General features: G+C 44.8%; 1 protein-coding gene across 1 annotated transcript; it reads right to left on the bottom strand.

Annotated features, from left to right (window-relative positions):
* Positions 1 to 18,512: 18,512 nt before the first annotated feature.
* On the bottom strand, positions 18,513 to 53,027 carry LOC122925818 (armadillo repeat-containing protein 10-like). Its single transcript, XM_044277173.1, has 6 exons — positions 52,676 to 53,027; positions 41,990 to 42,144; positions 41,227 to 41,361; positions 30,710 to 30,886; positions 23,222 to 23,293; positions 18,513 to 18,782 (listed from the first exon to the last, which is right to left on the bottom strand). The coding sequence occupies exons 1-6, from the start codon at positions 53,025 to 53,027 to the stop codon at positions 18,513 to 18,515; spliced, it is 1,161 nt and encodes a 386-aa protein (XP_044133108.1).
* Positions 53,028 to 72,089: the final 19,062 nt, after the last annotated feature.

Genomic DNA, 72,089 nt, shown 5'->3' on the forward strand with positions numbered 1-72,089 from the left:
GGCGCACCACAAGACACAAAATGGCCGCCGATCACCCCAGAAAAATGTGACTGACAAACGGTCTGGGCAGCCTAAAAACAGTGAGCAATTGAGGATCAGCAGCTCAATGATCCACAGCTGCAGATCGATCAGTTAATCAAGTCCTTTGGAGGAGTTAATCTGCCTAATCTCGCCCTACTGTCGCAGCCGCAACCTCTCCCTACGCTAATCAGAGCAGAGTGACGGGCGGCGCTATGTGACTCCAGCTTAAATAGAGGCTGGGTCACATGGTGCTCTGGCCAATCACAGCCATGCCAATAGTAGGCATGGCTGTGATGGCCTCTTGGGGCAAGTAGTATGACGCTTGTTGATTGGCTGCTTTGCAGCCTTTCAAAAAGCGCCAAGAAAGCGTCACAAAAGCGCCAAGAAAGCGACGAACACCGAACCCGAACCCGGACTTTTACGAAAATGTCCGGGTTCGGGTCCGTGTCACGGACACCCCAAAATTCGGTACGAACCCGAACTATACAGTTCGAGTTCGCTCATCCCTAATCAACAAACATGAGAACGAATTCATACACACCTACCTTTCGTAGTTGTATATAGTCTATCTGCAGTCTCTGAAATGGGTAAAGTGGCCTGGGGAGGTGCTTGCTTGGAGTCTTCCCCACTTGACTGGGGTTATTCAGTGCACAGAGAAAACCCTAGAGCAATTCACCCTATATTAACCACACTTACCATGGCACCTTTCGATAGGTGAGTGGGCCCGTGGGCTGCTGAGACATCATAGGATAGAGGGCATATTTTTCCTGACACTCCCCAGAGTCCCTGCCCATTTGGCACTGCTCCTCTCTGAGTCCAGGAGGTATTTTCTCCTTCATCTGCCTATGCAGACAGTTTAATCAACACATCTTCAGGCATGTGGTGAGGCTGCAGGGCTCCGACATGGATTACCTCGGGTTTCCAAGGCTTCACTGCTGCCTCTTTTGCAGCCCTATCTGCCCTGTTGTTGCCCCTAGCCTCATGGGTTTGTTGTCTGGTATGTGCCTTAACCTTGACAATGGATACTTCCTCTGGAAGCAGTAGTGAGTTCATTAGTTCAAACAGTGAGTCTTTGTTTTGGTTTTAATGGGCTGACCTGCAGAGGTTAAAAAGTCTCTAGCCTGCCATATGGGTCCATAGTCATGTGCAATACCAAAACCATACCTAGTATCTGTATAGATGTTCACCTTCTTCCCCTGAGACAATTTACACGCCTCAGTGAGTGCCTTCAGCTCTGCCTCCTGTGCAGACATGTGCAGAGGGAGTGGTTCAGCAATGGCTACCTCATGCTGTGTAACCACTGCATATCCAGTGTGGAACCGGCCATCCTCTCCCATATTCCTGCTTCCATCTACAAAACACTCAAAATCAGGGTTATCAAGAGTTTTTTTGTGAGAAAATCCAGAAGTTTCTTGTTGCATCAACTGTATACAATCATAAGAAGCATTTTCAGCTAAATAAGACAAAAGGCTACCTGTGCTACCCTCCCCCATTTCTGAATCTGTGATCGGTAACAAAATAGCAGGATTCAGGGTAGTAAATTTTTTTAAAGAAATTAGGAGTGCACATTGGAGTCTGAGTTGTCTAGCCATATAAATATGTTTTGGTTGCACTTGTGTGAGTATGTCCTGTGTGTTTGCACAACTGTATGTTTCCATCCCCCCTGCACTTCCTGAAACTCAAACAAATTGCTAAAAAGTAAATTGTGGGCAGGGGGTGAGTGTGGGTGCAGGCTATACACAGAAACTGCCATGTCTTCACAGCTGCTCATTAATTTAATTGCCTGCACTGCCGTGACTGCCCTGACACTGGAGGGGGCGCCGCGGGCAACAGGGTCTAACCTGTCTGACTGTGATCCTGAATTTCAGAACAGAAGAAGTTAAATTCCTCATTATATTTTGGAATACTCAGGGCTGGGGCTGAGGTTATGCACAGCTTCATTGTATGAAAATGTTTCACTGTCTCTTCTGTCAGGTGAAATCGGTCAGATAACAGACAATCACATAGAGGCTGCATTAACATGGAGGCATGTCTAATCCAGGGGCAACAGTATGACACCAGCCCCCTTAGGCTTCGTGCTCCTTTGGGCACTTGAATCCTTTCAACAGCCCCCCTTCTATCTGAGGTTTTCAAAATTGTCTCCTTGTTAACTTCTCTAGGAACATGAACCATCCTGTAACTGACAGACGGCCCCTTAACTGGGTTTCTTCTTTAGTAACAATTGGGTAACAACCGTACTGTCTTATCTTTAGTTTAACTGGCTCAGATTCACAGACTGTTTCTCCCATAAATCCCACAGCCGGTATATAACAAGGGCTTAACTGATAAGGCTGCAAGAAACTCTTTCCTACTTTCTCTCTCTCACTATTTATCTGGAAGTTTTCCCCTTCTGCTCCCCGGACTTGTTTGGTATGGTCCCCATGGTCTGTCTCAGTCCAACCCAGGATTTGGGTCTGGCTCACAAGGCACTTTAACACCCCAAATCCTGAATTACATAATTTGCCGGCCGGGCTTCCCCTAGGTCATCCTCCCTCGGATCATAATCCTTCTGGTACACCTAGTTAAATCGTTACCTTAGGTCCTCCTGCCTCAGACAGTCCTTCTGGTTTACCTACTCTAGATCATCCTCCCTCGGACAGTCCTTCTGGTTCACCTAGTCAGGACTTAAGCACAGACCACCTTGGGGACCCATTAGATCTATAATAACCTCAACACGGGGTGTCCCTTACAAGTACCCAACTCTCCGTCTTCATATGTTCTCTATCTCAGCAAACAGAGTTCCTACGGGTTCTGCAGCAGTAATTCTTGCATGTACATTTAACCCAAACACTTCTCACTCCCTTAGAAGGATGGCATTAACAACCGGACTTGATGAGTCACAACTTCAAAGAATCAGTACGGGAATTTTCTCTGCTACATTGCACAGTTTTTTTTTTTCTTCTTCTGAGGGGAGACACAATCAACAAGTATACACAATAAAGATAAACTTTTCAACTTCTTGTTTACCCACTTGAACATTAACAAGACTAAAACAAGTGGCACCTCCCCTTTAAAACAAAGCAGGGCTCACCTCACTGGCAGACAGGATTATTCTACTCCGGCTTCCACAGTTGGCCTGCCGGTCGGACCACCCTCTCTGCCCCTTCGTCTGGCAATTCCTTCAGACTCTCACAGGCAGAAATCTCTTATGGCCTACATCAGTCCTGTCCCTGCGCTCAAAGCGCAACCTCCTGCCAGGGGAATTCTCTTGTCCTGGTTAATTGCTACCTGGGAGGCACCTGACACACAACACAAACCACAGAAAACACAGAGAAGAATATCCAGAATAGAGTAAATGCTCCTTCTTAGTCTGGTTATAAAGACCCAAAATGTCAACACCAGTTACTACTCACAGTATGATCATCGTCCAGCAGACAGACAGCCGGGATGTAATGAAACAAAGCAACTAGAGGCAGGCAAGATTGCTTACCTTCTCATGGGGCTGCAGTCCCCTCCTCAAGTGCCTTTCGTAACGCCCCGGAGGTCATTTATGCCGGCTACCGATGCTTCATTCTCTCTCAAACACCCAGTTTCAACCTCACAAACTACTTTTATACATATGTCAACAACTCCATTGCATCCATGATCCCTAATCCAACCACCATAAGTTTGTTTGAACTTTTCCCACACTTCCATTAGAGTCTTTTCTGTCTTGTAACCCTCTGGGACACTAAGATTATTAGCTATATCTGTCAGTTGTCCACAAGTTTTGTAACAGTGTACTCTAGAAGACTAAAATTATTTTTCCATGGAACCCAACTCAGAACACAGAACTTCCCCACTATATACCTAGTGTATTCTGCACTGAGCCTCAACTTATTCAACCCCCAAATAAGTTGAGGCTCAGTGCAGAATACACTAGGTATATAGTGGGGAAGTTCTGTGTTCTGAGTTGGGTTCCCTGGAGAAAAATGTTTAGTCTTCTAGAGTACACTGTTACAAGTGAGGAAGCTTGAGAGAAGGACTAGGAGAAACTGACGTCAGGAAATTGTATTCTTTGGTGTTGAATGACAAAATTTGTGGACAACTGACAGACATGGCTAATAATCTTAGTGTCCCAGAGGGTTACAAGACAGAAAAGACTCTAGTGGAAGTGTGGGAAAAGTTCAAACAAACTTATGGTGGTTGGATTAGGGATCATGGATGCAATGGAGTTGTTGACATACAAACCGGATTCCAAAAAAGTTGGGACACTATACAAATCGTGAATAAAAACTGAATGCAATGATGTGGAGGTGCCAACTTGTAATATTTTATTCAGAATAGAACATAAATCACGGAACAAAAGTTTAAACTGAGAAAATTTACCATTTTAAGGGAAAAATATGTTGAATCAGAATTTTATGGTGTCAACAAATCCCCAAAAAGTTGGGACAAGGCCATTTTCACCATTGTGTGGCATCTCCCCTTCTTCTTACAACACTCAACAGACGTCTGGGGACCGAGGAGACCAGTTTCTCAAGTTTAGAAATAGGAATGCTCTCCCATTCTTGTCTAATACAGGCCTCCAACTGTTCAATCGTCTTGGGCCTTCTTTGTTGCACCTTCCTCTTTATGATGCGCCAAATGTTCTCTATAGGTGAAAGATCTGGACTGCAGACTGGCCATTTCAGTACCCGGATCCTTCTCCTACGCAGCCATGATGTTGTGATTGATGCAGAATGTGGTCTGGCATTATCTTGTTGAAAAATGCAGGGTCTTCCCTGAAAGAGATGATGTCTGGATGGGAGCATATGTTGTTCTAGAACCTGAATATATTTTTCTGCATTGATGGTGCCTTTCCAGATATGCAAGCTGCCCATGCCACACGCACTCATGCAACCCCATACCATCAGAGATGCAGGCTTCTGAACTGAGCGTTGATAACAACTTGGGTTGTCCTTGTCCTCTTTGGTCTGGATGACATGGCGTCCCAGATTTCCAAAAATAACTTCGAATCGTGACTCGTCTGACCACAGAACAGTCTTCCATTTTGCCACACTCCATTTTAAAAGATCCCTGGCCTAGTGAAAACGCCTGAGCTTGTGGATCTTGCTTAGAAATGGCTTCTTCTTTGCACTGTAGAGTTTCAGCTGGCAACGGCGGATGGCACGGTGGATTGTATTCACTGACAATGGTTTCTGGAAGTATTCCTGAGCCCATTCTGTGATTTCCTTTACAGTAGCATTCCTGTTTGTGGTGCAGTGTCGTTTAAGGGCCCAGAGATCACGGGCATCCAGTATGGTTTTATGGCCTTGACCCTTACGCACAGAGATTGTTCCAGATTCTCTGAATCTTCGGATGATGTTATGCACAGTTGATGATGATAGATGCAAAGTCTTTGCAATTTTTCGCTGGGTAACACCTTTCTGATATTGCTCCACTATATTTCTGTGCAACATTGTGGGAATTGGTGATCCTCTACCCATCTTGGCTTCTGAGAGACACTGCCACTCTGAGAAGCTCTTTTTATACCCAATCATGTTGCCAATTGACACAATTAGTGTTAATTGGTCTTCCAGCTCTTCGTTATGCTCAAATTTACTTTTTCCAGCCTCTTATTGCTACTTGTCCTAACTTTTTTGGGATTTGAATCAACGTATTTTTCCTTTAAAATGATACATTTACTCGGATTAAACGTTTGATCTGTCATCTACGTTCTATTACAAATAAAATATTGACATTTGCCATCTCCACATCATTGCATTCAGTTTTTATTCACAATTTGTTTAGTGTCCCAACTTTTTTGGAATCCGGTTTGTATGTATAAAAGTAGTTTGTGAGGTTGAAACTGGGTGTTTGAGAGAGAATGAAGCATTGGTAGCCGGCATAAATGAATAGTGTCACAGTCAAAAGTCTTACCCAATAATCACAGGAATATCATCTCTTTAGAGTTCTTTACTAAAAACAGGCTGGACTGTAAATCAGCTTTTTAGACTCCAACTCCACACTGATTTGGACAGAGAGAAGATGAGGCACAGATGTTAGCAAGATAAAGTATCTTACCTTGCAGCGCTACTTTAAGTGGATCTGTACGCCCTCGGACCTTCTGTCACCGCCAGGTCTCTGAGAAGTTCTGACAGACGTTCTTCAGTACCTCCTGCATGATGTTCTTTTGTTTTAGTTTCACTTTGACATCTCTTCTCCCTCTTCCAGCTGTCATCTATTAGCAGTGATTGCCACCCTTTATATCCCTTCCCATACTGCCTCACTTTGCGGTTTATACTACTTCCTGGATTGTGCTCACTGCTAAAAGTTTGCTACTGCTGGTTTCTCAGATAAGTCTATCCCTTTATTTTTATATATACTTATATTCACTTTCATATAAAAGTATCTTCTCTCGGCCTATGTTGCATAAATCGGATAAAATAAAAATCATGTGCTGGATCCCTATCTAATTTAATGTATGTCTTCTGATCCGTCAATTGTTTCCGACATTCTTTATCATAATCCTCTGTATTTTGAATCATTACCGTCTGGATGCATAGCTGTGGCTGCGAAAATGTAATTGAAATGGACTGGTGGGAACAAAATTGTGTTCCTGGGCGTGATGAGGTGACCTTTGTTTTTACCCCATGTCAACACTGGTGCAAGAAGACACCGTTTGATGACAACAAAGTACTCTGGGGTAGCTGGTCTGTATTTGGACCTCGAATAGGGGTGTGATTAGGTGCAGAAGGCCGTCATTTGCACAGAAGCAGTGTGTCAAAGTGGTTCTATCAAGGCAGAGATTGATCAATTATTTCGGCCGAGAAATCACAGACAGATGCAAATAGTGCTCCCAGTGCTTGAATCCCTCATTTGCATATTTTTTTTAGAGTTACTTTTTCAGCTATACCGGACCTACTACATGAGAAATAAAGGTGTGTTTTTTGTCTGCGTCATCGGCCCTACCAGGATATATGCCTGGTAGGGTAGGCTTGAACCAGGTGACAGAGCCTCTTTAAAGCATGGGCGTGACCTTTGCTGGCAGGCTTAAAGATATTGTACTTCGTGACACTAGCAAAATAAAGTTTAAAAAAAATCATTTTATTTTATGAAAAAAATGCCAAATTTAACAAAAAATTTGTAAAAAAAATTTACATTTCCAAGTTTCAATTTCTCTACTTCTATAATACATAGTAATACCTCCAAAAATAGTTATTACTTTACATTCCCCATATGTCTACTTCATGTTTGGATCAATTTGGGAATGATATTTTATTTTTGGGGGATGTTACAAGGCTTAGAAGTTTAGAAGAAAATCTTGAAATTTTTCAGAAATTTTCAAGAACCCACTTTTTAGGGACCAGTTAAGGTCTGAAGTCACTTTGTGAGGCTTACATAATAGAAACCACCCATCAAGGTATTAAAAACTGATTTTACAAACTTTGTTAACCCTTTAGGTGTTGCACAAGAGTTATTGGCAAATGGAGATGAAATTTGAGAATTTACATTTTTGGGACAATTTTCCATTTTAATCCATTTTTTCCAGTAGCAAAGCAAGGGTTAACAGCCAAACAAAATGCTATATTTATTGCCCCAATTCTGTAGTTTGCAGAAACACCCCATATCTGTCCGTAAACTACTGTACGGGCACACAGTAGGGCGTAGAGGGAAAGGTGCGCCGTATGGTTTTTAGAAGGCAGATTTTGCTGGACTGTTTTTTTTATACCATGTCCCATTTGAAGCCCCCCTGATGCACCCCTAGAGTAGAAACTCCTTAAAACTGACCCCATCTAAGAAACTACACCCCTCAAGGTATTCAAAACTGATTTTTACAAACTTTGTTAATCCTTTAAATGTTGCACAAGATTTAATGGAAAATATAGATACAATATCCAAATTTCACTTTTTTGGCAGATTTTCCATTTTAATATTTTTTTTTCCAGGTACAAAGCAAGGGTTAACAGCCAAATAAAACTCATTATTTATGGCCCTGATTCTGTAGTTTACTGTAGTAATGCCATACGGTTTTTGGAAGGCAGATTTTGCTAGACTGTTTTTTTGGACACCATGTCCCATATGAAGCCCCCTTATGCACACTCCAAAAAAGTGACCCCATTTTAGAAACTAGAGACTCCAAAAAAGTGACCCCATTTTAGAAACTACGGGATAGGGTGGAAGTTTTGTTGGTACTAGTTGGTACATATGATTTTTGGTTGCTCTATATTACACTTTTTGTGAGGCAAGGTAACAAGAAATAGCTTTTTTGGCACAGTTTTTTTTTTTTTTTTTCAGGTTCAGGTTGTCATGGACGCGGCGATACCTAATATGTATACAATTTTTTTTATTTATGTAAGTTTTACACAATGATTTCATTTTTTAAACCAAAAAAATCATGTTTTAGGCCTTTTTCACACGGGCGTCAGTTTTTTTGCCCGGATAAGAGGCGGGTGCGTTGCGGGAAAATGCGCGATTTTTTCGCGCCAGTACAAAACATTGTAATGCGTTTTGCAGTCGCGTGAGAAAAATCGCGCATGTTTGGTACCCAAACCCGAACTTCTTCACAGAAGTTCGGGCTTGGGATTGATGTTCTGAAGATTGTATTATTTTCCATTATAACATGGTTATAAGGGAAAATAATAGCATTCTGAATACAGAATGCATAGTACAATAGGGCTGGAGGGGTTAGAAAAAATAAAAAAGTTAACTCACCTTATCCTCTTGATCGCGTAGTTCCCGGTCTCTTCTTTACTAGCTGTGGGCTAAATGACCTGTGGTGACGTCAGAACACATGCTCCAATCACATGGTCCATCACCGTGGTGATGGAGCATGTGATCTGACGTCATCAAAGGTCCTTTACCTGTATTTAATGCTCACCACAGGTCCTATTCAACAAAGGCTACAGAAGGAGATGCCGGGCTTCGCGATCAAGTGGACTAAGGTGAGTTAAATTATTTGTTATTTTTTTTAACCCCTCCAGCGCTGTTTTACTATGCATTCTGTATTCAGAATGCTATTATTTTCCCTTATAACCATGTTATAAGGGAAAATAATAATGATCGGGTCTCCATCCCGATCGTCTCCTAGCAACCGTGCGTGAAAATCGCACGGCATCCGCACTTGCTTGCGGATGCTATGCGATTTTAACGCACCCCATTCACTTCTATGGGGCCTGCGTCGCGTGAAAATCGCACAATATAGAGCATGCTGCGATTTTTACTCAACGCACAAGTGATGCGTGAAAATCACCGCTCATGTGCACAGCCCCATAGAAATGAATGGGTCAGGATTCAGTGCGGGTGCAATGCGTTCAACTCACGCATCGCACCCGCACGGAAAACTCGCCCGTGTGAAAGGGGCCTTAGTGTCTCCATAGTCTGAGTTTTTGGGAAATTATCTTAGGTATGGTCTCATTTTTTGTGAGATGAGATAACGGTTTGATTGGCACTATGTTGGGGTGCATATGACTTTTTGATCTCTTGCTATTACACTTTTTGTGAGGTAAGATGACAAAAAATGGCTTTTTTTACACCGTTTTTATTAATATATTTTTCACGGTTTTCCCCTGAGGGGTTAGGTCATGTGATATTTTTATAGAGCCGGTCGAAACGGACGTGGAGATACCTAATATGTATACATTTTTTTATTTAAGTAAATTTTACACAATGATTTCATTTTTTAAACAAAAAAAATCATGTTTTACTGTTTCCATAGTCTAAGAACCATCGTTTTTTGGGCGATTATCTTGGGTAGGGTATGATTTTTGTGGGATGAGATGATGGTTTGATTGGTACTATTTTGGCGTACATGCGACCTTTATGATCACTTTTATTACCTTTTTTGGAAAGTAAGGTGGGCAAAATTTCAATTTTCTCATAGTTTTTTTTTTTTTTATGGCGTTCACCGTGCATAGAAAGTAACATGACAGTTTTATAGATCAGGTCGTTACGGACGCAGCGATACCTAATATGTGTAGTGTACTTTTTTTATTTTTATTCAGTGATAAATATGTTTTTTTATATCTTAACTTTTTCACCTTTTTTTTACATTTTTTTGACCCAGACCCACTTGGTTCTTGAAGATCCATTGGGTCTGATGTCTGTATAATACAGTACAGTACACTATATAGTGTATTGTACTGTATTTTACTTACACTTTGTCTGAACAGATTTATGCCTTTAGCACAGATCTGTTCAGCACCATGGACAGCAGGATGCCTGAGAAGGCGTCCTGTTGCCATGGGAACCTTCCCTGTCTGCTCAGTTGTGGCCACAACTGAGCAGACGGGGAAGGGTAAGGAGGGGGGCTCCCTCTCTCTGTGACCCGACCTTGTCTGGGGGCTGCAAAGGCACAGCAGCCCCCCAATGGGAGAGGCAGGGAGCTCCCGACTGTTAACCTTTGCTCTTCCATATCGCGGTCCGTACAGAACACGGTATGGAAAGGGTTAAACGGCTGACATCGCATCAGAGATGTCAGCCATTTATACCAGAGGGTCAGCAATGTGCTGACACTCTGGTATACCACTGGACGCCAATGATTATTCAAGAGGAGGCGGGCGGGGGATCGCCTCCCGCACCGCCTGCAACACCCGCCTGCAAATTTTTTTGATTTGGGGCATTTTAAAGTTTGACCGCGGGGATCAAAATCTGCAGAAAGCGCAGCAAACCGCATGTCTGAATTGACCTGCGGTTTGCTGCGATCGCCGATAGGGGGGGGGGGGTCATATGACCTCCCCGGTGTTGTGACAGGATTCCTGCTGAATGATTTCAGCGGGCATCCTGTTCCGATTAACCCCCGCAGCTCCGCAATCTCGTTTTAAACTCATGGTGTACCGGTACGTCATGGGTCCTTAAGGACTCGGGAAACATGCCGTACCGGTACGTCATGCGCCCCTAAGGGGTTAACAATGTATTGTGCGGTATTGTATAATCCTGTATTAATCTATCTGCAAAAATCCCTGTTACCAGGCAGATTAGGTGTAATTTATACATCCCACCACTAGATGGGGATATAGCTTAGGTCTTATATATACCCAGGTCAGGCCTAGTGAGACAGATTACTAACCTGCATATCCCCTGAGGACGCCGAAGTTTGTCGGCGAAACATGCAGGGAAGCAGGAACACTTTAGATTTTAGAGTCAGATGGGCATTGTGAGTCTCCATAGTAGAGATATATGTGCAACTAAACATAAAGTTGCTGAAAAGGTTTAGGAAATTGGGGAAGCCCTGAGAAATTTATCAGGGGCTATCCTACCTAGTGGTGTACACTGAGCAGAGGTACACAAGAATTATTATCAGTACTCACCGCTCATCCTGAGGATTTTTTAACATAATTTAGAGTGTTAAATTTTAAATTGCAATAATAAGAGTAAAAGTTTTATGTATCAAAAATAAAAATTTAGTCAGTAGGTGATTCAAGCCACACTTTGGTCGCATGACCCTTGAAAAACTTTGTTGTATATTTAAATAGCGTGGCCGCCTACTGTAGGACCTATTAGTCTGTTGCACACAGAGTGCAGATCCAGCACTTCTGCTCTAATGAAAGTCTAGTCCAGAAAGGGACAAGGAAAAAGGACTTATATACCTCCAAAGGATAAAAGCCACAAATCAGGCATCAAGGACCTTTGGGATATTCAGTTAAAGGATACCAAAGCCTCCGGGAACCTCACCCAAAATTGCATTGATATCGAAAATAACCACGGCTTTGTGCTTACTGGGGTGAAAAAAATACATCTGTTTCATATAGTGCTCATCTGGGATTAGACGTGCATAAGTGAGTGTCACATTTAGGCCAGAAATACGGCCTGCGCGATCATTAACGTCCTGAGGGCAACAGCCTCAAACGTCTCACTGGGCATGCGCCGAGCCCAGTGTTGTGACCTGAGCGCTATTGCCCTCAGGACGTTGATGATCGCGCAGGCGGTACTGCGCCTGCGCGAGTTTTCTGGCCGCAGACAGGAAGGAGGACGGGGCATATCTATAAGGTAGATTATGACGTGGGGAGGGGGCGGAACCGTTTGCTGGGCTGTGGGAGGTGTTTTGGTTATCAGGAGGCTGTCTTGGGCACTGCAGGGGGGCGTCACTGGGCACCGGAGAGTGAGAAAAACGCCCCTCTGGGCACCTTGGATCCTAATTAGCATAACATAAAAATCGCTTTTACATCAAAACTACTAAACAAAATAAAGTAAAAAGAAGAGTCCTGGAAATAAGCTACTTTAGTCAACATAGCGATGGTGCCAGCTTAAAATCGTAAAAGGAGGTGACAGAATCCCTTTAAACATAAGCAGTTCCTATGTACTTATACATAGGAGCTGTATGTTATAAGTACATATGTGATGCTAGGAGTATGAGTACCTAGGTACTACTACTCCTAGCATCACCTATGTACTTATAATACCTGCAGTCCCTATCTAGTTATAGGAATGCATAGGGAAAAACAGTGCCCAAACAGCTATTTCTTGTTACCTTGCCTCACAAAACGTGCAATATAGAGCAACCAAAAATCATATGTACCCTAAACTAGTACCAACAAAATTGCCACCATATCCCTTAGTTTCTAAAATAGGGTCACTTATTTGGAGTTTCTACTCTAGGGGTGCATCAGGGGGGCTTCAAATGGGACATGGTGTCAAAAAACTAGTCCAGCAAAATCTGCCTTCCAAAACTGTATGGCAATCCTTTCCTTCAGCGGTTTGTTTCTGTAAACTACAGAATCAGAGCCATAAATATAGAGTTTTGTTTGGCTGTTAACCCTTGCATTGTAACTGGAAAAAAATTATTAAAATGGAAAATCTGCCAAAAAAGTGAAATTTTGAAATTGTATCTCAAGGTTCGTAAAATCAGTTTTGAATACCTTGAGGGGTGTAGTTTCTAGAATGGGGTCATTTTTGGCTGGTTTCTATTATGTAAGCCTTACAAAGTGACTTCAGACCTGAACTGGTCCTTAAAAAGTGGGTTTTTGAAAATTTCAGAAAAATTTCAAAACTTGCTTTTAAACTTCTAAGCATTATAACTGTCACGGCCTATGCTGTGTTTTGTGACACTTTCCTTCACTTGGTTGCCCGTATGGCTGATCCCCAGGACATGATTGCCACGCATGCCGTTGCCCGCGGCAACAGGTAAAGTATGGGTTTATGTGTGTACTTCCCCTTTAAGGTGCCGTCTTTCCTTGCCTTGTCTTGAAAGGGTTAATTCCCTTCTGTGTGTGTGAACACTGGGTGTGTCTGTTGGGTGTGGCTACTTGGGCCTATAAAGCCTCAGCGTATATCTGTAGTCTGAGGGGTACTTCAGCCATGGTTAGCTGGAGCAGCCTCCTGTGTAATTCCATCTGCCAGTGGGGGCCACCCTTGTGGTCATAAGCTTTATGTATGGTGTTAAGTAGATGTTTCTTTGGTCTTTATTTATTGCAGCATATGGTTTCCTGGTTTCCCGTGTGATGTGTGTTGTGTGCTGTGTCTCTTGTGTTGTTGTGGACAGCAGCGCTTATACATGAGTTCCGGGCTCTGTGTCGGTGGCAGGTAGGTGTGGTACTAGTCTCACTTACCTGCCATTGCCATATGTCTGTTTCCCCTGTCTTTATAGCTTGGCCAGTGAGACTCCTGTTCGTCCGTATCTAGGAGGAACAGGGGTCTTATTCGAATTCGCGATTTTTCGCAAATATTTTGTAGAATATTCATCGAATATTCGCAAATTCGAATATTCGTTTAAATTCTACAACTTTTTTTACTCGTAAAATCGGCAAAGTAATAATTGTGTAATATTAAATTTTTTGTAATTTTTTATTGCGAATTTTTCAACTTACATCTATTAGACAAAGAAGAATTGCTCTATATTCGTTTTTTTTTTGAATATTCGCTATATTGCTTTAACTTTGTTTTTTTGAATATTCGCAATATTCTAAAACAAGAATATATAGCAATATAGCGAATACTCGAAAAAAAATGAATATAGAGCAATGTTGCTAATATACAGGTCCTTCTAAAAAAATTAGCATATTGTGATAAAGTTCATTATTTTCTGTAATGTACTGATAAAGATTAGACTTTCATATATTTTAGATTCATTACACACCAACTGAAGTAGTTCAAGCCTTTTATTGTTTTAATATTGATGATTTTGGCATACAGCTCATGAAAACCCAAAATTCCTATCTAAAAAAATTAGCATATCATGAAAAGGTTCTCTAAACGAGCTATTAACCTAATCATCTGAATCAACTTATTAACTCTAAACACCTGCAAAAGATTACTGAGGCTTTTAAAAACTCCCAGCCTGGTTCATTACTCAAAACCGCAATCATGGGTAAGACTGCCGACCTGACTGCTGTCCAGAAGGCCATCATTGACACCCTCAAGCAAGAGGGTAAGACACAGAAAGAAATTTCTGAACGAATAGGCTGTTCCCAGAGTGCTGAATCAAGGCACCTCAGTGGGAAGTCTGTGGGAAGGAAAAAGTGTGGCAGAAAACGCTGCACAACGAGAAGAGGTGACCGGACCCTCAGGAAGATTGTGGAGAAGGACCGATTCCAGACCTTGGGGGACCCGCGGAAGCAGTGGACTGAGTCTGGAGTAGAAACATCCAGAGCCCCCGTGTACAGGCGTGTGCAGGAAATGGGCTACAGGTGCCGCATTCCCCAGAAACAGCGGCAGAAGCGCCTGACCTGGGCTACAGAGAAGCAGCACTGGACTGTTGCTCAGTGGTCCAAAGTACTTTTTTCGGATGAAAGCAAATTTTGCATGTCATTCGGAAATCAAGGTGCCAGAGTCTGGAGGAAGACTGGGGAGAGGGAAATGCCAAAATGCCTGAAGTCCAGTGTCAAGTACCCACAGTCAGTGATGGTCTGGGGTGCCATGTCAGCTGCTGGTGTTGGTCCACTGTGTTTTATCAAGGGCAGGGTCAATGCAGCTAGCTATCAGGAGATTTTGGAGCACTTCATGCTTCCTTCTGCTGAAAAGCTTTATGGAGATGAAGATTTCATTTTTCAGCACGACCTGGCACCTGCTCACAGTGCCAAAACCACTGGTAAATGGTTTACTGACCATGGTATTACTGTGCTCAATTGGCCTGCCAACTCTCCTGACCTGAACCCCATAGAGAATCTGTGGGATATTGGGAAGAGAAAGTTGAGAGACTCAAGACCCAACACTCTGGATGAGCTTAAGGCCGCTATCGAAGCATCCTGGACCTCCATAACACCTCAGCAGTGCCACAGGCTGATTGCCTCCATGCCACGCCGCATTGAAGCAGTCATTTCTGCAAAAGGATTCCCAACCAAGTATTGAGTGCATAACTGAACATAATTATTTGAAGGTTGACTTTTTTTGTATTAAAAACACTTTTCTTTAATTGGTCGGATGAAATATGCTAATTTTTTGAGATAGGAAATTTGGGTTTTCATGAGCTGTATGCCAAAATCATCAATATTAAAACAATAAAAGGCTTGAACTACTTCAGTTGGTGTGTAATGAATCTAAAATATATGAAAGTCTAATGTTTATCAGTACATTATAGAAAATAATGAACTTTATCACAATATGCTAATTTTTTGAGAAGGACCTGTAGTGCTATAATCTTTGTCTAATAGTTGTAATTTTTTTCTCATCTGAAGTTCAGATTGGAAAAAAATGACAACTATAAAAAATAAAGATTATTGCACTATATTAGCTAAATTTATCTATATTAGTTTTTTTCCGAATATTCGCTATATTGCTATAACTTAGGTTTTTCGAATATTCATAATATTCTAAAACAAGAATATATAGCAATATAGCGAATATTCAAAAAAAATGAATAAAGAGCAATTTAGCTAATATAGTGCTATAATCTTTTTTTTTATAGTTGTAATTTTTTTCCAATCTGAACTTCAGATTGTAATAGCAATATAGCGAATATTCAAAAAAAAAATCGAATATAGAGCAATTTAGCTAATACAGTGCTATAATCTTCTTTGTCTAATAGTTTTAAGTTGAAAAATTTGCAATAAAAAGTTCGTATTACGAAAATTCGCAAACAACACTACTCCTAAAGTCAAATATACTGTAGCCTTCTCATTGGCCCACAAGCTAGAAGCAGGGAGGGATCATTTGTACTGATTAAAAAAGAAATTGAATATTTGAAATTATGAATATACACTCACCTAAAGAATTATTAGGAACACCATACTAATACGGTGTTAGACCCCCTTTTGCCTTCAGAACTGCTCAGGTAGCCCGTGGCATTTAAACAATGGCCAATTGGCACTAAGGGGCCTAAAGTGTGCCCAGAAAACATCCCCCACACCATTACACCACCACCACCAGCCTGCACAGTGGTAACAAGGCATGATGGATACATGTTCTCATTCTGTTTATGCCAAATTTGGACTCTAACATTTGAATGTCTCAACAGAAATCGAGACTCATCAGACCAGGCAACATTTTTCCAGTCAGTCCAATTTTGGTGAGCTCGTGCAAATTGTAGCCTCTTTTTCCTATTTGTAGTGGAGATGAGTGGTACCCGGTGGGGTCTTCTGCTGTTGTAGCCCATCCGCCTCAAGGTTGTGCGTGTTGTGACTTCACAAATGCTTTGCTGCATACCTCGGTTGTAACGAATGGTTATTTCAGTCAACGTTGCTCCTCTATCAGCTTGAATCAGTCGGCCCATTCTCCTCTGACCTCTAGCATCAACAAGGCATTTTCGCCCACAGGACTGCCACATACTGGATGTTTTTCCCTTTTCATACCATTCTTTGTAAACCCTAGAAATGGTTGTGCGTGAAAATCCCAGTAACTGAGCAGATTGTGAAATACTCAGACCGGCCCGTCTGGCACCAACAACCATGCCACGCTCAAAATTGCTTAAAGAGGACCTTTCACCAGAATAAAACTTCTAAAGTAACTATACAGACATGTAGAGCGGCGCCCAGGGATCGCCCTGCACTTACTGTTATACCTGGGCGCCGCTCCGTTCTCCCGTAATTGCCTCCGGTATCTTTACAGTTAGGCTCCACCCAGGGGAACCTGCCGTCGGCTCATTCACCCATGCTGTAGCGCTGGCCAATCACAGCGCTCAGCTCATTACCTGAGAGAGAAAAAAGCCTCTCAGGCTATGAGCTGAGCGCTTTGATTGGCCAGCGCTGCTGCATGGGAGAAGGAGGCGCCGGCAGGTTCCCCTGGGTGGAGCCTAACTATGAAGATACCGGAGGCAATAACGGGAGAACGGAGCGGCACCCAGGTATAACAGTAAGTGCAGGGGGATCCCTGGGCGCCGCTCTACATGTCTGTATAGTTACTTTAGAAGTTTTATTCTGGTGAAAGGTCCTCTTTAAATCATCTTTCTTTCCCATTCTGACATTCAGTTTGGAGTTCAGGAGATTGTCTTGACCAGGACCACAACCCTACATGCATAGAAGCAACTGCCTTGTGATTGGTTGACTAGATAATCGCACTAATGAGAAATAGAACAGGTGTTTCTAATAATACTTTAGGTGAGTGTATATCACTATATTCGAAAGGTTCGCAAATTTTCGAAGTACCTATATTCACAATAAAAATTCGAAATTCGAATATTCGTGATCAACACTAGTTTTATAGGGTTGGTCCTGCTAACAGGTCCTCTTCTAAATGAGGTCTATCCCAAAGCTGTACCTGGCTGGTGTAGAAATCCTATGGTCATGTTGATTATTAATATTTTGCATCCTGTTATTAGTCATTCCAACCAAATTACTAGCTGCTGACTGAGCAAGTGTGGAGAAAAATTATATTTGTCTGCTAAAACTGTTGTAATAAATCCTATCTATCATCATGTGGGACTTTCGTGTTTTTTTTATTATTATTTTTTATTCTAAACTGTCAAGGCTGTGTTCACACTGGTGTTTAGCTTACATTTTAACTTTGTGTTGCCCAGCAGGCAGAATAGCATAGTCTGCCCCTCACAGTCATTAAAAGGGGAACCAAATGGTCATTCCACCTTCATATGTCAGCTCTGTATTCTGTCAGGCCTCGCTCACATTTCCGTTTTTCACTGACATTTTCCATGGACAGCACATGTACCCATTGATTTAAACGTGTCTGTCACATTTCAGTATTTCTTTTACTGAGCATGGGTCAGTAAAAATTTTTTTAAAAAATCACGGAGACATGCACTACTTTGATCCGTGATGTGCACCAAGCATGCCTGGAGAAATCTGTGGGTCCGTTTTTCACAGAAGACTGATAGGACATTCTTTGGAAATACATTTTCAGCTGAGCAACATCAGTAAATTACGAATGACACACGGATAGTAAAAAACTGACACACGGACCAATCACTGATCCTTCATGGACATCTTCATGGATGAAACACGTACGCTTTTTTTCATGGATGTGTCACTGACATGAAAATGTGGACGAGGCCTCAGGGTGGAGAAGGTGCCCAATGAGCCAAGGTTATTGTGCGAAGGTGTTTGCACCTCCGTATTTGTCGAGGCTGACGTGTACTACCATTAGTGGATAATGCTAACACTTCCACCACTTCAGGTCTAACAAGGTCTAACTGAAGATAAAAAACAAAGAACTTTTCCTGCGTTCCATTAGTAATGTTTAGTACTTCTAATACATCTATAGGCTTCTTCTTTTATTTCCATGTCGGGGAAGAGTAATAATGGTACAAGATTTCTTTGGAGCACTGCTGGATCTTTAAACAGAACTGCATAGGTGGAGTCTTCTTTAAGGTGACGGGGGCCATCATACTGCTGCTCTTTAGCCAGGTTCTCAGAAAGATTTGCTGTAAAACTCAGGGCTCTTATGAGTACATCCCTATTAATGCTGCCATCAAAGAGCGACGGGAACAATGATGGTGCCTGCAAAGAGATCAGATCATTATTGCTCCAGATACAATTATTATCCTCTTACAACTATGAGTGGATCATGAACGTTGCTGGATATCTGTCCGCCATAGTTCAGGGGCCTTAGTCAGTTACTTACATCCCCTGTTTGAGGGCATTGTGCAATTGGCAGGATCAGATTGTAATGTTGAGAAGCCAACCCTGGACTGTAACAGGTAGCTGAATCTATTAGTCCCATGCTCATAATGAGTGCTGTGTTCCCAAGCATAAGCTGCAGGGCTTCCATATGTCTGAGACTAGGAGACATGTAGAGAAGACACTGGAGGAGATTAAGGTAATTTGAAGTGAATCAATTTGTGCCAAAATACTGGTGTATATACCTTGTGCCGGATTAGGACTGATTTACATGTGGCGTTTAACTGATCCAGCTTGCTACGGCCTTGCAGTGCCAGACCCTATTGACTCTAATGGTATTCAAGGGTGATCTGGCCGCTTTCTGGCATATGTTCCGGTTTCTGCTGGACAAAGCAGTGCATGCAGGACTTTCTGTCCAGCCAAAGCCATAACTTATGCCAGAAAGCAGCCAGATCCCATTATAGTCAATGGGGTTTGGCAGTTTCAGATCTGGTGAACTCCAGCAGGCTGTTCCTCTACCAGTTAAGCACAGATGTATCATATATGAATCATCTCCTATGGGTTTTTGCACCTCATCACATAGTTAAGGGTTGGTTCAAACTGTTTTTGGAGAAGGTTTTGAGGTGGATTTTACTGTAAGTTTTTCAGGCAAAGCCAGAAGTGGATTAAAAAGGAATCAGAAATAATGAAAGGATTACTTCACCTTCCTCCTGGATCCACTTCTGGCTTTGGCTAAAAAACAAAACAGGAAAATCTGCCCCAAGACATCCTCTAAAAAACTGGGTGAACCTACCCTGAGTGTCTAGAAGGAGGCATGGCTTAGGAATCTTTAAATGCACCAAACTGCACTTCGATTTTGGTGCAACATATTGGTCTGAAGTAAGCCATAATTAAGTGTCTACCATTACTGGTAAGATGTCACAAAGCGATCATAGTGAGCCACTGTGAGAAGTTTGGTGCACCTTCTGCCTGCTCTAGTTTAGAGCTGTCTAATTTTAAGATCATATGGAGTTTTTCCCAATTTGCCTTCTCTGCATGTCCGTGTATGCAGATGTATACAGATGACTGGTAAAAGAGATCTTATGCCTGATTCACACATCAGTGTTCGGTCAGTGATTTCCATCAGTCATTGTGAGCTAAAACCAGGAGCGGCTCTGTGGCGAAACCAACCTCGCCACGGTGTTTTGGAGGGGGCTGTTTACCAGCCTCCTGCCCTGGGATTATGGTCCCTTAAGTTATTGGGTCTCAAGGCACTTGGGACGGAGCCCTCTGTCCCTGGATTGCATCCTTTGCCTTACTTGCTTGGATGAAGCACATGGTGAGAACAATAGATAGCGGCCATTTTAGCTCACAGACACTGTTCTGACTTTCCAACACGGTGCTATCTTGCCTGTATTTGGTGCACAGAGACATCATTCAGTAGTTTGAAACTACCAAACAGGGGACACATTTATTAGTGACTATTTTTGGTATAACTTGAATATTTTCAGTGTAACTGTATCTTCCAAACTACTGAACGGATGTGGGTGAATTTTGGACATGTGGTTCACCCAGATCCCCCGGTTCCGAGGATATATTGGTTATGGGGTTATTGCATGTTTTGGGGTTCCTGTGATATGTTTTATAAAATTGTATGTTATGTGAGGGTACCCAGATAGCTAATATTATTGTATTTGTGTGGTCTGAGTGCCATTCACCTAATGATTTGCACTCAGACTTGAGCTATCTGGGGATATGTTAAATGTCTGTGTCAGCTTGGGAGGAATATGCTGGGTGTGGTTCTATTGTCCCATTGTACCATTGTGTGTTTAAATGGTGATGTCTGTCCTGTTGTCTCCGCATGTGTATTGGTGATCTCCCTTTTGTCCTGAGAGATAATTGGATTGTCTTCGGTCGTCTCCGGGACAGAGGGGAGGAAACCATGATGCATTGTGGGGATATGTTGTATCTGTCCTGTATCTGCAATAAACTGTAATAAAAACCAGGCTGGGTGTGCCAGCACATCAGAGCACTGCTTGACCCTCAACACGGAGCCTTGTCTCGTTATTGGGGGGATTCCCTGTATGCTGTTGGAGACTGATTGCCAGGAGTGTAAGCTGACTGTACGCTTTTCCTGTTCGTCTGCTGGCAGCTATCCGCGAGGTTCCAGTTTGGAGTGCTATTTTGTATCCAGTTCGGGAGGTTGGTGTTCTGCAGTAGCTGTGCCTGTCTCTCGGAAAGGGGCATATCGCCTAAACGGATTTTAACCCCTTGTCTGCGGAAACTGTCTCGTTACAGGCTCTAAACACAGAAGAGGTACAGATCTCTCCATTATACCTTATGTCCTGCTTTTGGCTCACAATCACTGATGGAAATCACTGATTTGTGAATGAGGACTGGAACCATTGTATGCCTGCTCTCAGGTCTGCTTATGGGGACATGCAGGGAACAGACATCATGTGTTCCCTAAGCCCCAAAGTATAGCATGACGTAGCTAATAAATGAATGTAAATATAGATAAAATACCCCAGAAGTGAAGTGCACAACCCTCTAACATGACAAATCCATTTTGTGTGAGCATCAGGTAATTATGCATTAATACAGTCATGTATTATAACTAGGGTTGCCACCCGGCCGGTATCTCATTTTCAAGGCCGGTATTTTAGTGGCCCTGACGGTGCCGGTAATTTTTTTCTTATTGCCGGTAATTTTTCTACAAGGCCAGTTACTAATGAGCGCTTCCATTGTGGAGCGTTCATCAGTGCAGCCTTTACCTCCTCCATTTGCTCACGCTGCAGGGAACACTTGCTGCTGACTGGAGAACAGGACCTGCGAGACGTCTTCACGATGGAGTGCAGGTCCTGTCCTGAGCTTCCAGTGAGCAGTGAGTGTTCACCACAGCGCAATAAAATGGAGAAGGTGAGTGCTTTTATTTATTTATTTTTTATTTTGCAGAAGCAGAGAAGGGGGCACTAATGGGGGCATTACTCCTACTATGGGGCACTAATGGGGGCATTACTCCTACTATGGGGCACTAATGGAGGCATTATTAACTCTGGGATGCACTAATGTGGCATTATTCATTAAGGGGCGCACTAATAGGCCATTACTCTTACTTGGGGGCACTAATGGGGAGCATTAATTCTGGGGCGCACTAATGGGGGCATTATTCATTCTGGAGCGCACTAATGGGCCATTACTCTTACTTGGGGCACTAATGGGGAGCATTAATTCTGGAGTGCACTAATGGGGGCATTACCATTACTGGGTGGTACTAATGGCGGCATTATTCATTCTGGGGCACATAAATTTGGGGGGGGGGGCATTAATGGGGGCATTACAATTACTAGGGGGCACTAATTGGAGCTACTGTATGACAGCGACTTAACACCCCGTGTTGAGCCATGACCCGACAACCTCGCCCCGTTTGGGGTGTGGCTTAACTTGGTCAGTATATTTTGTTGGGAAAGGTGTCAACCCTAATTATAACCCCAACTAGCAATTATTATCCCAGGCCACCGATTTCTTTATAAGATTGGGGATAAACAGTATTGTCTAAGCCTTTATAATGCTGCATTACAAAACTGTGAAATTTGGGGAATAAATGTCTAAAACATCCCCCAGTGATGAAAGGGTTAAGGATAACATGCTCCGTAATCAGTCAGTGAGAGAAAGTGCACAAGGAGCCCCTGTTATTCTGTGGAGGTGATTGCACCTCCACATTTCCACATGGATGGCGTGGATATCTAAGCCGATATCTAGTGGCATGGGGCACTAATAGACGGTAATTACGTGAGGAGGAAGAAGACAAAAAGGGGAGATATAACAAAGCTGCTGCAAAGTTGAGTATTTGCCAATGACAACCAATCAGGTCACTGCCAAAGGACCTGTAAATATATATATATATATGGAATCTGATTGGTTTCCATAGGCTACTACTCTGCTTTGCATTTGCACTACTTTTGGTACAAATCCTCCAAATAACTACTCCTACATTATCTTTTATCTCTAATACGTCTTTTCACTTATTTCCTAATCAAATAGCCTACTGATCATTAAAGTCTATGGGCACATCAGTGTGTACATCTGGGAGTACGTGCCAACCTTGCACCAGATTTATCAGCAATCAGATCCTTAAAAGAAATGGATAATTCCGTGCAGATGTTTTTTTATCACATGGAAAAAACAGAAAGGGTTACTCTCGTTCACAAAATGATCCTTGAAAAGAAAAAAGGAATTGTGTTTTGCCTCGTTGAATTGTATGGGTCAATGTGATGTAAGTTTAAGGAAAGAATGGCACCCTGAAGTGTAGAGAACACAACAGACAAAATACATCTTACCTTACTTGCAAGGAGAGGTCTAGTCATCAAAGGATTTGCAGACATGTTCACAAGAAGTTTTAATGTGTGTATCTTATGGGGGAAATACCTGATAAACTAAAAGATCACAATCCAAGACAGGCATCAATATTTTATATGTAATTTATATTTACATGGGTATTCCGGTTATAGCACAGGATAGAGGATAACTATTAAATTGGTGAGGATCCGACTTCTGGGACTCATACCCCAAAATGAATGTAGTGGCTAGCTGAGCATGCACCATGCCACTCCTTTCATTGTGTATAGGACTGCTGGAAACAGACAAGTACATTGCTCAGCCATTTCCAACAGTCCCATACAGAATGAATGGTTGACCAGCCTCTATATTCATTTCATGTTAAGGGGTTCTCATAGTCGGTGGGGGTCTGACCTGTGGAGGGGGGTGACTTGTTCTAACAGGATAATTCTTTAACCCTTTGCAGATACAGCCAATTGTCACCTTTCTTACCAAGCCTTTTTGCAAATCTAATATATGTGTCCTTTTATATGAAAGAACTTTGGAATGTTTTTACTTATCCAAGCCTTCCTGAAAATGATTTTTCGTGATATGTCATACTTCATGCTAGTAGTAAATGTAAATAAATATTTTTTACCTTTTTTTGTCCAAAAAGAAACACCAACAAAGAAAATGAGGAAAAATTTTCATTTTTCTACTTTAAGACAAAATGATGTAAAATAGTTATTAAAGAGGACCTGTTACATTTGCTGACATGTCTGTTTTAATAGCTTCATGCATTCCTGAATTTTAAAAATATTAATTTTGGAAATCTGTTTGAAAAGTTGAAAAATTGCTTCTAGAATTTTAAGCCTTCCAATGTCCAAAAAATAAATAAAAGGAAATTTACAAAATGAAGCATACATAAAGTAGACACATGGCGAATGTTAATTAAAGAGGACCTTTTACAACTCCTGATATGCCTGATTTAATAGCTTCATGCATTCCTAATGTATAACAATTCTGGAGCATCTATTCTTATGGCTCTATGTTGTGCCGTTCCTCTATTCTTTCTACTAAAAGGTATGAATGAATTGCTAGCAGTCTGCAGTAAGGATACAGAGGGGTGGTAACCAGTTGGGGGGGGGGGGGGTGTACCTGCACAGACTCTATCCAGTCAGTGCTGCCATTGTCAGGCTGTGTAGGTACACCCCCCCCCCCCCAACTGGTAACACCCCTTGGTATCCTTACCGCAGACTGCTAGCAATTCATGAAAAAATTATCAAAAAGTTGTATGTACCCCAAAATGGTACCAATATTAACTAAATAAAAATAGCCATCATACAGCTCTGTACCTTTGCGAAAAAGTTATGGCTTTCAGATTTCAATTTCTAATTTTTTTCATGTTGTAAAATATAATAGGCTTAATAGTTATATATTAGATACCTAAACCAATCCTAATACATCATGATTCACACATTCATGGATGTGACTGGATTACATTATGATCAATTCATATATTGTATTACATTTTACACCTGATTAAATCCCATGTGTAAAATATAATAGACACTATAGAAATGTGTTATTGCTGTAAAAGTACTGACCCACAGAATAAGAATCATGTCATTTTTAGCACCCAGTGAATGGCACTAAACACAAAATCTCCAAGAATAAGGTGGAATTGCGTTTTTTTCCAGTTTCACCCCACAAATAATTATTTTCCCCCATTATCTAATACAAGCTATGGTAAATTAAATGGTGCCATTAAAAAAATACTACTTTTCCCCCCCACAAATAAAATAAGCCATATGAACAGAAAATGTCAGAAGTTATAGCTCTAGGAAACTGCGGAGGAAAAAACAAAAGTGCAAAAGCGAAAATTGGCTGTGTCCTTAACCACCTCCCGACCGCCTAACGCGCCGATGCGTCCGGGAGGTGGTTGATTTGTTCCTCCTGGACGCATCGGCGCGTCATCTCGCGAGACGCGAGATTTCGTCACAGCCGGCCCGCGCATGCGCATCGCGGGCCGGCATTTCGTAGCCAAGTATTTCGTCAGCAACCTGCCGGCCACGATCATTGGCTGGCAGGTTGCTGATTTTAAAAAAAAAACTATCAGCAGCCATTTAACCCATCATATTAGTAAATATGATGGGGTTATATGGCTGCTGTGCTCCTCTGCTCCTTCTTTTGGTCGGTTGTTTCCAGAAGAGGAGCAGAGGAGCACACATCACTGTGAGTACCCACTACACCACACTTAGCCCCCAGATCACCCCTATTAACCCTTTGATCACCCCTTTGATCGCCCCTGTCAATCACTAGTGAAAGGGAAAAAGTGATCAGTGCAAACTGTCACTTTTTTTTTCACTGGTATTGACCGTTAGGTTTTAGGTATAGTTTAGGCCCCTTGGTTAGGTAGTTTAGGGATCGGTTAGCGCCCAGCCCACCGCACCGCAGTCCGTTATTCGCTGATTAGCGTATCGTTAATCAGCATTTGTACTTTTATAGTATCTGGAAGTGATCAAAACTGATCACGGTCAGATCTATAATTGTATTAGTGTCACTTTAGTTCTCCCTCCACCCAAAACGCAGTGTTTGCCCGATCAGGCCTGATCGGTCGCCCACACGTGCGTTCGCCCACGCCCGCCCCACCGCAGTGACAAAAAAAAATTTTTTTTTTGATCGCTGCACATTCACTTTACACGCACTGCGGCGATAAAAAAATCAGTTTTGATATTTTTTATCAACCGCAGCGGCCTCCGGTACTTCGCTAGCCTCCCATTTGTAAGACAGGCTTGCTTTTTTTTTCTTGGGTAGTCTCAGGAAATACCCCTAAATTTAGTTGCCCACATGTCAAACAGGGGGTATTCCTCTGAAGAGGCCTACAGGCTTCTGACCCAGTCGGATGAGGAGTGGGAACCCTCATCTGATGAATCCAGCGGGTCAGAATACGAACCTGTAGAAAGCAGTGGCTCTCTGACCCAAAGTTCGGACGAGTAGGCTGAGGTCCCTGATAGCAGCAGGCGTACCCGGCCCCGTGTCGCTAGACCGCAGGTTGCGCAGGATCTGCTTCAAGAGCAGCAGAGTGGGGCTGGTGCTGTCGGATTACGTGGTGAGGCATACACCAGCAGCCCAGCCCTTCCTGGACCTAGTACCAGCACTGCCGTAGAACATGGTGAAGTAGCGAGCACCAGAAGGGCAGTTGAAGCTGGTACGGTGGCACGTGCAGTAGTGACCCCGTCGCAGCCACCGCAAAGACGTGCCCGTAGAGCCCCTAGAATCCCAGAGGTGCTGGCAAACCCTGATTGGCAGTCCCCAACTTCAGCCGCACCTGTAGTTCCCCCTTTCACCGCCCAGTCTGGAGTTCGGGTTGAGACAGCTCAGATCGGTTCGGCCCTGGGATTTTTTGAGCTGTTCTTGACTGCGGAGCTCTTAGACTTAGTTGTGGCAAAGACAAACCGGTATGCCACACAATTTATAACCGCTAACCCGGGAAGCTTTTATGCCCAGCCTTTCCGGTGGAAACCAGTCCAAGTTTCCGAAATTAAAACTTTTTTGGGCCTCCTCCTCAACATGGGTCTAACTAAAAAGCATGAATTGCGGTCATACTGGTCCACGAACCCGATTCATCACATGCCCATGTTCTCTGCTGTTATGTCCAGGACACGATTTGAGACCATCCTGCGTTTCCTGCACTTTAGTGATAACTGCACCTCCTGTCCCAGAGGCCACCCTGCTTTTGACCGGCTCCACAAAATTCGGCCCCTCATAGACCATTTCAACCTGAAATTTGCAGATATGTATACCCCAGAGCAAAACATCTGCGTAGACGAGTCCCTTATACATTTTACCGGGCGCCTTGGCTTCAAACAATACATCCCAAGCAAGCGCGCCCGGTATGGGGTCAAATTGTATAAGCTCTGTGAAAGGGCCACAGGCTATACACACAAATTTCGTGTCTATGAGGGAAAAGATCAGACCCTGGAGCCGGTCGGTTGCCCTGACTACCTGGGGAGCAGTGGGAAGATAGTCTGGGACTTGGTGTCACCCTTATTCGGCAAGGGGTACCATCTTTATGTGGACAATTTTTACACAAGTGTGGCCCTCTTTAGGCATTTGTTTCTAGAACGGATTGGCGCCTGTGGTACCGCGCGAACTAGTCGCGCGGGCTTCCCCCAACGGCTCGTTAGCACCCGTCTTGCAAGGGGGCAGAGGGCCGCACTGTGTAACGAAGAACTGCTCGCGGTGAAATGGAGAGACAAGCGTGACGTTTACATGCTCTCCTCCATTCACGCAGACACGACAATACAAATTGAGCGAGCAACCCGTGTCATTGAAAAGCCCCTCTCAGTCCACGACTATAACCTTCACATGGGAGGGGTGGACTTCAATGACCAGATGTTGTCTCCGTATTTAGTTTCCCGCAGAACCAGACGCTGGTATAAGAAGGTGTCTGTATATTTAATTCAATTGGCTCTGTATAATAGTTTTGTTCTCTACAGTAAGGCTGGGAGAACTGGATCCTTCCTCAAATTTCAGGAAGAGATCATCGAGAACCTCCTGTATCCAGGAGGTTCCGTGGCCCCATCCACCAGTGTAGTTAGCCGTCTACATGAGCGACATTTCCCCAATGTCGTTGCTGGTACCTCAACCCACCGATCACCCCGAAAAAGATGTTGTGTCTGTAGCAGGAGTGGAATAAGGCGTGACACCCGCTATTTCTGTCCTGACTGTCCTGACCTCCCTGCCCTATGCTTAGGGGAGTGTTTCCGGAAGTACCACAAACAGGTACACCTAGCATAGGGATCATCTCACCAGGACAGGCACACAGGGCTATTAGGGCCCATTCACTCACAGCTGCTGCAAACGTCTCCTTTCACATGGGACAAAGTGCATAACGCACTTCGCCACATCTTTGGGCGTTTTGCGCTTTGCACATTGACCCATGGGGAAGGAGAGGTTTGTTCTATAAAGGTAAAAAAGCAAAAAACAAAAAAAACACCAGTAAGCAAACACGTTAATGTTTAGTTCAAAAAGTTAAAGTTTACATGTTCTGTTCCAAAGTTAATCAAATTATTGCGTTGTGGCCTGGTTTTTTCTTTTTTTTTTTCTTTCTTTTTTTACCTTCCAGGTGGACCAACCGATCTACTAGCTGCAGCACCGATGTGCATTCTGACAGAAGCATTGCGCTGCTGTCAGATTACACGCAAGTCGGTGTATGCGGCGCTGCAAGACGAGATTTTCTCCTCTGCAGTGACAGATACGTTTGCCAAGGCATACGAGCTGAGGAGGAGGCGGCGTTCCTATGCTTTGGCAAACACTTTCTATATATATAAAAAAAAATAAAAAATCCCGGCAATGATTTATTCATCCACATCGATTGATGCGAATGGAGAAATCTGGTTTGCCAGGGCATACGAGCTAAGTGAGTATGGATGTTGGGCGGAGCTCCTATGTCCTGGCAGACGCCTTTCCCCTCCTTTTTTTTTTTTTGGCAGAGATTTTTTCATCCACATTGATCGATGCGAATGAAGAAATCTGTGCCGTTCATTTTTTTATTTCAGCCCAGAGGCTGAATGGAAAAAAAAATCTCATTACCTGTATGCTCAATATAAGGAGAATAGCAGAAACTCCTAATGCTGGCCATACATGTAATGATTGCGGAGACCCTCAAATGCCAGGGCAGTACAAACACCCCACAACTGACCCCATTTTGGAAAGAAGACACCCCAAGGTATTTGCTGAGGGGCATATTGAGTCCATGAAAGATTTAAATTTTTGTCCTAAGTTAGCGGAAAGTGAGACTTTGTGAGAAAAAAACAAAAAAAAATCAATTTCCGCTAACTTATGCGAAAAAAAAAAAATTCTATGAACTTGCCAGGCCCCTCATTGGATACCTTGGGGTGTCTTCTTTCCAAAGTGGGGTCACATGTGGGGTATTTATACTGGCCTGGCTTTTTAGGGGCCCTAAAGCGTGAGAAGAAGTCTGGGATCCAATTGTCTAAAAATGCCCTCCTAAAAGGAATTTGGGCACCTTTGCGCATCTAGGCTGCAAAAAAGTGTCACACATCTGGTATCACCGTACTCAGGAGAAGTTGGGGAATGTGTTTTGGGTTGTCATTTTACATATACCCATGCTGGGTGAGATAAATATCTTGGTCAAATGCCAACTTTGTATAAAAAAATGGGAAAAGTTGTCTTTTGCCAAGATATTTCTCTCACCCAGCATGGGTATATGTAAAATGACACCCCAAAACACATTCCCCAACTTCTCCTGAGTACGGCGATACCAGATGTGTGACACTTTTTTGATGCCAAGGTGGGCAAAGGGGCACATATTCCAAAGTGCACCTTTCGGATTTCACCGGTCATTTTTTACAGATTTTGATTGCAAAGTACTTCTCACACATATGGGCCCCTAAATTGCCAGGGCAGTATAACTACGCCACAAGTGACCCCATTTTGGAAAGAAGACACCCCAAGGTATTCTGTGAGGGGCATGGTGAGTTCCTAGAATTTTTTATTTTTTGTCGCAAGTTAGTGGAATATGAGACTTTGTAAGAAAAAAAATAAAAAATAAAATCATCATCATTTTCCGCTAACTTATGACAAAAAATAAAAAGTTCTATGAACTCACTATGCCCATCAGCGAATACCTTAGGGTGTCTTCTTTCCGAAATGGGGTCATTTGTGGGGTTTTTCTACTGTTTGGGCATTGTAGAACCTCAGGAATCATGACAGGTGCTCAGAAAATCAGAGCTGTTTCAAAAAGCGGAAATTCACATTTTTGTACCATAGTTTGTAAACGCTATAACTTTTACCCAAACCATTTTTTTTTTTTTTGCCCAAACATTTTTTTTTTATCAAAGACATGTAGAACAATAAATTTGGCGAAAAATTTATATATGGATGTCGTTTTCTTTGCAAAATTTCACAGCTGAAAGTGAAAAATGTCATTTTTTTACAAAAAAATCGTTACATTTTGATTAATAACAAAAAAAGTAAAAATGTCAGCAGCAATAAAATAGCACCAAATGAAAGCTCTATTAGTGAAAAGAAAAGGAGGTAAAATTCATTTGGGTGGTAAGTTGTATGACCGAGCGATAAACGGTGAAAGGAGTGTAGTGCCGAAGTGTAAAAAGTGCTCTGGTCATGAAGGTGGTTTCAGCTAGCGGGGCTGAAGTGGTTAAAGTGACTCTGTCACCTACCCCAAGCCCTATAAAGTGCAGAACTACATGAATAGCACTGCCACTCCTGACTCCAGATCACTAACTTGCATGTCCACTGTGAAGACTCATGAGCATGCACACATACTGGAGAGGACTCCGGGATGAGTCCTTTCAATATACTGCAGCCTTGGTTTGCAGGGGGGTTGGACAGGACTGAGCATGGACATATAACTTAGCCATCTGGAGTTAGGCGTGGCAGTACTATTTATGTAGCACCGCACTTTATAGAGATCAGGGGAGGTGAGAAATTCCCTTTCAGGGGTTAATGGGGATAATCCATACCTTGGTGGTGTCATTTCCTTCGTCTAGTAAATTGAGTAGATTTTGAATAGAATCTTCCATCTTTTCATGGTACTTATTGGTGACTGACATATTGATCACCAGTCTCAGGCCAGCCAGCTGGACTTCAGAATTTAACGAACACTCTGTGATATCCTTTAATACTTCATTTATAAAAGCCTAAGTAGCAAAAGAAACAAATTAAGTTGCAATACTGTTCCATGTGCTGGTTAAATGTTCGACTTTTGTTCAAAGGCTACTTTTACTTATGCGTTTTGGTTTCAGGTTTTGAAATCTGGCAGAGGATCTCAAAATCTGACCTAAATGGTTCAGTTTTGATTACACATCAGTATGCTTTCGCTTCGTTAGGATGCGGTTATGTGAAATTGAAACGGAACAAACCGGATCCTTCATTAAATACATTAAAAGTCAATGGGTTATGGATGCGTTTTCTTTTAAGACCCTAAAAAAACAGTCCGTCACAATTGACTTACATTGCTTTTAGTAACTGATCCGGGTTTTTCTGTTTCGATGACTGGACACAAAACCGCATCTTCCAGTGGTTTTGTGTCTGGTCACAAAACGGAATGCTGACAGAACGGAAGATATCCTAAATGGATCTCTTTCCATTCAGAATACAAGGGGACAAAACAGAACTGCTTTGGCCCAGTTTTGAGATCCTCTGCTGCATCTCAAAACCGGAATGGCAAAATGCATATGTGAAAGTAGCCCACCTGAGGAGGTTTGAATAAAGTAAAGTCAGTGGCCATAATGTAGGCTTAACATTTAATGGTGATCAAATAGAAAAAATGGCACAAAAGAAGGAACATAAACATAAATAGACAGGCCCGAAAGGGCCAGACACACTTGCACAATTGTACCCCAATAACAGGAAATGGAACGTTCTCACCCGAGTAGTTGAATGGTGAACCGATCTCTGTAGATGGAACCTCAGTGACAGGGTCGCAGGTAAGGAGTCTGGTTCAAGGCGGGTGCTGGTTCCAGGAGTACGTGCAATGAGGATGGTACCACAGGTACTGGATGGTAGGCCGGGTCGGGAAAGATGATTCCCTAGTATATCCCTGAGTAAGGGGAGGGGCTAGTCGACCCTGCCTACCTATACGGAGTGCTTGCTCCGCAAGGAGCGACCCCGTCCGGATACCTAGCCCTGGTGGGGCCGGTGTCCCTAATGAGCCCTAGCGATGTCCCGACGTGTCACGTTTCAGTTTGGATTAACGCATCAGGGGACGTGAAAACATGGGCTAGCAGGCACTGTTGTGCCTGAAAGTGAAAGAAGGGCTGTTGGCTAGACCTGTAACGCGGACTAGCCGCAAAAATAGGAGCTAAGGCAGTAAAATAGGGACAAAAAATTATTGTATATTAACTATTTGGAACTGCCGAGAGGTCCAGTGGGGCCTATTCAAACTCCGGGTACGGTGGCCGGGCCAATGGGACCGGACCACCAAAAATCCTAAACAAAGGACCGCAGGTGCTGGTAGGCCAGTGGGCTGTCCAGATACACCAGCAGAGATGCCAGATGCGGTCACTGTGGGGCCCAAATCAAGGGTGGCTGTCAGCAAATGTTACCTTGACGAGTGCCATTTTAAATGAGGTGCCAGAGCGCGCCCTTTTTGCAATGCACGCCCCCTCCGAATGTCACATGGAGACCGGACAGGCTGGATCCTGTGGACAGCTGGCCTGCGTGCGCTGGAACGCAGCGTCAGGCGGCGCGTGCGCTCCACATGACGTCACCGCGACCGCGCCCCAGGAAAGGGGGGCGGGGTCGGGTGGAACGCACATGGAACGCAGGCGCCAGCCGGAGACGCCGCGAGCGCACGCAGGAGAGCAGGAGGGGTAAGGTAAAGGTCACAGAGGGCGGGTCTGGCTGCCTAGCAACCGGACGCCGCGCAGAGGCGCGCGGTGAGCCGGTGACCATATTAAGAGACCAGCGTGTCAGCGGTCTCAGAAGATAAGAGGAGAGAAAGTGCTCTCAGCAAGCAGAGCTTCTGTGGGAGGGAAAACTTAAGCAAAAAGGCCCAGATACTAAACAGAGGGCCGGCAAAGGGGTCAGGAGGCATGGAGGACAGGAAATAGTTATGACTATATATAGATTAATTAGAAGGGGGATCGATGAAGCAAAGGGGCTGAGCAAAGAAACCAATTAAATATCAATATCAATTAAATGTCGTCCATTGTTCACAGGAAACAGCTAAAATTCAGCTGTTCATTGAGCCCCAATGGTGTCATGGATTTAAGATAGTATATCCAGCGAAGTTCACGCTGAAGAATTAGCCGGTCCCAATCGCCTCCGCGGCGCGGCGGGAGGACCCGGTCAATGCCCATGAATGTGACGTGGGCAGTGCCGTTATGATGGGTACGGATGTGGTTGGCTATGGGCGTGTCCTTACTCTTTGAAATATCATTGAGATGTTCACCCACCCGCCTGCGAAACTCTCGTATGGTCTTGCCAACATATTCCCTGCCGCATTCGCAGGCTAGGCGGTAAATCACCCCCCGGGTCTTACAGTTGATGAAATGGTTAATGGTATAGACCTTGCCGGTGTTGTGGCTACAGAAGGTCCTACCTGTTTGCAGATGGCTGCATGCAATGCACCCACTGCATCTGTAACAACCCTTGATGTTTGACTGCAGCCAGGCGGTACCTGGGGGTACAGGCGGTATAAATTCACTCGAGACCAATCTGTCGCGGAGGTTACGACCCCTGCGGTAGGTGATATTGGGGTGAGGGCCCAGGACCTCTCTGAGGTCTGGATCCATCATGAGGACACCCCAATTTTGAGATAAAATGTTGCGGATCTCAGGTGCTGCACGATTGAAAATACTGATTAGGCGGATAGGGTTACCCGTCTGTTCTTGATGGGGTTTAGGAATAAGGAGGTCTGTACGGTCTGCCTGGAGTGCTGCTCTGAAAGCCAATCGTAGTACCCTATCGGGGTATCCCCTCTGAAGGAATCTCAGACGCAGATCGGCAGCCTGACAGATAAATTCCTTTTTCGAAGAACAATTTCTCCTAAGGCGGAGGTACTGGCCCTTTGGGATGCCTTTCCTAAGCGGGAGCGGGTGACTGCTTTCCCACCTAAGCAGGTTGTTGGTGGAACTAGGCTTCCTGTACACAGTCGTGGTCAGTTCCCCTTCCGCTGTTTTTGAGATGAGGACGTCCAAAAAAGGTAACTGGGCGATGTTATTCTCGCTGGTGAAGCGAAGGCCTATGTTGTTGATATTCAGCGCTTTCACCAGGGAGTGGAAGGATACTTCATCACTGTTCCAGATGATGAAGATATCGTCAATGTATCGCGCCCACAGTCCCACAGGGTCCAAGAGTACGGACCCGGTGTCAGTGAACACCAGGGTTTCCTCCCACCAGCCCAGGAACAAGTTGGCATACGATGGGGCACAAGGGCTCCCCATCGCAGTGCCCCTGAGCTGGTGGTAGATCCTGCCGTTGAAGGAGAACACGTTGTGGGTGAGCGTGAACTCCAACAAACGGAGAATAAACAGACTGTGGGCGCGATACTGACGACCTCGGCTACTCAGAAAGTGTTCAACAGCCTTGAGGCCTAGTGAGTGTGGGATGCTGGAGTAGAGTGCCTCGACGTCTATACTGGCCAATAGGCTATTCGCCTCTGTATAGATGCCCTCCAAACGTTTCAGTAGGTCAGTCGTATCGCGGGTATATGATGGGAGTGTAGTCACGAATGGAGCCAGAATCTTATCCACGTAGACCCCTGCATTTTGGCAAAGGTTGTCCACTCCGGAGACTATAGGTCGTCCCTTGAGTGGATTGACCCCTTTATGTAGTTTAGGGAGGCAATAAAATGTTGCCATGCGGGGGCACGGGGGAAATAAAAACCTGAATTCTTCATCAGAGATGAGATTTGCCAGCTTGGCCTCCTCTAGAATAGATTTGAGTTCAAGTCTAAATTCGTTAGATGGATCTCGTGCTAGTACCTCATAGGTGGAAGGGTCGTTCAGTAGAGACTCACACATTGCTCCATATCGACCATGGTCCATGACCACCGTGTTGCCCCCTTTGTCCGAGGGTTTGATGACAATGGACCGATCACTCTCAAGATCGGAAATCGCGGTGGCCTGGGCCCGGTCGACATTAGAGCAGTGTGGGGGCCTGACTTCCTCGACCTGGTTAGAAACCAGATCTAAGAATACATCAATACACGATGGATCAGCGGGTACTGGCGGCATTTTGTTATTTTTCAATTTGAGAGCAGTGAAGGGACCCAATCCGTCGTGTTGTGGTGGCCCCTTATCAAGGTCAAAGAGCAGGCGCACGTCTGACAAGATTTCAACCGGAATGCCCAGTTCGCGACACTGTCTCCTATCTTGTAATTTGAAAAATTTGTGCCAACGTAACTTGCGAACGAATAAATTGAGGTCCTTGATGATATCAAATCTGTCGAAACTAGGGGTAGGGACAAAAGAGAGGCCCAGTTGGAGGACCTGCGTCTCGATGGTACTGAGTTGACGGGAGGACAGATTAACGACCTGGGGGCCTAGGGGTTTGGAGGTTGTTGGACTCGGTTGCGTAGTGGATATTGTGAGGGTGGCGGGTTGGATTGCCCTTGGTTGGGGGTACCCCCTAAAAAACGGCGATCCCTTCCACGTGAGCTTCCTCGTCTACGCCCCCTACGGCTCCCTCCCCGTGGGGATTGTCTATTACCCTTAGGTAGACTATCTGAGTCTGAGTAATCGGTTTCTGTCGAGGAAAGGTCAGTCTGCGCCACACTGGTCTCACCTCTGTGAGCTATGGAGGAGTATATTCTGTTCTCCTTAAAGTCTGCCAGATCTCGCACAAATTGGCGGTGCTTCCGTTCCTTGAGATGATACTGATATTTATCAAGGTAATTTTGGAGTTGCTTCTCCTTAGTGGGAAAATCCGCCTCTTGTGCAAAGGTCTGGGCAGCTTCAATGCTCGCGGTCAGTTTTTTATTTAGAGTTTCAAGTTTAATTTTTTCTTCAGCTAATAGGAGACGCATCAGCCGCAGAGAGCTATTAGTAGCTTCCTGCTCCCACTTACTGAGGAAGCCTGGACTCCTGAATCTGGCCGCGGGCAGTAGCGAGATTCTGAGTCCACGAGGGACGATATTATGTTTGAGATAGCTTTCTCAAACATAATATCGTCCCTCGTGGACTCAGAATCTCGCTACTGCCCGCGGCCAGATTCAGGAGTCCAGGCTTCCTCAGTAAGTGGGAGCAGGAAGCTACTAATAGCTCTCTGCGGCTGATGCGTCTCCTATTAGCTGAAGAAAAAATTAAACTTTAAACTCTAAATAAAAAACTGACCGCGAGCATTGAAGCTGCCCAGACCTTTGCACAAGAGGCGGATTTTCCCACTAAGGAGAAGCAACTCCAAAATTACCTTGATAAATATCAGTATCATCTCAAGGAACGGAAGCACCGCCAATTTGTGCGAGATCTGGCAGACTTTAAGGAGAACAGAATATACTCCTCCATAGCTCACAGAGGTGAGACCAGTGTGGCGCAGACTGACCTTTCCTCGACAGAAACCGATTACTCAGACTCAGATAGTCTACCTAAGGGTAATAGACAATCCCCACGGGGAGGGAGCCGTAGGGGGCGTAGACGAGGAAGCTCACGTGGAAGGGATCGCCGTTTTTTAGGGGGTACCCCCAACCAAGGGCAATCCAACCCGCCACCCTCACAATATCCACTACGCAACCGAGTCCAACAACCTCCAAACCCCTAGGCCCCCAGGTCGTTAATCTGTCCTCCCGTCAACTCAGTACCATCGAGACGCAGGTCCTCCAACTGGGCCTCTCTTTTGTCCCTACCCCTAGTTTCGACAGATTTGATATCATCAAGGACCTCAATTTATTCGTTCGCAAGTTACGTTGGCACAAATTTTTCAAATTACAAGATAGGAGACAGTGTCGCGAACTGGGCATTCCGGTTGAAATCTTGTCAGACGTGCGCCTGCTCTTTGACCTTGATAAGGGGCCACCACAACACGACGGATTGGGTCCCTTCACTGCTCTCAAATTGAAAAATAACAAAATGCCGCCAGTACCCGCTGATCCATCGTGTATTGATGTATTCTTAGATCTGGTTTCTAACCAGGTCGAGGAAGTCAGGCCCCCACACTGCTCTAATGTCGACCGGGCCCAGGCCACCGCGATTTCCGATCTTGAGAGTGATCGGTCCATTGTCATCAAACCCTCGGACAAAGGGGGCAACACGGTGGTCATGGACCATGGTCGATATGGAGCAATGTGTGAGTCTCTACTGAACGACCCTTCCACCTATGAGGTACTAGCACGAGATCCATCTAACGAATTTAGACTTGAACTCAAATCTATTCTAGAGGAGGCCAAGCTGGCAAATCTCATCTCTGATGAAGAATTCAGGTTTTTATTTCCCCCGTGCCCCCGCATGGCAACATTTTATTGCCTCCCTAAACTACATAAAGGGGTCAATCCACTCAAGGGACGACCTATAGTCTCCGGAGTGGACAACCTTTGCCAAAATGCAGGGGTCTACGTGGATAAGATTCTGGCTCCATTCGTGACTACACTCCCATCATATACCCGCGATACGACTGACCTACTGAAACGTTTGGAGGGCATCTATACAGAGGCGAATAGCCTATTGGCCAGTATAGACGTCGAGGCACTCTACTCCAGCATCCCACACTCACTAGGCCTCAAGGCTGTTGAACACTTTCTGAGTAGCCGAGGTCGTCAGTATCGCGCCCACAGTCTGTTTATTCTCCGTTTGTTGGAGTTCACGCTCACCCACAACGTGTTCTCCTTCAACGGCAGGATCTACCACCAGCTCAGGGGCACTGCGATGGGGAGCCCTTGTGCCCCATCGTATGCCAACTTGTTCCTGGGCTGGTGGGAGGAAACCCTGGTGTTCACTGACACCGGGTCCGTACTCTTGGACCCTGTGGGACTGTGGGCGCGATACATTGACGATATCTTCATCATCTGGAACAGTGATGAAGTATCCTTCCACTCCCTGGTGAAAGCGCTGAATATCAACAACATAGGCCTTCGCTTCACCAGCGAGAATAACATCGCCCAGTTACCTTTTTTGGACGTCCTCATCTCAAAAACAGCGGAAGGGGAACTGACCACGACTGTGTACAGGAAGCCTAGTTCCACCAACAACCTGCTTAGGTGGGAAAGCAGTCACCCGCTCCCGCTTAGGAAAGGCATCCCAAAGGGCCAGTACCTCCGCCTTAGGAGAAATTGTTCTTCGAAAAAGGAATTTATCTGTCAGGCTGCCGATCTGCGTCTGAGATTCCTTCAGAGGGGATACCCCGATAGGGTACTACGATTGGCTTTCAGAGCAGCACTCCAGGCAGACCGTACAGACCTCCTTATTCCTAAACCCCATCAAGAACAGACGGGTAACCCTATCCGCCTAATCAGTATTTTCAATCGTGCAGCACCTGAGATCCGCAACATTTTATCTCAAAATTGGGGTGTCCTCATGATGGATCCAGACCTCAGAGAGGTCCTGGGCCCTCACCCCAATATCACCTACCGCAGGGGTCGTAACCTCCGCGACAGATTGGTCTCGAGTGAATTTATACCGCCTGTACCCCCAGGTACCGCCTGGCTGCAGTCAAACATCAAGGGTTGTTACAGATGCAGTGGGTGCATTGCATGCAGCCATCTGCAAACAGGTAGGACCTTCTGTAGCCACAACACCGGCAAGGTCTATACCATTAACCATTTCATCAACTGTAAGACCCGGGGGGTGATTTACCGCCTAGCCTGCGAATGCGGCAGGGAATATGTTGGCAAGACCATACGAGAGTTTCGCAGGCGGGTGGGTGAACATCTCAATGATATTTCAAAGAGTAAGGACACGCCCATAGCCAACCACATCCGTACCCATCATAACGGCACTGCCCACGTCACATTCATGGGCATTGACCGGGTCCTCCCGCCGCGCCGCGGAGGCGATTGGGACCGGCTAATTCTTCAGCGTGAACTTCGCTGGATATACTATCTTAAATCCATGACACCATTGGGGCTCAATGAACAGCTGAATTTTAGCTGTTTCCTGTGAACAATGGACGACATTTAATTGATATTGATATTTAATTGGTTTCTTTGCTCAGCCCCTTTGCTTCATCGATCCCCCTTCTAATTAATCTATATATAGTCATAACTATTTCCTGTCCTCCATGCCTCCTGACCCCTTTGCCGGCCCTCTGTTTAGTATCTGGGCCTTTTTGCTTAAGTTTTCCCTCCCACAGAAGCTCTGCTTGCTGAGAGCACTTTCTCTCCTCTTATCTTCTGAGACCGCTGACACGCTGGTCTCTTAATATGGTCACCGGCTCACCGCGCGCCTCTGCGCGGCGTCCGGTTGCTAGGCAGCCAGACCCGCCCTCTGTGACCTTTACCTTACCCCTCCTGCTCTCCTGCGTGCGCTCGCGGCGTCTCCGGCTGGCGCCTGCGTTCCATGTGCGTTCCACCCGACCCCGCCCCCCTTTCCTGGGGCGCGGTCGCGGTGACGTCATGTGGAGCGCACGCGCCGCCTGACGCTGCGTTCCAGCGCACGCAGGCCAGCTGTCCACAGGATCCAGCCTGTCCGGTCTCCATGTGACATTCGGAGGGGGCGTGCATTGCAAAAAGGGCGCGCTCTGGCACCTCATTTAAAATGGCACTCGTCAAGGTAACATTTGCTGACAGCCACCCTTGATTTGGGCCCCACAGTGACCGCATCTGGCATCTCTGCTGGTGTATCTGGACAGCCCACTGGCCTACCAGCACCTGCGGTCCTTTGTTTAGGATTTTTGGTGGTCCGGTCCCATTGGCCCGGCCACCGTACCCGGAGTTTGAATAGGCCCCACTGGACCTCTCGGCAGTTCCAAATAGTTAATATACAATAATTTTTTGTCCCTATTTTACTGCCTTAGCTCCTATTTTTGCGGCTAGTCCGCGTTACAGGTCTAGCCAACAGCCCTTCTTTCACTTTCAGGCACAACAGTGCCTGCTAGCCCATGTTTTCACGTCCCCTGATGCGTTAATCCAAACTGAAACGTGACACGTCGGGACATCGCTAGGGCTCATTAGGGACACCGGCCCCACCAGGGCTAGGTATCCGGACGGGGTCGCTCCTTGCGGAGCAAGCACTCCGTATAGGTAGGCAGGGTCGACTAGCCCCTCCCCTTACTCAGGGATATACTAGGGAATCATCTTTCCCGACCCGGCCTACCATCCAGTACCTGTGGTACCATCCTCATTGCACGTACTCCTGGAACCAGCACCCGCCTTGAACCAGACTCCTTACCTGCGACCCTGTCACTGAGGTTCCATCTACAGAGATCGGTTCACCATTCAACTACTCGGGTGAGAACGTTCCATTTCCTGTTATTGGGGTACAATTGTGCAAGTGTGTCTGGCCCTTTCGGGCCTGTCTATTTATGTTTATGTTCCTTCTTTTGTGCCATTTTTTCTATTTGATCACCATTAAATGTTAAGTTTTAATCCCTTTGATCCCCTCAATGGATCAGGTTATATAATTCATTCAAATTGGGATTTTTGGTCAAGAATCCAAGCTTGACCCGTGCACTTGCCATAATGTAGGTCATAAAGCATCCTCAGGATAGGTCTTCAACATCAGATTGGCGGGGGTCCGACATCCGGAATCCCAACGATCAGCTGTATGAGGAGAAGGCATGTGCCGTCTCCTGTCTCTCTTCCTGCTCGCTACTGCTATGTCTATGGCAAGCAGGAAGAGAAAAAGGAGACGGCACCACCCCTTTCCATGGATTATGTCTGGTACTGTAGCTCGACTCAAGAGTTGGATTCAACGGGACAGATCAGCAATACCGCACACAACCTAAGGCCAGGGCTAGTGTTGTTTTTGTAAGAAAGCAGCCATGTTTTTTAATCCTGGACAACCCTGGACAATCTGGCAGTATAAAAGTGCATATTGACACTACTCCTGAGGAGAAAAGGTCCACAAAAGGTATGTTTGTATTGCTCTCCCCAGCCCTTTACTAGTGCTGTTAGCAGTTCTACATGGTCAAAACTGCTGACAGATTCCCTTCCCTCAATGCAAAATACAGGTGAAACTCAAAAAATTAGAATATTGTGCAAAGTTCATTTATTTCAGTAATGCAACTTAAAAGGTGAAACTAACATATAAGATAGTCTCAGTACATGCAAAGTGAGATATGTCAAGCCTTTATTGGTTAAAATTTGGATGATTATGGCTTATAGCTTATGAAACCCCAAAGTCACACTTTTGAGGTGCCCTTTGCTCAGGGAATATGGATTAATTAGCTGACTAGACAGTGTGACACTTTTAGCCTAGAATATTGAACCTTTTCACAAAATTCGAATTTTAAGCTGCATTAATGCAATTTACTTTAATTTGCATTACTGAAATAAATGGACTTTTGCCCGATATTCAAATTTTTCGAGTTTCACCTGTAAAATGTTCTATGTAACCACAGCTTATAATGGCAGCCTCTGCTGTTCTACAATGTTACTTAAAGTAGCCTGTATTTGTTCCTGATTTGGTAGGTTCAAGCTCAGGTTGTTGAGTACATTAAGAGCACCTGCTTTTATTTTTGGATCAGCGTGTGAAAGGAACCCTCCAATAATACAAATACCATCTAAATTCCGAATAATATCCTAAAACACAGAACAAATCCAGGTGAAATATTAAAGTGGATGGCCATTTTATAGGAAAATGCCCTAAATACCCATAAACGGTTATGTTGTGCCGTGGCATTAAGTGCCTAAGTGGGCGTTCCCATGCTTGAGCCGTAGGAGGATAAATTTCACAGATGGAGAAATGTATAAACACAGTTATAGTAGTATGAACCACAACATAACAGTTTATTGTCGTTTGGGTAATTTTCCTATGAAGTGATCTAAAGTATGTGGACACCTAAACATCACATTCATGCTCTTTATTTCATAACACAGGAATGCATCCCCTGCTCTGCGTACCAGGTGTGTCACTGTGCCTGGTATAGTAGCCGAGTTCCATTCTCTTGAATGGGATGAGCTGCAGTACAGGGCACAGTGCTACCAAAAGGTACAGCACTGTATGGGTAATACAATATAACAGTGCCACAGAGGCAAAGTCTGGGATTGGAGTCACCCGGTACTGCCTCTGTATAACAACTGCATGGCTTATGAGGGAAAGCAGTGTATAAAAATGTCCGTCACATGTCCTCCAGAGTGGGACAAAAGAAGAATTTTGACCAGGCGTATACTAGACAGTTCACCACAGAAATAGTCTACTGTTACTAACATGGTTTACGGAAAATGCTGAGATGTTACAGAGAGTGATTAAGATCTGCTCTTGTGCTGAAGTATCTAAATTGCTTGAGAGAATCTGAAGAAGAGTTTCTAAATCATGTCGTTCCAGATTACTAGCCAACTTCGGAATGGCTTCAGATCGGGATTCTAAGAAAAATATTCTATATATACATCTTCAGAACAGTCAAGAATTCTTCTGTACAGGAAAACATGATCATTTACACATATGTAACTGCAATGACCCTTACAAAATAGATTATGAACCACATAACCATTACAAACCATGCCAAAATATTCAGGGGGTTGTGCCAAGTTTAGGTTATCCAGTTATCCCCTATCCACAGTGTAGGAGACAACTAACTTATTGTTGGGACCCTCACAGATCTCAAGAACTCCACCTAATCTAATGGAGCAGCAGGTCAAGCATGCACCCTGCCACTCCTTTCATTCTCCATGGAACCGCCAGAGATGGCCGAATAAAGAGCTCAGTCCCATAGACAATGGAGTGGCAGGGAACATGCTTGACCTGCTGCTCCATCAGAATGGGAAAGTAGGACCCCAGTTCTGAGGACTGGTGAGGGTCCCAGCAGTAAGACCCCAGTGATCAGTTAGTTAGGGCATAACTTCTAAATGTGGCATAAGTTATGTAACCCCCTTTAAACAAGAAAAGTGTTAGATGTCTCAAAAGTGACACAGGGCATTTGTGTCATCACAAATGCCCTGCCCCCCCCCCCCCTTATGTTTCCCAGATGATACCACCTTCTGAGTGCAAAAGACATCAGTTTTAACTCTTCATCCTTGAGATGGCCTAAAATAAAATCTTTCCATCTTCTACAAAATATTGATGTGCGTTAGTCATTGTTATGCTCCATCTCAATGCACTGCAGGTTCACTAAACTAATGTTTGAATGTCTGGAACCCGGCCTTTAATCCGATCATGTGGGATGCCGGCTATACCGCGGTCTGCACCTGTTCGAGTGAGCGGGGAAATACATACCAGACTGTAAAGGAGACGGTACATACTGCCGGCGAGGAGACAGTAACAAATATATGTTTCCTATTGTTATCCCACCACCGTTAATTTGCCATTGGTTCGGGCGGTGAATGAATAGGTCCTATAGACCCCTCACCGCTGATTTGCCAGTGAGGTACGGGACAGACAACAGCATCTCTTTTTAGATCAACCAGGCCACATTAACCAACTGACCTGGGTTCAGATAGTTCCCTTTACTATCACTGGAACATCATCGAACAGAATAATCTATATGCAGCTACAGCTATATTTATTGGATCACTGGAATACCATCTATTAAAGGGATCCATTTGCAACTGTAGTTCTATTGACTGTTTTGAATATATGGAACATATTGAACTATACACTCACCTAAAGAATTATTATGAACACCATACTAGTACGTTGTTGGACCCCCTTTTGCCTTCAGAACTGCCTTAATTCTACGTGGCATTGATTCAACAAGGTGCTGATAGCATTCTTTAGAAATGTTGGCCCATATTGATAGGATAGCATCTTGCAGTTGATGGAGATTTGAGGGATGCACATCCAGGGCATGAAGCTCTCGTTCTACCACATCCCAAAGATGCTCTATTGGGTTGAGATCTGGTGACTGTGGGGGGCCATTTTAGTACAGTGAACTGATTGTCATGTTCAAGAAACCAATTTGAAATGATTTGAGCTTTGTGACATGGTGCATTATCCTGCTCGAAGTAGCCATCAGAGGATGGGTACATGGTGATCATGAAGTGATGGACAAGGTCAGAAACAATGCTCAGGTAGCCCGTGGCATTTAAACGATGGTCAATTGGCACTAAGGGGCCTAAAGTGTGCCCAGAAAACATCCCCCACACCATTACACCACCACCACCAGCCTGCACAGTGGTAACAAGGCATGATGGATACATGTTCTCATTCTGTTTATGCCAAATTTGGACTCTAACATTTGAATGTCTCAACAGAAATCGAGACTCATCAGACCAGGCAACATTTTTCCAGTCTTCAACAGTCCAATTTTTGTGAGCTCGTGCAAATTGTAGCCTCTTTTTCCTATTTGTAGTGGAGATGAGTGGTACCCGGTGGGGTCTTCTGCTGTTGTAGCCCATCCGCCTCAAGGTTGTGCATGTTGTGGCTTCACAAATGCTTTGCTGCATACCTCGGTTGTAACGAGTGGTTATTTCAGTCAACGTTGCTCTTCTATCAGCTTGAATCAGTCGGACCATTCTCTTCTGACCTCTAGCATCAACAAGGCATTTTCGCCCACAGGACTGCCGCGTACTGGATGTTTTTCCCTTTTCACACCATTCTTTGTAAACCCTAGAAATGGTTGTGCGTGAAAATCCCAGTAACTGAGCAGATTGTGAAATACTCAGACCGGCCCGTCTGGCACCAACAACCATGCAACGCTCAAAATTGCTTAAATCACCTTTCTTTCCCATTCTGACATTCAGTTTGGAGTTCAGGAGATTGTCTTGACCAGGACCACAACCCTACATGCATTGAAGCAACTGCCATGTGATTGGTTGACTAGATAATCGCATTAATGAGAAATAGAACAGGTGTTCCTAATAATTCTTTAGGTGGGTGTATATGCACCATGTGATATGGTTTTGAGGGACTTGTAGCATCCTCTTGCCGCATTGGATGCCATCACCATTGTTTGTTGCTATTATCCATTTACCCACATGTTCAACTAGACCTGAGAGACGTGTGCTAGAACACAACAAGCTTAGGGTCTATGGTCACATCTCTATGTACTAGTTTTTATAGAATATTTCTACTGTGTTATAACTTGTAGTATTACATTTTATATTTTATAGTGAGCTTATGTTTTTAGCAATCTTTCCATTTGAATAAATCTGTTTTCTATGCTATTCCGGATGTTAGAGTGCCTGTTCCATCTTTCTCTTTAAAATCTGTCTCTCCTGGTAAGGCTGTGCGATAGCCCTGGAACAAGAGCACCTTAGTCCACGAGTTGATTGGGGTGAGCCGCTAAAATTTTTACTAAACTAATCTTTGTTTCAGGGGCGTCAGTAGGTCAAAACATTCGGGGCTTGAGCCCCAGATGTTTTGACCAGTGCCCCGAATGTTATACTGGCAGGGCCGGCTGCTCTGACTCTCCTGCGCTGCGCAGCACTACTCTTCACTGGCCCCACCATCCTAATCCATATCCTGCAGTAACTGAACTTTAAATCAGCGTTCATCTTGAAATAGAAATCTGTAATAATCTGTTGTAGAAAAATTAACAGTGTAATCAGCTCGCATCAAAGTTTGTGTAAGGAAAAAGGTAAATCCATTCTTATCATCTGCAGTCAGAGACAGACCCACTTGTTACCATCTTGATTGAATTCTCCTGAGCATCCCCTCCTGCCCTGCTCAGTGTCCGTCCTTTATTGACTAAACAAAAGGTGTAAAAGGGGCTGGCCCAAGACAAGGATACAGGAAGTGATGACGTACAGGAAGTGATGACATGGGAAGACAAGCATTTAGAATAACATAGCCAGCTAACAAACACATGTATACAATAATCTAACATTACCACTGGAGTGAACTTTATCCAGCCTTGCTCAGTGATCAATGCCAGATAAAATTACTATGATCCACATGCAGGTTTATTTACAGGACAACGCCATTATCTCCAGCGGCTAATCAGGCGCACTAGAGACAACAAACGCACGTTCCTTTCGTTTATATTGTTCTCTTAACAAATGCATCCACGCCAAGCCAATAAATCCGCGTCTTGCGTGGGGGTTCTAGCCGGCGGCAATACACGAGCCAACAAAACACTGCTCTGCTGAACACATCAGTCTCCTCCGGCCCACAGCCCAGTGCTTAGCACATGGACCATTCACCGACGGAGACCCCTGTGCCCAGCAGCTGTGACAGTACATACACGGGAAGATATCCACTCCAATGGTTTACCCTGACACTGAGAGACATGATGACAATACACAATATATCAAATACACATCCTAATAAAATTTCCACAACAGTACCTCCTCTTTGTCATATGCTCCCCAGTGTTCCTTGACAAATCTCGATCTTCTTCTTTGGAAAAAAAAACTGTCTTGTCTACGAAAAGTCCTGAATCCATGAAACAAAACAGATGATGAAGAACAGAAAGTCAATCTTGACACATAGCTTAATACAAATCTTGACTCGGAGATTCTTTTCTTCGGGAGCTGACTCAGGGGGTGGTGTTTTGCGCTGGTCGCTGGCTGGATTGGAATCCTCTGCATCTGGTCCATGGTCTTCAGGGCATCTTCTCTGTTCGGGCTTCGGTAACTCATTCGACTAGACATCAGGAACATCTCACTCCGGCGTATAGAAGGAATGGAAACAAAAAAAACATAAGTTCATGTCCTATTTCCTTTGGAAACCAGTAAACCCCAAGACCTCCCAAAGCTTTAAAAGGATTCCAACCCTCACTAGTCATAGCTCCTCTGCCCTGCTCCTGTCAGTATGGGCCTGACCCTTATCAATGGTGTCTGCTAGCCAGGTATAACCGTCATCTAATTCACAGAAACCCTCCTCTGGATGCTCTACTGATGTTTCTCTGTGATCTCTCTCTCTGCCTCAACGGTTTCATTGAACATCTCATCCACTATGGACGAGTAATTGTTCAATCGCTTCATAAGTCCAACTCCCCACCCCGTCCAGCCACAAAACAAATCCCTTCCAGCTCTCCCTGCCCTTCTTACCTCCTTCCACACCATCAGTTTCTCCCAATCGGCTGCAAAGTAAGATGCAGGGACAAGCTTCACCAGGACACATGGACCTCTGGCATTAGGGCGAATTACCTTATAAATGGATAAACCACATAGGAAATAGTACGGACCCGTCAACTCCACACAAGAACTTCTGACGGTCACAGGCTTCCAGTAATAACTGAATATACTGAGGGATCGCTCCCTGAGTCTGAACGTCACACTCTTCTTTTCAGCAGATATAATCTGGTCTATGGGTGTTATTAAAGAGATCGGGGGTTTCATTAGTAAGGTTGACCTTCCTCACAACTGGAGGATCCCACAAGCTTATGCCCTTTACCACATCTACGGGCCGTCTAGCTGCCCGGACACCCATACAGGATTAACAAGCGAGGAGCAGAAGCCAGAGCTATTATTAAACCTATAGCTGATATTACCCTATAGCAGTGATGGCGAGCCTTTTAGAGACCGAGTGCCCAAACTGCAACCTAAACCCACTTATTTATCACAAAGTGCCAACACGGCAATTTAACCTGAATACCAATATAGTGTATCTTCCATCAGGGGCCTACATAGAAATCACTGGGCCCCAAAGAAAGAATCGAAATTGGGACCCCATTCCCCATTTATAGCCCATCCCACTACCCATTCCAGGACTCTCTCTTTGTTCCATGAACTATTCCTGCTGCTGCATTTTTTAGTTTATGCCTTCAGGGCCGGATTGGGATTACAAAACAGCCCTGGCACACAAACGAGGTATAATAGATGCAGTGTGTACAGATGTATAGAGTATACAGCAGTGTACTTTTATGTGAGGTACGAGGTATAATAGATGCAGTGTGCACAGGTATATAGTATATACAGCAGTGTACTGATCTGTGAGGTACGGGGTATAATATATGCAGTGTGTACAGGTATATAGTATATACAGCAGTGTACTGATCTGTGAGGTACGGGGTATAATATATGCAGTGTGTACAGGTATATAGTATATACAGCAGTGTACTGATATGTGAGGTACGGGGTATAATAGATGCAGTGTGTACAGATGTATAGAGTATATACAGCAGTGTACTGATATGTGAGGTACGGGGTATAATATATGCAGTGTGTACAGGTATATAGTATATACAGCAGTGTACTGATATGTGAGGTACGAGGTATAATAGATGCAGTGTATACAGATATGTTGGTAAGGCTGATTAGTCAGCCTGCATTTGTGGGAGGGGCGATGTGCCCAAGTCTATTATACAGTTTATGTTAGCGGGACACCGATGAGATCTATATGCTGCGGGATGCCGCTGTATATTAGTTTGTCACTGTGTGCGCTATAAAGGAGGTACAAAGTTTCCCATTAGCGATACGAACTTCCAGCTACCTTGCATTCGGATTTGCTGCTGAATTAGTGCTGTTGACTCCTAAAGGACATTGTTTCCATTAACTGTGGTCGATCACTTCTGCTATTTTGATCGAGCTACCCAAGTCCATTTGCGCTGCTGCGCATTTTTACCTAGCATTTGAAATAACGAATAGTGCATTTCTAATAATGAAATAGTATATTCGCTGCTATCCAGGACCATTGGTGATTTTGTACAGTCATATTTATTTATTATTTATTTTACAGATGCTGGTTTATGATTGTTTTAACAAATAAATGTATGGCTTAATATCTTGAGGTGTGCCCAGTCTTCCATATATTGCTATTATATGTCCTTGAGTAGTGGGGTGTTACTACTCGACCGCGGGCACCCCTTTTTGGTGGTCTCACAAACCTGTGCGTCTGACTACCTTTAATTGACTTGTAATTTCTAGGAGTTGTCCCAATACTTTTGGCACAGAACCTTTCTACACTGTAGTACCCGTATTAATTATGCCAAACAAGTCTACAATTCAGTGTAACAGCCACAGATATACAAACATTAAGCAGAATCATCAACTATAGGCTAAACTGCCACTAATGTTCACACAATGGTTCCTGTATCAGACTGGTCACTGCGCTATACCATAACCGAACACTAAACCGATATCCAGCACAAAACTTATCAAATCAAACTGTACATAGAAAGGTTACAAAAGGACAAGATAACTATTCGACAAAACTAACATTTCAGGCAAAAACAATCAAATCGACTCCATAGCAAACTAACTAAGATGGCCGACAAGCACATGGTCATCAAGATGGCCGACAAGCACACGGTCATACACACACTAAAACCAATGGCTGCCTCTATAAACCTCTATAAAATTGCCTCTTACAAAATCACAGTAACATAAAAGTTAGGAAGTTACAAAAAAAACACAATTCCCTGTACTATTCAGCACACACTCGCATCATACAACCTCCATACAATCAACACAGATCCACCAAAAACTATACAACAGAAAAACTGTTACCTTATCCTTACACAAATAGAGCGAAAAATGTTCTTTTAACAAGCAGAAATTTTCTCTGACGCAGCAGACAAAACTATAGTTTCCTATATCCTCCCTTTTACCTGCTGTGCAGAGAAAAAAAATCTGTTGAATCCTCCTAGCTCGCCATCTGAACTAGAAATACAACAATCTGATTACTATCTTACACACTGGGCTCCGGAAACATGCAGTGCGGGCGGCGTTCGCTCAGTGACGTCACGCACCCGCTCCTCCCATTAGGCGGTGCGGGTGGGGGCGTGGCTTCACGGGGCGTGATACAGTTTGCTTGTGCCCTGGATGTTTTCAGACCCTAGCAACGCCCCTGGTTTGTTTATAAGCCAGGCACCGAGGCTTGCAACCACTGTTGTAGGCATCTCAGCTACTACCAGAGTGGAACAGCTGGGGTAAACCTCGATTCTCTGCCTCCCAATAGGGGTAAGGGAAGAGGAAGGTAGTGGAAGACCCCAGCTTGAGAAGATCATTTGTTGTAAAGGCTATGTACACCTTTGGAGGCAATTTTTGTTTGCGATTGCATTTTACTCATTTTTGGCTAAAAATCATACTTTTAATTGGCGTTTATTAAAAATATTGAGTCGTTCTGTCACAAAGGGTTAACTTTTTTTTTTAACTGTGTGACTGGTACTGTCACTTTTTGCCGGTCATCTAATAAACCTCTTCTCTAAAATACTAAAAGGATAAAAACATTTAAGCCACGTTCTTATCAGTAAGATAAGACCTGAGATATAATGAGTGTTTATAAGGTCAGAGAGCAGATAAGGAGCCCGTCAGCTCCCCAACTGATGGAAAAGAGATAACCCAGAGGCTGCTATTAGAGCATCTCAGCTATGTACAGACAAAAGGGTTCAATATTTTTAATAAAGACAAATTAAAAAATGATTTTTAGCTCAAAATGAATATAATGCAATAATGCAAATATTGTCCCCAAAGGTGTACATAGCCTTTAAGTTGTAGCCAAAAAGATCAACTGTGCTGCAGCCCCAGGGGCCATGACGTAAGTCTGGCTCATACCCTAGAATTCGGGCAAGAGTTGCAGTCACACCTGCAAGTTTTCTGGTGCTTTCTTTTGGAATCAAACACTTTCCCTTTTTTCATTCCAGAATTTTTCTGAAGATATATTGTAGCAATCAAAAAAAAAAAAAAAAAAAGTATTAACAAAAAGTAATTTTTAGGGAATGTCTTTGTGGAGGATCTGTCCAGCTTTACACAGACATTTATAAGAATGGTCACTGTGTAATGCCATATATCCCCCTGGTACCACTAAAGGGAAAATCAAGATATTACTACCAGGTATCCCCACAGATTACACCTGGTCGCTGGTGCACCCAGCCAATTTTCCACTGCATGGTACTGGCTTTACCTCCCTCTTTTACGTATGAAGATGCAGTGTAGTAAAGATTCTCTCTGGCCAATTACTAGACAGCATTGTGATCATATTACTTCATAGCACTGGCTTGGCTCACTTGAAACCTCCTTAGATCAGGTACCAAAAAACAATACCAGGTACTATTTTCAACTTTGGCTAGTGGGCAAACAAAAAACAGGGTATAGTCAAAAAGTCAGACCAGTTCCATAAGGTGGAAAAGGGGCTTCTGTGATAAGATTATTTTCAGAGGACACCTTTAAAAAAAGAGTACAAGTACAGAACTTTAGAGTAGAAGCATGGTGGCTTTGGTCTCCCAGATGTCCTCAACTTTTATAGAGAGATCCACTTGAAAAGATAGCTCCAAATTCAAGTCCCCAATTATAGGGTCCTAGGCAATGAAGTGGAACTAAGACATCTCACACACGAACAGAGAGAACAGAGAGCGGGAGAACAGAGAGGTGTCTCTGCTGCCTCTATAGGGGACAGCCCTCTTCTTAGAAGAACAATATCAGTTGTAAGAACACTAAACAAAGACTATGGCTTGCTTAGTAGCCCATCCCTTGCAATGCTGGCAGGTCTGATTCCCTTTCTAGTAAGACCAGGGGTGACCGATCTCACACTGGTATGGGACAGGTTCCGAGACCACATATTGGAAGATTTCCTTGGGGAAATGCCTAACCCAGAAGGAGATCCTCAATCTGCTTTTTTCACCTCCACCCGAGGTAATTTTCTAGCTACCTCTGAACTCTTATCTACTGGTAGGCTATTATGTAAACAATTGGGAGAGGTAAGAGATACGTTGAAAAGTTAATGCATAAGAGGACGGTCAGATCCAAATTTATTTCACTTTTGTACCACTCCCTGTTGACACCAAGGAACAAAGTGACCCCTAAATACATAAAGACCTGGGCCACAGAATTGAGCATCGATTTTTTTCAAATTGACATTCTGCGTATACATTCTCACTCTCATGGGTTCTCGCAATGCATACGGGTTCAGGAACACTCTTATAAAGTATTGACACAATGGTACAAAACCCCCAAGCAGATGTACTTAAGGGGCCTACAATATTCCTGCACATGCTGGAGATGTGGGACTGGAGAAGGCTCACTGAGCCACATCTTCTGGTTCTGCCCAAGAATATAAACCTTTTGGTTGGAGATCACACACTCAATAGCATATCCCCCTTCCTTATTACCTTGACCGCAGAAGCTATCCTTTGGTTACCCACGACCTCTTGGCAACCATCTAAGGCTACTTTCACACTAGTGTTTATATTTTCCGGTATTGAGATCCGTCATAGGGTCTCAATACCGGAAGAAAACACCTCAGTTTTGTTACCATTCATTGTTAATGGGGACAAAACGTAATTTAACAGGATGGAATGCTCTAAGATGCATATCGTTCCGTTCTCATACCGCAGATCAAACCACATGCTGCGGTTTTCTTTCCGTCATGGGATGCGAAGCATGATGGATCCGTCATGACCCACAATGCAAGTCAATGGGTACGGATCTGTTTTCTCTGTCACAATCTGACATAATAAAAAAAGTATCCGTTCCCTATTGACTTTCAATGGAGTTCATGACGGACCTGTCTTGGTTATGTTACAGATACAGATGGTTGTATTATCAGTAACGGAAGCGTTATTGCTGAACCCTACCGGATCCAGCGAAAACGCTAGTGTGAAAGTAGCCTTAAGGGGATTTGGCTACCCACCTGATTCAGGCAGCGAGACTATTAATCCCACTGAAATGGTTGAGTAGGGATCCACCCACCATAGAACAGTGGAGAGACAAAGTAGACCAGATGTACCACCTAGTGGCGTTGGCAAGTTGGGAAGAGAAAAAACATGAGAAATTCCTAAAGATATGGAATCCCTGGAGGACCTATAGGCTTAGCAAACCCCCTGATTTCAATTCACCAAAAAGAGCAATTCAGGCGGCACTACACCAAAACGTCGCTATAATAAGCATATAAATCGTCCTCTGTGTAAACCGGGGTAGTATTCAGCTTTCGGTGGTGCCTGCTATAATACACTGCAAACAGAGTCCAATCCACAAAGAGATGAAAATAGCAAAATCAGCGGCACTCACCAGTTGCAGTTTTTTCTTTATTGCTTTGCAAAAACATCCAGACATCACAGGGCTGAGGCGGACAAACCTTCACAGAAACAAAAGCCTTTTTCAGTTGATGTATTAGGGTCATCTGATGCACTAGAATCAGAATCGGTTGTCCAAACGTCCGTTCTATTTCTCCTTTGTGGGTGTCTCCTACGTTGTCTCCTTCTTCCCCAATCAAATGCCCTCCCAGTTTCATAGTCATTTTTATCCCACAAATATGTATCCTTCTTATTCTCTTTTATTTCTGTTTGTGTGATAACCAACTTCCTATTAAGTTTTCTTTCAAAAACTTGTATTTGGTTTTCAGTTAGGCGTGTACGTAATTTCTCTTTTGCTTTTAATAAGGCGTCATTCACTGCCTCATATTCTTGTTCATTTCTATGCAGCACCATCTTTAAAATTTGCATTGAAAAGTCCATATGTAATTTTTTCCATTCCAAATTAAATGACACGTCATCTGCATATTGTGCTAGCTCTTTGTATATATTCGTAAACCGCGCGGTACTCTCCCGCTGTCTCTATATGATCTCAAAGAATTAACCAACCAAAATAGTCGTGCCTCTTTGTCGGCCAGTTGGGAAATCTTCAATTCTAAAGTCTTTGTACTGATTGCCTGTAAGTTGTCTTTGGAGTTACACTCCGTAAAGAAGGCGTCCGCCCCTTCTCTGCCCTCATTCAAACCCGGACCCACGTCTTCAGACATAATCAATGAATGTACACAGCTGCAGCGAAACCAAATGCAAGTCCATATAATTCACCAAAAAGAGCAATTCAGGCGGCACTGCACCAAAACGTCGCTATAATGAGCATATAAATCGCCCTCTGTGTAAACCGGGGTAGTATGCAGCTTTCGGTGGTTCCTGCTATAATACACTGTAAACTGAGTCCAAGCCTGATTTCAATACCTAGGGAATCATAAGTCCACCGAATGCAGGCAACACCCTGACAACGCGAACATTGACAAAACCCTGTGACTGCAGGTCACTCCCACCAAAACATGCGCTTTTTATGTGCACAGGCCCATGTATATTTGAATACTTGAATGGTGATAGTGTGCCTACCTAGGGAGGGGAAGGGGGGTGACTTCTCTCTTTGCCCTTACCCTATCCCCCCCCCCCCCCCCCATTTTCTCACTACCCAATACCATACTATATCTAAAGTCTGGTGTGGCAGCCCATCTGCACCTGATACCTCATTGGAAATGTGTTGATTTGTTGCTATGATCCATACCATGTTTGATAAATGTCAACTGTGAATCTTAAGCCTTTGTACTATTTGTATGAGCCATGTATGTTTCACTTATACCTTATTCATCAAAATGAAATTTGAAAGGACTTTAGAGTACTACAGCACAGGGGCTCAGTACTTAGTACTGGGTTTTAAAACTGACCAGGGACAGCGGCATGGATTTTGCATGTTCTCCCTGTGTTTGCATGGGTTTCCATCATGAACTCCGGTTTTCTCCCACACTTCAAAAATAAACAAATAGGCAAACTGGCTTCCTACAAAATTTCTAGTGGGCTGTATGTTGGGGTCCAGCGCCTATACGGTAGCCACTGACTTCCCAGGGAGTTCCCCTAGGTCACACAACTACTGTATCCCTGCACTTTGAGACTTTGCCCACTAGTAAAATTATTTCTGGGGGCCCACTGTACAGATTACTACAAATATTACCTGCTCACAAAGCAGCAAGACTGTGGGGGTCCCTGCATGACTTGATGAAAAAAATAAAGCTGGCTGGCCTGCTTCTGTACCTCGAAGTCATCACCACCCATGGGCAGATTGGCCATAGACCCTTCAGAATAATTTCCCAGTGGGTGGATGCGCAGGAGGCTGCCCAAGCCCTTCTCATGGCCACCAGCAAGGTACATATATAATGATCTGATGCTTTCAGTATCATTTCATGTAGGAACATTGGGGACTTAAGAACTTGACCAGTAGCGGCAGGTTCCCTCCTGAATTCAACGATATTGCTGTCCTCAGGATGAGGATAGTTTCATACTGTGGCGCGGGCAGCACTATTTTGTTCTGCACTGTGGTATTTGATTTTGCAAAGGTAGTATGTTGTTCTGCACTGTGGTATCTGTTACTGCTGGGGTAGTATTCTGTGCTGCACTGTGACATTTGGTTCTGCAGAGTCAGTATTCTGTGCTGCACTGTGACATTTGGTTCTGCAGAGGCAGTATTCTGTGCTGCACTGTGGTATTTGGCTCTGCTGAGGCACTTTTCTGAGCTGCACTGTGGTATTTGGCTCTGCTGGGGCGGTATTTGGCTCTGCACCATGGTACTGCTGGCCCCACCTACTTCTGTTATCCCACCTTATGTAAATTTGGACCCCCCTACAAAATTGGGCCGGTTTCATTTTTTTTTTCCCCAGTCCAACCCTGCCTAACTGATGTGTCTATAATAATATAACGGGCAGTCTTACATAATTTAATCCATTTTTTATATGGATGCATAGGCTAGCTGACATCAGGGTTGTCAACCAGAATCTTTCTTTTTTTTTTTGGACAAATCCTAAATTCATAGGTATCCAACATTATTTTTGGACAAATTGGTAAACCATAATGAACGATAAAGATTATTAGTAATAAATGTCTATAGCTTAATATATAGTATGGTAAAACCTCATCTCTAGCATTTAGTGTGAGTTGTAAAATTATAATAATTACCACTAAAATAATCTATTCACGTACTACTGGCCTCCCAAAAAAAAGGACATGTCTATTTTTTGTCTATTTTTTTTTTTACGGAAAAAATAGTCTCCTATTTTTACAGACTGTTCAGAAGTTTCTTGACGGTTTGCAACCCTGATGGCAACTCCGGTATTGTAATGTGTTCTTGTCCGTTGGTTTAACATGTAAAACATTTGTATGAAGGACCCCATCTTTAATATTCAACAATCTGTATAGAAATTGTATTGTTGACTCAGAGGATACAAGTGTAAACTTAATCCCCTCGTCAAATGCATCAAGACACTAGTGACTCCATCCATATTAGGAACACGTCATCTATGTACCTCAGTCAGATGTATTTAGTCCATGGCCAACCTAATCAGAGAGGCAATATTATAGGTAGTGTTGAGGGAATTAAAACATCCGAAGTGGAATTTGATCTGAAGTTTTGGAAAAACTGGATTTGCAACTAATCAGAATTTAATGGCTCCTCGTGTTAAGAAATCAATGTTTTCCTAAAATGGCGGCTGTGACGGACCGTTTCAGCAGACAAGGGGTTAAAATCCGTTTAGGCGATATGCCCCTTTCTGAGAGACAGGCACAGCTACTGCAGAACACCAACCTCCCGAACTGGATACAAAATAGCACTCCAAACTGGAACCTCGCGAATAGCTGCTAGAAGACGAACAGGAAAAGCATACATCAGCTTACACTCCTGGCAATCAGTCTCTAACAGCATACAGGGAATTCCCCCAATAACGAGACAAGGCTCCGTGTTGAGGGTCAAGCAGTGCTCTGCCGTGCTGGCACACCCAGCCTGGTTTTTATTACAGTTGTTGCAAATACAGGTCCGCCCACAGGGTTTTGAAATACAACCAATCAGTAATTTACAACACATACAATGTAAATACAGCAACCAATCGTTCATGCCCCCAGAGGACCAGAAGGGAGACTGCGACACAGGACAGATACAACATATCCCCACAATGCATCATGGTTTCCTCCTCTCTGTCCCAGAGACAACCGAGGGCAATCCAATTATCTCTCAGGACAAAGGAGAGATCGCCAATACACATGTGGAGACAACAGGACAGACATCACCATTTAAACACACAATGGCACACCCCCACAGCAAACACAGACATTTAACATATCCCCAGATAGCTCAAGTCTGAGTGCATATCATTAGGTGAATGGCACTCAGAATACACGAATACAATAATATTAGCTATCTGGGTACCCTCACATAACATACAATTTAACCGAACGCATAATAACATAAAATACAATTCCACAGACAGATTTAAGCTGTGCGGCCGGTATGTCTCCTGCTTTAAAGTTACTATGGGCCATAATCCTGAGGCAAGAGGCTTTTAAACAGCCCTCTCCAAAACCCAGTGGCGAGGTTGGTTTCGCCACACATCTCCGCCCCCCCCCCCAGGGAAGACTAACCAGATACCTGACCTCACGCCGGTCGGTACCTGAGTTAGTCTGGCAGCCCACCCACAACCCAATACTGGACCTGTTGAATCTTAGGGCCTGGCTCTGTTCTGTATGTCCCCAGCTGTTGAGTGGGCATCTGCTACTCCTTGCTTTGTGGTTCTCCAGCTTGGAGTTGTAGGTACTTGGTGGGCAGAGGCCGACTGCGCTCTGCCCAGATGCCAGCTCTTCCGCTGGGGATGCCTGTGGGAAGTAAGTCTCTGGACAAGAGGATAGGGGAGGGCAGAGGCCAACTGCGCTCTGCCCTGATGCCAGCTCTTCTGCTGGCGTGAGGGGGGTACAAGCCAGTCCTGTAACAAGGGGGTCGGTGGAGCAGAGGCTAGCGGCTCTCTGCCCTGATGCCAGCTCTTCCACTGGGAAGGGATCAGTGGGTATTGCAGGCTCATCCACTGCCCCCAGAACTCGGTTAGGAAGTAGCTGGGAAGGGAAGGGCTCGCTTACCTCCTCCTCCTGGTATCCCTGCGGAGATGGCTGGAGATCTGGTTGTTGGAGGGGGAAACCGACTGTCTCCTCTTTGGCTAAACAGCCCTGTTGCTGGGGGACAGGACCGACTGTCCCTACCCCCTGTGCTGTGAGTGCAGAGACCACGGTCCCATCTGCACAGTTGTGGGGCTTACTGTCTCCCCCTGGTGCGTTAAGCTGCCGCTGGGGAGAGGGGGTAACGAGCTCCTCTCCCATACATACTTCCAGCCGCTGGGGAGGGCGACTGACCGCCTCCGCTCTCAATACAGTGTCCTGCTGCTGGGGAAAGGAGACTGGGCTCTCTATTCCCTGTAGGACACTCTGCCGCTGGGGGACAGGACCGACTGTCTCTGCCCCCTGTAACTCCACCTGCCGCTGGGGAATGGAGACTGGGCTCCCAATTCCCTGTACATCACACGGCCGCTGGGGAATGGAGACTGGGCTCCCAATTCCCAAAAAATCATGCTGCTGCTGGGGGGCAGGAACAACTACCTCTGCCCCCTGTAACTCAGCCTGCCGCTGGGGAATGGAGACTAGGCTCCCAATTCCCTGCAGGACCGGTGGAGAGACCTCGGTCCCATCTCCACCGGCCACCTGGGGTTCTTCCCAGTAAACATCCACAATATCCTCCCAGCTGAAGGGCTCTGGACCTGGGTCTGACTTCTTGCTGTCCTGCTGAGCCTTCCCAATGGAGTGGAAGAGATCTTGGTAGTCCTGCTCCAGTTCCCACTCCAGGGTTGCTAGGTGAGCCAGGTCTTTCTCTACCTCATGGGGGTCATCCCAATTCTGCCTAGCCTCCCTCTCGTAGAAAATGTCCTGAAGTCTGGACTGTGCAGGGCTCCCGAAGTCAGGCTCTGCAAAGGACTCCCATAACAAGCCAGGACCATCAAACTCCTCTCCCTCTGGCTTGTCATGCTCAGCTGTCCAGGGTATAAACTGTGCCACATACCACCAAAGCACCTGGTAGGCATCCTCCAGCCATAGCTCCTGCCATACCCGGTGCTCTAGTTCCTTCACCCATTCCTCCAGGGGCTGCTCTCCCAGGAAGGGCATCCGCAGGGCCACTTGCTTCTGCAACCGCTCCTCTTCACTGGGGAGACTCTCACCTCGCTGGAATTGTACATTATCCAGGGCCTGGTACCAGATGCCTTTCCTTAATGCATCCCGGCCATCCAGGTCCTCCTCCTCGTATAACACTGCTGGTTCCATCCTGTTGCCTCTAGGGTTGCTGTACTGGGACATGCGTTGCCCTTAAATTGTAGAATCCACAGAAATGGTGTCTCCTGTAGCAGTCCTTCTGGCTGTAGGAATGATCCCGCTGCTTGCCACCAACGGACCGTTTCAGCAGACAAGGGGTTAAAATCCGTTTAGGCGATATGCCCTTTTCTGAGAGACAGGCACAGCTACTGCAGAACACCAACCTCTCGAACTGGATACAAAATAGCACTCCAAACTGGAACCTCACGAATAGCTGCTAGAAGACGAACAGGAAAAGCATACATCAGCTTACACTCCTGGCAATCAGTCTCTAACAGCATACAGGGAATTCCCCCAATAACGAGACAAGGCTCCGTGTTGAGGGTCAAGCAGTGCTCTGCCATGCTGGCACACCCAGCCTGGTTTTTATTACAGTTGTTGCAAATACAGGTCCGCCCACAGGGTTTTTAAATACAACCAATCAGTAATTTACAACACATACAATGTAAATACAGCAACCAATCGTTCACGCCCCCAGAGGACCAGAAGGGAGACTGCGACACAGGACAGATACAACATATCCCCACAATGCATCATGGTTTCCTCCTCTCTGTCCCAGAGACAACCGAGGGCAATCCAATTATCTCTCAGGAGAAAGGGGAGATCGCCAATACACATGTGGAGACAACAGGACAGACATCACCATTTAAACACACAATGGCACACCCCCACAGCAAACACAGACATTTAACATATCCCCAGATAGCTCAAGTCTGAGTGCATATCATTAGGTGAATGGCACTCAGAATACACGAATACAATAATATTAGCTATCTGGGTACCCTCACATAACATACAATTTAACCGAACGCATAATAACATAAAATACAATTCCACAGACAGATTTAACCACTTCAGCCCTGCTAGGTGAAACCCCCTTCATGACCAGAGCACTTTTTACACTTCGGCACTACACTACTTTCACCGTTTATCGCTCGGTCATGCAACTTACCATACAAATGAATTTTACCTCCTTTTCTTCTTACTAATAGAGCTTTCAATTGGTGGTATTTCATTGCTGCTGGCATTTTTACTTTTATTGTTATTAATCAAAATGTAACGATTTTTTTGCAAAAAAATGACATTTTTCACTTTCAGCTGTAAAATTTTGCAAAAAAAACGACATCCATATATAAATTTTTCGCCAAATTTATTGTTCTACATGTCTTTGATAAAAAAAAAAAATGTTTGGGCAAAAAAAAATGGTTTGGGTAAAAGTTATAGCATTTACAAACTATGGTACAAAAATGTGAATTTCCGCTTTTTGAAACAGCTCTGACTTTCTGAGCACCTGTCATGATTCCTGAGGTTCTACAATGCCCAAACAGTAGAAACCCCCCACAAATGACCCCATTTCGGAAAGTAGACACCCTAAGGTATTCGCTGATGGGCATAGTGAGTTCATAGAGCTTTTTATTTTTTGTCACAAGTTAGCGGAAAATGATGATGATTTTATTTTTTTTATTTTTTCTTACAAAGTCTCATATTCCACTAACTTGCGACAAAAAATAAAAAATTCTAGGAACTCGCCATGCCCCTCACGGAATACCTTGGGGTGTCTTCTTTCCAAAATGGGGTCACTTGTGGGGTAGTTATACTGCCCTGGCAATTTAGGGGCCCAAATGTGTGAGAAGAACTTTGCAATCAAAATGTGTAAAAAATGACCGGTGAAATCCAAAAGGTGCACTTTGGAATATGTGCCCCTTTGCCCACCTTGGCAGCAAAAAAGTGTGACACATCTGGTATCGCCGTACTCAGGAGAAGTTGGGGAATGTGTTTCGGGGTGTCATTTTACATATACCCATGCTGGGTGAGAAAAATATCTTGGTCAAATGCCAACTTTGTATAAAAAAATGGGAAAAGTTGTCTTTTGCCAAGATATTTCTCTCATCCAGCATGGGTATATGTAAAATTACACCCAAAAACACATTCCCCAACTTCTCCTGAGTACGGCGATACCAGATGTGTCACACTTTTTTGCTGCCAAGGTGGGCAAAGGGGCACATATTCCAAAGTGCACCTTTCAGATTTTGCAGGCCATTTTTTACACATTTTGATTGCAAGGTACTTCTCACACATTTGGGCCCCTAAATTGCCAGGGCAGTATAACTACACCACAAGTGACCCCATTTTGGAAAGAAGACACCCCAAGGTATTCCGTGAGGGGCATGGCGAGTTCCTAGAATTTTTTATTTTTTGTCACATGTTAGCGGAAAATGATGATTTTTTTTCTCTTTTTTCCTTACAAAGTCTCATATTCCACTAACTTGCGACAAAAAATAAAAAATTCTAGGAACTCGCCATGCCCCTCACGGAATACCTTGGGGTGTCTTCTTTCCAAAATGGGGTCACTTGTGGGGTAGTTATACTGCCCTGGCAATTTAGGGGCCCAAATGTGTGAGAAGAACTTTGCAATCAAAATGTGTAAAAAATGACCGGTGAAATCCAAAAGGTGCACTTTGGAATATGTGCCCCTTTGCCCACCTTGGCAGCAAAAAAGTGTGACACATCTGGTATCGCCGTACTCAGGAGAAGTTGGGGAATGTGTTTCGGGGTGTCATTTTACATATACCCATGCTGGGTGAGAAAAATATCTTGGTCAAATGCCAACTTTGTATAAAAAAATGGGAAAAGTTGTCTTTTGCCAAGATATTTCTCTCATCCAGCATGGGTATATGTAAAATTACACCCAAAAACACATTCCCCAACTTCTCCTGAGTACGGCGATACCAGATGTGTCACACTTTTTTGCTGCCAAGGTGGGCAAAGGGGCACATATTCCAAAGTGCACCTTTCAGATTTTGCAGGCCATTTTTTACACATTTTGATTGCAAGGTACTTCTCACACATTTGGGCCCCTAAATTGCCAGGGCAGTATAACTACACCACAAGTGACCCCATTTTGGAAAGAAGACACCCCAAGGTATTCCGTGAGGGGCATGGCGAGTTCCTAGAATTTTTTATTTTTTGTCACATGTTAGCGGAAAATGATGATTTTTTTTCTCTTTTTTCCTTACAAAGTCTCATATTCCACTAACTTGCGACAAAAAATAAAAAATTCTAGGAACTCGCCATGCACCTCACGGAATACCTTGGGGTGTCTTCTTTCCAAAATGGGGTCACTTGTGGCGTAGTTATACTGCACTGGCAATTTAGGGGCCCATATGTGTGAGAAGTACTTTGCAATCAAAATCTGTAAAAAATGACCGGTGAAATCCGAAAGGTGCACTTTGGAATATGTGCCCCTTTGCCCACCTTGGCAGCAAAAAAGTGTGACACATCTGGTATCGCCGTACTCAGGAGAAGTTGGGGAATGTGTTTTGGGGTGTCATTTTACATATACCCATGCTGGGTGAGAGAAATATCTTGGCAAAAGACAACTTTTCCCATTTTTTTATACAAAGTTGGCATTTGACCAAGATATTTTTCTCACCCAGCATGGGTATATGTAAAATGACACCCCGAAACACATTCCCCAACTTCTCCTGAGTACGGCGATACCAGATGTGTGACACTTTTTTGCAGCCTAGATGCGCAAAGGGGCCCAAATTCCTTTTAGGAGGGCATTTTTAGACATTTGGATCCCAGACTTCTTCTCACGCTTTAGGGCCCCTAAAAAGCCAGGGCAGTATAAATACCCCACATGTGACCCCACTTTGGAAAGAAGACACCCCAAGGTATCCAATGAGGGGCCTGGCAAGTTCATAGAATTTTTTTTTTTTTTGCATAAGTTAGCGGAAATTGATTATTATTTTTTTTTCTCACAAAGTCTCACTTTCCGCTAACTTAGGACAAAAATTTTAATCTTTCATGGACTCAATATGCCCCTCAGCAAATACCTTGGGGTGTCTTCTTTCCAAAATGGGGTCAGTTGTGGGGTGTTTGTACTGCCCTGGCATTTGAGGGTCTCCGCAATTATTACATGTATGACCAGCATTAGGAGTTTCTGCTATTCTCCTTATATTGAGCATACAGGTAATGAGATTTTTTTTTCCGTTCAGCCTCTGGGCTGAAAGAAAAAAATGAACGGCACAGATTTCTTCATTCGCATCGATCAATGTGGATGAAAAAATCTCTGCCAAAAAAAAAAAATGGAGGGGAAAGGCGTCTGCCAGGACATAGGAGCTCCGCCCTACATCCATACCCACTTAGCTCGTATGCCCTGGCAAACCAGATTTCTCCATTCACATCAATCGATGTGGATGAATAAATCATTGCCGGGATTTATTTATTTTTTTATATATATATATATATATATATACAAAGTGCTTGCCAAAGCATAGGAACGCCGCCTCCTCCTCAGCTCGTATGCCTCGGCAAACGTATCTGTCACTGCAGAGGAGAAAATCCCGTCTTGCAGCGCCGCATACACCGACTTGCGTGTAATCTGACAGCAGCACAATGCTTCTGTCAGAATGCACATCGGTGCTGCAGCTAGTCAATCGGTTGGTCCACCTGGAAGGTAAAAAAAGAAAAAAAAGAAAAAACCAGGCCGCAACGCAATAATTTTATTAACTTTGCAACAGAACATATAAACTTTAACTTTTTTAACTGAACATTAACGTGTTTGCTTACTGGTGTGTTTTTTTTTTTTTTGTTTGTTTTTTACCTTTATAGAACAAACCTCTCCTTCCCCATGGGTCAATGTGCAAAGCGCAAATTGCCCAAAGATGTGGCGAAGTGCGTTATGCACTTTGTCCCATGTGAAAGGAGACGTTTGCAGCAGCAGTGAGTGAATGGGCCCTAATAGCCCTGTGTGCCTGTCCTGGTGAGATGATCCCTATGCTAATAGTGTACCTGTGAGTGGTACTTCCGGAAACACTCTCCAAAGCATAGGACAGGGTGGTCCGGACAGTCAGGACAGAAATAGCGGGTGTCACGCCTTATTCCACTCCTGCTACAGACACGACATCTTTTTCGGGGTGACTGTTGGGTTGAGGTACCAGGAACGACATTGGGGAAATGTCGCTCGTGTAGACGGCTAACTACACTGGTGGTTGGGGCCACGGAACCTCCTGGATACAGGAGGTTCTCGATGATCTCTTCCTGAAATTTGAGGAAGGATCCAGTTCTCCCAGCCTTACTGTAGAGAACAAAACTATTGTACAGAGCCAATTAATTTAAATATACAGACACCTTCTTATACCAGCGTCTGGTGCGTCGGGAAACTAAATACGGAGACAACATCTGGTCATTGAAGTCGACCCCTCCCATGTGGAGGTTATAGTCGTGGACTGAGAGGGGCTTTTCAATGACACGGGTTGCTCGCTCAATTTGTATTGTCGTGTCTGCGTGAATGGAGGAGAGCATGTAAACGTCACGCTTGTCTCTCCATTTCACCGCGAGCAGTTCTTCGTTACACAGTGCGGCCCTCTGCCCCCTTGCAAGACGGGTGGTAACGAGCCGTTGGGGAAAGCCCGCGCGACTAGTTCGCGCGGTACCACAGGCGCCAATCCGTTCTAGAAACAAATGCCTAAAGAGGGCCACACTTGTGTAAAAATTGTCCACATAAAGATGGTACCCCTTGCCGAATAAGGGTGACACCAAGTCCCAAACTGTCTTCCCACTGCTCCCCAGGTAGTCAGGGCAACCGACCGGCTCCAGGGTCTGATCTTTTCCCTCATAGACCCGAAATTTGTGGGTATAGCCTGTGGCCCTTTCACAGAGCTTATACAATTTGACCCCATACCGGGCGCGCTTGCTTGGGATGTATTGTTTGAAGCCAAGGCGCCCGGTAAAATGTATCAGGGACTCGTCTATGCAGATGTTTTGCTCTGGGGTATAAATATCTGCAAATTTCTGGTTGAAATGGTCTATGAGGGGCCGAATTTTGTGGAGCCGGTCAAAAGCAGGGTGGCCCCTGGGACGGGAGGCGGTGTTGTCACTAAAGTGCAGGAACCGCAGGATGGCCTCAAAACGTGCCCTGGACATGGCAGCAGAGAACATGGGCATGTGATGAATCGGGTTCGTGGACCAATATGACCGCAATTCATGCTTTTTTGTCAGGCCCATGTTGAGGAGGAGGCCCAGAAAAGTTTTAAGTTCGGAAACTTAGACTGGTTTCCACCGGAAAGGCTGGGCATAAAAGCTTCCCGGGTTAGCGGTGATAAATTGTGTGGCATACCTGTTTGTTTCGGCCACAACTATGTCTAAAAGCTCCGCAGTCAAGAACAGCTCGGAAAATCCCAGGGCCGAACCGGATCTGAGCCGTCTCAACCCGAACTCCAGACTGGGCAGTGAAAGGAAAAACTACAGGTGCGGCTGAAGTTGGGGACTGCCAATCAGGGTTTGCCAGCACCTCTGGGATTCTAGGGGCTCTACGGGCACGTCTTTGCGGTGGCTGCGACGGGGTCACTACTGCACGTGCCACCGTACCAGCTTCAACTGCCCTTCTGGTGCTCGCTACTTCACCAGGTTGTACGGCAGTGCTGGTACTAGGTCCAGGGAGGGCTGGGCTGCTGGTGTATGCCTCACCACGTAATCCGACAGCACCAGTCCCACTCTGCTGCTCTTGAAGCGGATCCAGCGCAACCTGCGGTCTAGCGACACGGGGCCGGGTACGCCTGGTGGTATCAGGGACCTCAGCCTCCTCGTCCGAACTTTGGGTCAGAGAGCCACTGCTTTCTACAGGTTCGTATTCTGACCCGCTGGATTCATCAGATGAGGGTTCCCACTCCTCATCCGACTGGGTCAGAAGCCTGTAGGCCTCTTCAGAGGAATACCCCCTGTTAGACATGTGGGCAACTAAATTTAGGGGTATTCCCTGAGACTACCCAAGAAAAAAAAAGCAAGCCTGTCTTACAAAGGGGAGGCTAGCGAAGTACCGGAGGCCGCTGCGGTTGATAAAAAATATCAAAACTGATTTTTTTATCGCCGCAGTACGTGTAAAGTGAATGTGCAGTGATCAAAAAAAAATTTTTTTTTTGTCACTGCGGTGGGGCGGGTGTGGGCGAACGCACGTGTGGGCGACCGATCAGGCCTGATCGGGCAAACACTGCGTTTTGGGTGGAGGGCGAACTAAAGTGACACTAATACAATTATAGATCTGACCGTGATCAGTTTTGATCACTTCCAGATACTATAAAAGTACAAATGCTGATTAGCGATACGCTAATCAGCGAATAACGGACTGCGGTGCGGTGGGCTGGGCGCTAACTGATCGCTAACTACCTAACCAAGGGACCTAAACTATACCTAAAACCTAACGGTCAATAACAGTGAAAAAAAAAAGTGACAGTTTGCACTGATCACTTTTTTCTTTTCACTTGTGATTGACAGGGGTGATCAAAGGGGTGATCAAAGGGTTAATTGGGGTTCAGGGGGGTGATCAGGGGCTATAGTGTAGTGTTTGGTGTACTCACTGTGAAGCCTGCTCCTCTGCTGGATCCAACCGACGAAAAGAACCAGCAGAGGAGCAGGCAGCCATATAACAGATCATATTTACTAATATGATCTGCTATGTGGCTTCTGATTGGATTTTTTAAAAATCAGCAACCTGCCAGCCACGATCATTGGCTGGCAGGTTGCTGACGAAATACTTCTGTGCGAAATGCCGGCGCGAACTGCGCATGCGCGCGCGCGCATAGTCGCGTCATCTCGTGTCTCGCGAGATGACGCGTATATGCGTGACTGTGCGCAGCGCTGCCACCTCCGGAACGCACATGTGCGTTAGGCGGTCCGGAGGTGGTTAAGCTGTGCGGCCGGTATGACTCCTCCTTTAAAGTTACTATGGGCCATAATCCTGAGGCAAGAGGCTTTTAAACAGCCCTCTCCAAAACCCAGTGGCGAGGTTGGTTTAGCCACAGCGGCTACATGTGTTACAAAGTAAAAGTAAGGAGCCCAGGAACAAGAGATCACCCATAATGCAGTGCAGCCAGCCCATGGACAGATGACCATCCCCTGTGATGTTAAAGCCCAATAAAAATCCTAATCCCCCATAGTCTCCACCATTTGACAGTGAATTGAGCATAGGGACAGACTTGCCAAGTGCTAGATACAGTGTTTAACAAAACTTTAATTGTAGAATCTTGGATACAGAGACTGAAGGAACAGTGCAGGAGCAGTGTAGGGAGATCATAGGGAGAGTTTTTACACACTGTAGGGAGAGCATAGGGAGAGTTTTTATACACTGCAGGGAGAGTGCAGGGACAGTGCAGGCTTTATAATCTAAAGGGATTCATAGGAGACAGCTCCTATGAATCCCAGTGTATATGAGTGCATCTATGTATGTGGTAAGCACATGTATGAGTGTGTCCATGTATGTGGAGAGTGTGTGAATGAGTGCGTCCATGTATGTGGAGAATGCAACCATGTATGTGGAGAGTGCGTCCATATATGTGAAGAGTGCGTCCATATATGTGGAGAATGCGTGTATCACTGCGTCCATGTATGTGGAGAGTGTGTGTATGACTGCGTCCATGCATGTGAAGAGTGCGTCCATGTATGTGGAAAGTGTGTGTATGACTGCCTCCATGTATGTGGAGAGTGCATCCATGTATGTGGAGAGTACATCCATTTATGTGGAGAGTGTGTGTATGAATGCATCCATGCATGTGAAGAGTGCGTCCATGTATGTGGAAAGTGTGTGTATGACTGCCTCCATGTATGTGGAGAGTGCATCCATGTATGTGGAGAGTGAGTATATGACTGCATCCATGTATGAGGAGAGTGTGTCCATGTATGTATAGAGTGAGTGTATGTCTGCATCCATGTATGTGGAGAGTGTGTCCAAGTATGAGGAGAGTGTGTGTATGACTGTGTCCATGTATATGGAGAGAGCGTGTATGACTGCGTCCATGTATGTGGAGAGTGCGTGTATGACTGCGTCCATGTATGTGGAGAGTACGTGTATGACTGCGTCCATGTATGTGGAGAGTTCGTGTATGACTGCGTCCATGTACGTGGAGAGTGAGTGTATCACTGCGTCCATGTACGAGGAGAGTGCGTGTATGACTGCGTCCATGTATGTGGAGAGTGCGTCCATGTATGTGGAGAGTGCGTGTATGACTGCGTTCATGTACGTGGAGAGTGCGTGTATGACTGCGTCCATGTACGTGGAGAGTGCTTGTATGACTGCGTCCATGTACGTGGAGAGTGCGTGTATGACTGCGTCCATGTACGTGGAGAGAGCGTGTATGACTGCGTCCATGTACAGGGAGAGTGCGTGTATGACTGCGTCCATGTACGTGGAGAGTGCGTGTATGACTGCGTCCATGTACGTGGAGAGAGTGTGTATGACTGCATCCATGTACTTGAAGAGTGCGTGTATGACTGCGTCCATGTATGTGGAGAGTGAGTGTATGACCGCGTCCATGTACGTGGAGAGTGCGTGTACGACTGAGTCCATGAACGTGGAGAGTGCGTGTATTACTGCGTTCATGTACGTGGAGAGTGCGTGTATGACTGCGTCCATGTACGTGGAGAGTGTTTGTATGATTGCATCCATGTACGTGGAGAGTGCGTGTATAACTGTGTCCATGTACGTGGAGAGTGCGTGTATGACTGCGTTCATGTACGTGGAGAGTGCGTGTACGACTGCGTCCATGTACGTGGAGAGTGCGCGTATGACTGCGTCCATGTATGTGGAGAGTGTGCATATGACTGCGTCCATGTATGTGGAGAGTGCGTGTATGACTGCGTCCATGTACGTGGAGAGTGCGTGTATAACTGTGTCCATGTACGTGGAGAGTGCGCGTATGACTGCGTCCATGTACGTGGAGAGTGCGTGTATGACTGTGTCCATGTACGTGGAGAGTGCGTGTATGACTGCGTGCATGTATGTGGAGAGTGCGTGTATGACTGCGTCCATGTACGTGGAGAGTGCGTGTATGACTGCGTTCATGTACGTGGAGAGTGCGTGCATGACTGCCTCCATGTAGGTGGAGAGTGCGTGTATGACTGCGTCCATGTACGTGGAGAGTGCATGTATGACTGCGTCCATGTACGTGGAGAGTGCGTGTATGACTGCGTCCATGTACGTGGAGAGTGCGTGTATGACTGCGTCCATGTACGTGGAGAGTGAGTGTATGACTGCGTCCATGTACGTGGAGAGTGCGTGTATGACTGCGTCCATGTACGTGGAGAGTGCGTGTATGACTGCGTCCATGTACATGGAGAGTGCGTGTATGACTGCGTCCATGTACGTGGAGAGTGCGTGTATGACTGCGTCCATGTACGTGGAGAGTGCGTGTATGACTGCGTCCATGTACGTGGAGAGAGTGTGTATGACTGCATCCATGTACTTGGAGAGTGCGTGTATGACTGCGTCCATGTACGTGGAGAGTGCGTGTATGACTGCGTCCATGTACGTGGAGAGTGAGTGTATGACTGCGTCCATGTACGTGGAGAGTGAGTGTATCACTGCGTCCATGTACGAGGAGAGTGCGTGTATGACTGCGTCCATGTATGTGGAGAGTGCGTCCATGTATGTGGAGAGTGCGTGTATGACTGCGTTCATGTACGTGGAGAGTGCGTGTATGACTGCGTCCATGTACGTGGAGAGTGCTTGTATGACTGCGTCCATGTACGTGGAGAGTGCGTGTATGACTGCGTCCATGTACGTGGAGAGAGCGTGTATGACTGAGTCCATGTACAGGGAGAGTGCGCGTATGACTGCGTCAATGTACGTGGAGAGTGCGTGTATGACTGCGTCCATGTACGTGGAGAGTGCGTGTATGACTGCGTCCATGTACGTGGAGAGTGCGTGTATGAGTGCGGTATGAAAGGTACAGAGGCTATAATACTTGTGGAAATGTAGCGGTAAATCAGACATGTCTATTACAATTGCAGCGCAGGTTGTGAAGGGTTTGAGTTGAATATAAACTCCGTCAGCAGCTGGAAATGATGAAAAACAATAAAGTCGTGCTAAAAATGAGAGGCAAATAAATAAATACAGTAAATAAAAAGTCACAAAATGAGATGGGTTTGCACAGGAGGAGGGGGTTTGTGAATAAGTGTGTAAGTGTGTGTGGGGGGCCCAGTACAAAAATTTGCTGTGGGGCCCAGTCAGTCCTAGCTACGCCTCTGATTGGGTGCCACCTCTGAGACCCGCTCCTATCTAGAGAACAGGGAACACAAAGTGAAGCAGAGCCTGACACACATGTGCTCTCCAGTCATCACTATGGGAGCTCCACAAATAGCCAAGCAAGTGCCCCATCTATATGGCGCTGCCCGAAGAAGTTCCTCCGTGCAGCGAGGCTGCTTTCTGGTCACTTTGGGGGTAGTGCTACAGAACGTTTCTGTGTAGCCCCAGCCTGACAACTGCTGTTACTATTCCCCTCGTCCCTATGAACAGACTATGTAAGAACTGTATAGGTTGTCAATTTGTTTATAAACTTCCAGGAGGAATAACAGAGGAATGGCACAATGCAGAGATTTCTCATAACAACAGAATTTCTTATAAATATGGCACATGTGCCTCCTAATATTTTTTAAAGCAAATTATTGCTCCAACTTTGTGGCATATTTTATTTCATAAGAGTTTTCAACGTGTTCCTTAAACCTCAAAGTAAAATGGAAACTTAAATCCATTATATTGAAATGTATTTTCAATAGATATGTTCAAAAAGAGCCTGGCACAAATGGCTGAACGCTATTGGCCAGTTACTGGGCACATCACAATCCATGTAACCAGGGCAACTGTGGTGCCCGTGTCTGAATGGTTGGTGGCAGTTAGAAGTGGCAGTTGGAGTTGACTGGCGACGGAGGACATATCTGCTTACCCCAGGGAAAGCGCTGCGATGGATAAAGAGGAGATTGCTGTGAGGAAGAGAGGACAGAAGAAGAGGAGACACATTTCTGACTCATCGGCTGATGAGCAGAAGAAGATGGAGGAAGAAGAGGAGATTGCTGTGAGGAAGAGAGGACAGAAGAAGAGGAGACACATTTCTGACTCATCGGCTGATGAGCAGAAGAAGATGGAGGAAGAAGAGGAGATTGTCATCAGGAGGAAAGGAGGGAAGAAGCAACGTACCATCCTGACCTCAGCTGATGAAGACAAGGAGACACCCAAGAGGAGCAAGAAGAGGAAGAAGAGGATAACATCCAGCTCCTCTGAGAAGATGTCTCCTAATCAACCTATCATTCCAGTGGATGAAGATGTGACTCAACAGCCAAAATGCGGCAAGAAGAGAAAACTCATCATCTCTTCAAAAGATGGAAAGAAGTCACGGATCAAGAGAGAAGACCAGCAGGAGGACCAGGGAGTCTCAGGTAGATGCACACATACAGTAATACAGAAGCTACACATCCGGGGCACATTGTATAACTTTACATGAATCTGTTCTGTAGAGCTGAGACCTGAGACAAGCAGAAGGAAGGGGATATCTGGGGTGGTACTAGGGGTGGGGGAGGAGTGCTAGCGGGGATGTACCCTGGGAGCGCCAACAAGCCATTCTGCCTGGTCAGGGTATTTAGACACTGGGCTAGGGCAGTGCAGTGTGAATTAGGCGGTACACAGGTCAGTTTTAAGCATTTAATGTTATTATAGGAATTATTTCTAATCCCCCCCATAGTGTCCTGTATGAGTTTTCAGCAAAGCCTGTGCATGGAGAGAATATAGGCTGTCATAGACAGCAGCCTGTATTGTGTATAGTACAACACTGTAACAACCCTGCATACACGGGAGTGATTCTGATACATGGACGCTGTGCCCCTATTGTTAGGGATCAGAAGTCATCAGGAGCTCCAGGTCCCTATAGATGTACAAGGCCCCGTGCAGAGCTCATGTCTACAGATCCCTGACCTCCAAGGTGACTTCTCATATTCTGAATAATGTATTATAGGACGTGCATTACACCCTTCAGCTGCTGCAGAACCTCTTTCTGTAGAGTTAGGTCACTGTCAGGTATATTTGGTTTGTATATGTCAAACCCAGAAATACATAAGAAATACAGAGGTTTCCATCACCCTTTCCCTCTGTGTAGGTCCCACTCTGGGTTTTGGCTTCCAAATACTGATCCCAAATATTGAGCTGAATATATAAGTGGGGCAGTGCCCCCAGTAATGAGATGAAAGATGTTGTGCAGCAGCTTTGACACAAAACGGTATTCATTTAGATGATTTGGGGTCTGTAGTTATTCTGGGGGGTGTATTTATTCCAGGGTTTGTATTCAGGGGTCTGCTCTGTAAGTTTGGCGCTCAGTGATGTTCCCTTTATCCCGCGGATCAGCACAGTCATGGCGCTAATAAATATACATTGTTTTCCTTATGTTTTATTACATGTACAAAATAAAAAACGTCTGGCATTGTGTGTGTGTTTGTAAAGCATTTATCATGGGGTATATTTTATTAGGGTGGAAGTTTACAGACACAGTGACACCAATTATGTAATTATTACTGTATACAAGAAAAAGGAAAGAGGCTTTTTTAGCTTCTTTAAATATATATTTTTAAATGTGATTCTTTCTATTGCACATTTGGCACCCCCTGTGGAGCCTGCTCCATACACCGCCCTGCAGCATTACAGTGTATAGGTATATGATATGTCAGGAAGGGGAAATGGGTTGGTTCACCATTATATGTCATATTCATTATAAGAATAGAGCACATTTACCATTCAGA

Source organism: Bufo gargarizans, chromosome 2, assembly GCF_014858855.1.
Source record: "Bufo gargarizans isolate SCDJY-AF-19 chromosome 2, ASM1485885v1, whole genome shotgun sequence".
Lineage (NCBI taxonomy): Eukaryota > Metazoa > Chordata > Amphibia > Anura > Bufonidae > Bufo > Bufo gargarizans.

Coding starts and splice junctions, on each gene's coding strand:
- LOC122925818 (XM_044277173.1), bottom strand. CDS start 53,027: ATGGTGCTGCATAGAAATGAACAAGAATATGAGGCAGTGAATGACGCC. Junction 41,362..41,989: donor CAGCATTTTCCGTAAACCAT/GTTAGTAACAGT, acceptor TCTGTGTTTTAG/GATATTATTCGGAATTTAGA. Junction 18,783..23,221: donor GACCTCTCCTTGCAAGTAAG/GTAAGATGTATT, acceptor ATCTCTTTGCAG/GCACCATCATTGTTCCCGTC.